Below are 72,089 nucleotides of genomic sequence, written 5' to 3'. Positions count from 1 at the left end.
GAATAACAAATTAAATCGAAGGGAAGACGGTTAATCATCACAACTAATAAAATAGTTGCAACCATTTAACCAAATAATAATAAGACCAATTTTTATTTAATTAAATAACATTTTAATTAAAAAAATATTGTTAACCATAGCGATTAATCGATTTAATCGGCACGAATAACAAATTATAATTTTTTGTAATTTAATTGTCATGTATTTATTTTACAAAAAAAATATTATAATACAATTATTTAATTACATTAAAATAGATATTTTAATTAAAACAAATAAAACAATTAAAATTATTAAGTTTTTATCAAGGTTATGATTCAGTATGGCAACTTGGATGGCTTATAATATAGGGACTGGATCTGGAGCGCTTGATTAAGGCTGGGGGGAAGATCTAAGGCTCAGATTTGGGAGGTGTATGGTGGAAACTACATGAGGCGCAACATGTGATCAAGGATGGAATTTCAGAAAAAAATATGTGGGAACGGGGTATCGAACCCACGCCCCCAGGGTCACTCAATACTCTTACCAACCCAACCAAGACGTTCACGCGTTTAAAAAACGCTTTCGCTGCAATACATATAATAATCAAATAACTGAAAGGGAAACGCGCGCGAAATTTAAAAGGTCCAATGTGATGGTGACACGCCATCGTCTTCTCCACTCACCCTGCAAGTTTTCAGACAAAATAGCTACGAAATAGCTATAGTTTTGGATTCGTAGCAACTGCATAAGAAAAATAGCGAATAGCTCATGTGTGACTATAAATGTTTCGCGACCCTACCGTTCCCCTCGTCTCAACCACGTGAGTTCGATGGTGCCCTCAATTGAACCCAATTTAACCCACAAACGAAAACCCCAATTCAAGAACCCTAAACCTTTGACCGGCCTCTAATGGCAATGTTAGATTTAAACACGCAAACTCAAAACCAGTGATCCAGAAACCATCAACACATCAAAACGAACCAGATTATATGACTAAAACATCATGAGGATGCATATAACGTGCTAATCGAATCAATATGCAGAATGACTTACCTTGACTGAATGGAGAAAGATCTGGGGGTGCTGAAGCAGAGAAACAATCCTAACACGTTCCAAATCCTTTGAGGAAGCTTTTGAGGCCTTCAAACCTTGTTGAAACCTCTGAATTTCCAAAAACCAATTTCAAGTTCTTGAGTGATTTTTTCGGTTCTTGCAAGTGCGTTTTTGTTCAGAATTTTCGTCCCCTATTCATGTGCACGACCTCCTCTACTTATAGGGAGTGATTTAGGTTTAGAAAAGAGCCCAAAGAATCCTTGAATCCAATCTTGCCATGTTGAGAAATTTGATTTTCTTTCTTGAATGATAAGCTACTATTTTGGTCAAGATTTGATTTTATTTCTCCTTCATCCAATTACCACGAAATTAATAATATATTTTGTCATTAACATTGATTGGAAATCAACAAAATATATTTTCTAACAAAATATTTAATTTTCTTACTTATTTAAATCATAAAATCAATTTTTTATGAAATAAATGTTTAAAAAAACTAAATAATATGTTTAAATTTCGTGACATCTTATTTTGGGCATGTTAATAACTTGTGGACCAAGTTTGCATAAGAAAACCATAGGCCCATTTGCAAAATTCCTTAATTTGAACCCTCCTTCTTTACATTTGGTCCCTCAAAATCACCTGACTTTGATCAAGCATATCTCCTTCAATTTTTAAGCTATGAGGGAGATCTAATACTTTTTAGAAACCTCAAGAGGTCCTCTACAAGCCACTTTGGAATATATTTTTCATTTGAGGCTTTTATCTTGACCATATCCTCTTTGGGAAAAAAACTGTTTCTGAAGGATGCCTGAAAATGACCTGTAATCTTTTGCCTTGTATCTCTTAAATGAAGCATTTTTAGCCTTGGCTTGTGGGACACAAAGTTGTAGAGAATTCAATTTCCTTCATAATAGGCTTTGAGTGGGGAATTTCTGATGTTCCATGTGAAAGTTATGCCCAGTCAAAGTTGGGTTGACTTTCTCCTAAGAAACCCTAATTTGAACCTTTCCATCTTTGTTCATCTCTGAGTTTCTATTAATGGAATCATGATCAATTCTTGATCAAATGATGGTTATGCACCCCATACTTGATATTTGCCCAATGGTTAAAGTTTGGATCATGCCTTGATTATGATTGACCTTTCAATTTGGATCAGTTGACTGTGAATTATCTGGATTATGTGAATGAGCCATGCTTTGAGATTTGAGCCTTGCTTTTGTTATGAGAAAAATGTGGGAGGTAAATTTTGGGGTATGACACTTTATACGTTTTAGGATCATCTTCAATTTTAAGAATAATAGTAATTTTATGAATATCATTCTTGCTATTTCCTTCAACTAGATAAACGGAAATAAGTTGAGAATCAATTTCATCTATTCCTAGACCCTTTATTTTTCGTGCCCTTTTGCTTCTTCTTGGTTCGGGTTATGTTTCAACAATCTGTGTCGAATCATTGTCACGAGATTCTTTGATCGTGGGATTCTCTGGTTCCTTATCCTTTGTGATAAGATTTTCAAAGAATTCCACATCTCGGGATTCGACAATTACATTAGACTCTAAATTTAAAAGTCTATATGCTTTGCTATTTGGTGCATACCCTATGATGGCACATTTGATCCCTCGAGGACCTAATTTTGTTCTTTTAGGATCCATATTTTTGTAATATGCTATACACCCCCACACTCTAAAATAATCAATATTTGGTGATCTTCCTTTCCATTTTTCATATGGAGAAATTCCAGTTGTTTTTAAAGGAATCCTGTTCATTATGTGACATGCGGATAATAATGCTTCACCCCATAAATTAAATGGCAATTCTGAATGCATTAACATAGCACTAATCATCTCTTGATATGTTTTATTTTTTCTTTCGGCCATGCCATTTTGTTATGGTGTGCGAGGCGCAGAACATTCGTGTATTATGCCATATTCTTCACAATATGCATCAAATTCTGCTTAGAAGTATTCACCGCCTCTATCACTTCTAAGTACTTTTATGGTAGTACTAAATTGATTTTTGACTTCCACTTTATATGTTTTAAAAGCATTAAAGGCCTCATCTTTATGCCTAAAGAGGTATACATGTGTGAACCTAGAACAATCATCGATAAACGTTATAAAATAACGGTTTTCCCCACGGGTTAACATTCCATTGAATTCACACAAGTCAGAGTGCACAAGATCAAGAACATTTGTTTTTCTTTCAACACTTTTGAAAGGTTTCTTAATCATTTTAGATTTAACACATATTTCGCATATTCCGAAATCATGAATGTTACATGATATCAATCCAGATTTAATTAGTCTATTCATAGTACTAATACCAATATGTGCTAATCTAGAGTGCCATAAGGAAAGAGATTCAAGCATATAAGCGGAATTAGAAATTTCATTAATAATATTGTCGGTAGTATAAAGTTTGATCATTCCTTCAGCGGAATATCTCTTTCCTACAAATATACCATTACGGGTCAATATTAATTTTCCCAATTCATATACAGATTTAATATCCGGTTTTCCCAACAAGTCCCTACTAACAAGGTTTTTATTCATGTCAGGAACATGAAGGACATTGACAAGAGTGACTTTCTTTCCTGAGGTGAAGTTGAGTTCGACGGATCCTAATCCAATGACTTTTGATCGCACTTCATTGACCATTTGCACTTCTTGTCCATCATTGACTTCAGTGTAGGTTTTGAATGCCGTTTTATCATAAGATACATGTACAGTTGCACATGTGTCATACCACCATCCCTGAACCTTTCCTTTGATGGTCATAATTTTGCTTATAGTAGCGATTATATCGTCATTGACATGAACAACATTAACCTCATTTTTGGGCTTGTTGTGCCTGTAATCTCGAGCATAATGTCCGGGTTTGCCACATGCATAACATCCATTTTCAGTGCCTTTTTGTCCGCCAAAGTTTTTGAACCTGTTATGTTCTTTCTTTGGACCAAGATGGTTCTTCATGCTATCATATTTTTTCTTTCCCTTTGCAGCAAGAGCATTTGCCTTAGAAAATCCAGCGGACTCTGTTTTCTCTCGATCCTTCGTTTCCTCCTACAAAATTAAAACATAACATGTAAGCATACAAAGCCGAGGTGCAAACAAGTGTTTCCCTATCCCCTTAAATAACTCTAAAGGTTTTCCAAAATCATTGTCTTTCTATGATTTTCCTTGAGAAGACCCTAAACCCTTTGCTCTATTTTTTCTATAAACTTTAAGATTATCACAATGTACAACACTGAAGAGATATATATTTATAATTACTCAAATCAAACATGCAAAGCCCAAAACACAATCCATTAATTATAAGAACAAAATATTATAAATATCTTATAATATATTTCATATTAATTTACACAATTTCTAAATTTATATATATATATATATATATATATATATATATATATATATATATATATATATATATATATATATATATATATATATAATATTTTAACATTAAATAACATATCCGCAAATCGAACCTATCAAACCCGAAATCCACGAACCGTCCAAATGGAACATTCTTATTGCTTTTCGGCTTTCTGATTTTTGGCAATCTTGAAATATATTTTCTTTCTCTACATCAACAAATATTTTAAGACATACTTCAACAATCTCCATCTTGACTTTAAACTGTGGTGATGCCAATTTAGCCATCAACCACCTTGCTGCTCTCTACCAAATTGAAACTCTAATCAATAATCTTGATCAAATTCAAAGCACCCTTTAATCTTGATCTCGCCACTTGCATCCACTTGTTTCGAATTACCCTTTTCTGCTTAGGTAATCTAAAAAGCTCACAAGTATGATTCTTCAACCATCATTGACTCCAAATGCCTTCGAACGCATCCTTGAAGGTCCATGTTTCTATATTTTGCAATCCTTAAGCCACATTCAAAGCATAACACCCAAGGTTAGCATAATAATTCCTTTTAGATGCTACAATCCTTCTCCTTACCTTATCATGAGTTAAATGATAATTAGAGATATCTGTAATCGTTTCCTTACTACTACTAGTATTCTTAGTAGGAAACTCCACCTCAACCTGAGTTTGCTCCGTTATAGTTTCTAACAAGTTTATTCCTTGGTTTTTACTATTCTTCCTCTGAAGAAATTCTCTACCAACCAAGTAACAACTCAGCGGTCACATGCATTTTTATCCACTGTTCTCTGCAAAATTTATTATACACTTCTGAAACAGCCTCAAGGCATTCATAACGCCTTGACCTCAAATCCTATAGTTCTTTCTTGTCATGAAAGCCTCAACTAGTTAATGATGAATGAATAATAACATTTGAACCTTCTAAAATAAATATACCATATATTTTAGACCCTTTAGAAATAATCACTTCATCATGCAAAATCTTCAACACTCCATGTGCAACTCTAGTGCAATAGCCTAGATCATCAAACATGCTTATAGATAACAAATTCTGCTTGAGTTCTAAAACATGCCTCACATTGTGAATAAGAAACTCATGATCATCAAACATTTTAAGCCATATTTTAAGCCTGACTGTGCCAATACCATGGACCTCGAAAGCCTTATCATCACTAAGGCGAATTACTCCTCATTCCACCAGCTTCAAAGTCTCAAAGTATTATATTCTTGGACACATGTGATAAAAGAAACCTGAGTCTATGACCTGATTCTCTTTAGTCTCCAAACTCGATACCACGAGTGCACCCATATCCTCATAATCATCTTTATCCAAGGCAACCAAAACTTGGATACAATCATCACTGACCTTTCTCTCAGGACAATCCTTCTTGAAGTGACTGATTTTCTGAAAATTAAAACATTTTACCTTTGAATTGTCCAACTTGTTCGATTTGGACATCCATCTATGCTCAGTTCCTCATCTTAATACACTTAAACGTTCACCACTATCATCAATTTTCGAATCTTTCACCTTTGAAAATTCTTTGGATTTTACTGTCGTTTAGACTTCATCCAAAGTAATAATACATTCCTTACCATAAAGAAGAGCATACTTAGAGTGCTCAAAGGATCTGGGCGATCAACTAAACAAGAGTAAAGCCTTGTCCTCATCATCAATCTTCACTTCAATATTCTCAAGATCATCAATAATCTTGTGAAATTTTTTAAGTTGCTCCACTATGGATTTGTTCTCCACCATTCGAATGAATAGAGTTGTTGTTTCAGATACAACATGTGAGGCAAAAACTTGGTCATATACAATGATTCAAGTTTTGCCCACATTACAACCGCAGTTTGCTCCCTGGAGAGTTCTCTTAGAACTTTATCCCCTAGGCAAAAGATAATGAACTTTTGGCCTTATCCATCATCTCGATCTTCTGTGCTTGTGTAAGTATTGCAGGCGTCAATGCTTCACCCTTCAAAGCATCAACACACTTCTCTTGAATTAAAATTGCTTGCATCTTTATTTTTTACAGCCCGAGATCGTTGTCTCCGAAAAATTTGCGATCTCCCATTTAGTCATAGTGCTCACTTATAATCAATACCCCTTTGCCCACAATGGGCGCCACTTGTTATGATAATAACAAAGTTCAATTTCAATCAACACTTTAATATGTGTGGCAAAGAACATTAGCAGCCAAAATAAGTGGCCTTCAACGATAATAATTAATAAGTAGAAAATATAACATAATAAGGTGAAAAAAGGCGAAAGGTTTGTTTACCCAATTCGATCAAAAGATCTATTCTGGGAGAGAAAGCAACTCTCCAATCCACTATATTCATAAAATTTGTTAAAAGAGATTACAAAAGAGTTAAAAGAAAATAGTCTTCGTCTTCAGAGTTTTCAAGAACAATCATGAAGGCGCCTAAGAACAAAACTTTATTTTCTACTCAAATATTTCTCAACCTCTTCAACTCTCAATAATGTAAGCACACAGATCCAAAATATAAAGATAAACACAGTCACCTAAAATCTTTATTTTGAAAATAATCTGGAATGTTTGTATACATCAGCTATCAATTGGTACCTTGATGGAAGATGAGTGAAAGATTTTGAGACTTCATAGTTTGATTTGATTTTTGTTATTTATTAGCTTTCTTTAATTTATGGTTTTGAAAATAGGAGAGATATATTAAAATTCCGCCATTGGAAAAGTCTAGGTCATTAATGAATTTAAGAGGAAGAAGATAAAAAGATACAAATGTATAATAAGTCACGGTCATGTTAATTACAAATGTATAAAGTCATATTTAAAATTAAAAAAAAATTAAAAATGAATCATGATAAAAAGATACAAAGTATAATTAAAAAAGTGTAATAAAGTTATATTTAAAAGAATTATGTATGTTTTTGATTTCAATAAATATTTTAAATTATATTTTTAATCTCTATTAAAAAAATAATATATTTTAATTTAAAATTTTTATGTATGCAGTTTTAGTCCTATTATTTTTTAATATTTTAAAACTGTTTAATTATCTTTAAACTTTTAAATTTTTGAGTAATTTTTTACATACGTGTTTGGAATAATATAAAATATTTATTTATCAAATTATAGAATTTTTAAAAATGAGAAGAATTAAATATTAAATTTTTTAATTTAAAAGATATTGATAAAAGTAATGCAAATCTCGACTTAGAAATCAAATTTTGAATAAGAAACTTTTTATAACGTTCTAAACATTTATGTAACATAATCATTCAAATATACATATCGGTTTAACAGTAGGGACTTTCACTATGTGCATAATAATTTTGTGGGATCCAAAAATATGTCATTTTTTTAATAGGGACCAAAAACAAAATTTGATAATTTTATAGGGACCAAAAATACATTTAACTCTATTTAAAATTTCAAAAAATTAAATGCACGCATTTCAAAAGAATATTTTTATAACTAATTTATTAACTTGTTGGATACACGTTAGCTTTTGCCAATAAATAATGAGTTTAAAGATAGTGCACTGTCAGTGTAAAACAGTTTATACATACAACCAATCAAAATGCTTTAATTTGTCATATAATTTCAGTTTTTTAAAATTAAAAATGGGATTTATTCTGATGCATGTCTCTCATTGGTTGACAGTGTAAAAATACTTTACACTGTCAGTGCATTTCCTTTTTTCCCATAAATAATACTAATAAACTAAAAAGATACTTCTTAAATATAATTTTTAAATTAAAATCATTTATAAATATTTTTATTATTTTTGTATAAAAGATATATTCTGATTGAGAAATGATATTCTTACACCAATTTCATACACCTACACCAAATACACTATTCACAAATACATAGACAGTATTTTTTTATTTTAACTTTTTGATTTATTTTCTTTATTGTTTTTTAAATTACTCTAGTTAATGAAATATCAAAACTTTGTTAATACAGTTTAGAGTTTGGTTTATATATATATATATATATATATATATATATATATATATATATATATATATATATATATATATATATATATATATATATATATATATATATATATATATATATATTCTAACATAAATAAATAGTTTTAAGTTATATAGTAAAGTTGGTTAATTGAGTGTTATAAATTGGTTAATATAGTTCATAATTTGGTTATCGAGTGTTCTGCTATCAAATATTAAATCTTACGTAATAAACCAACTTTGATTAATATTATGTATAAAGTTGGTTAATACAGTTCATAACTTATTTAACGAGTTCTCTAATATAAAAAAAATTAAATAGTAAAATAAAGTTGGTTAATGAAGTATAAAAGTTGGTTAATACATTTATAATTTAGTGTCAGAACATAGTTAATAGTATGTATTTTATTGGTTAATGTAGTAGTGAAAGTGGTTAATAAATTATAAGTAAAATAAGTGGTTAATGACATGCATTTTTGTGGTTAATACAATTGTGAAGTTGGTTAATGACACAACCTTATATTTGTGTTATAAAATGAATTTTAAAAATAAATAAATATTTTTAAATATAAATATTTTTTAAAAATAATATTATTTTAATTAAAAAATACTGTTTACCGTATAAATATAGTGAAGAGTGTATACAATATAGATATTTGGGTGTAGGAAAAAGCCTAAGAATAACATTGCTAATTCTCATTAGATGTGTGACATAAGAGCTTACGTCAAATGATTTGCAATATATATACATTTTTTTTTGACAGGAACAAACTTAAGAGCTTTCATTCATCAAATCAATCTCAATTAGGGGTGTTCGCGGTGCGGTTTGGTTCGGTTTTGAGCATAAAAGTCATCCTAACCGCGAGATAAAAATACATGCGGTTCGGTTTGGTTCGGTTGATTTTTAAAAAGTCATCCAAACCAAACCAAACCAAACTAATGCGGTTAGATCGGTTCGGTGGACCGCGGTTTACACTATAAAATAAAAATGTACTAAAATAAAAGGAAAAAAGAAAGTAATTCAATGTCAATATAATATATGATATTATACCATACAAAAGAAATTATATTACAAGAACAATTATATTACAAAAACAGTAGAGAACTAAAAATACATTATAAATGAAATATATATATTAGATAGTAGAGAATTACATATATATGTAGCTCAATAAAATACAAAAACTAAGTGTATTATGCCAAAACTTAAGTTAATAAATTAATTATTAAAATTTAAAACGTGAGGTGTGGTTGTGTGCAATTGAATTTGGAAAGAGAATAAATTAATTATTAAAATTTAAAACTTAAGTTAAATATGCGTTTCAGTTCGGTTTGGTTCGGTTTTGTGAAATAAAAACCGCAAACCAAACCGAACCGCGCGGTTTAGTCCAAAAGTCATCCAAAATCATCCAAACCAAATGCGGTTTTTTGCGGTTTCGGTTTGGATTGGTTCGATTTGCGGTTTTGCTTTTGGATTGGTTCGGATACGATCACCCCTAATCTCAATACAAGGAGGTATCATATTAAGGGAACTACGCCTAGACCAAGAATTGGCCGCCTTAGCTAAGGAATGGGCAACCGAATTCGCTTGGCGCTTAATGAACTTTATTTCAATATATGTGGTGCCTGTAACACCGTGTAACACCGTGATTAGCCATTCATCTAAACATACATTTAAGGTGTGTTTAAATTGACGGTGGACATAATTGATTTTAATAAAATTGAGTTTGATATAATTGATTTTATCATAATCGAATTTAGTAGAATTGATTTATGTTTGGATACATTTATGTAATAGTGAGTTGAACAATAAATTACAGTGTAAAAGTCATCCAGAATTAATTATAGAAGCAGAAGCTACAAATTATAGTCTCAAGTATAATCAATTTTAAAGATAGAATCAATTATACTTTTTCCTAACCAAACATCTTAAAATCACACATAATCAATTCTACACATCTCAATTGCTTTTGACATTTCCAAAAGCCAAACTAAAGATGCACTTCTTCTACTTCCATCCATATCCATCAGAATTTATTAATCCCAAGACTTGAAAAGTCCTACTTTTCACAGTTGACTCAGTCTTTGAGTTTGATAAACGCAGCTTCCATGATATTACTACCTTTTATTTATTTCCGTGTGCTTACAGCGGAAGCTTGCCACCTATCGGAAAACAAAAAATGTCATTTCTTGCAACACTAAACCGTGTAGTGGCGGTAGTATTACTACTACTAATACTCTCGTACAAATCTTATGGTGATGAACAACAAGATTCATGTTCTCAAAGGTGCGGTGTCCATAACATCACTCACCCTTTCCGGTTGAAAAACAGTCCCAAACACTGTGGTGACGAAAGGTACAACTTGTCCTGTGAGAACAACAACCAATTGATGTTGTACTACAATTCAGTTGGAAAATACCACGTTCAATCAATTAATTACAACAACTTCACTATAAGATTGTTGGATTTCAATTACTCCAATTATTCTATCCTCCATCCTCTAGGATCCTATAATTTCACTTCCGACAATACCGAAACCTCGCCGTACCAAGTGTATGGGGATCTCTATAAATCATTGGTAAAGCCTATTTTATATCTAAACTGTCCAAATCGTGTCCAATATTCTGAGGATATTTATTTTCCTACCCCTATCTGTATCAACATTAGTGATTCGTATCCGCAGCAAAGAAATTCTTCCTATGTCAATTCTATTAAATTTGGATATGACAAATCTCTTTCTAGATTGGGGCTGGAAGACGGGTGTCGTATAGAGTTTATGTATCTCACTTCTTGGGGTTTACAAGATGGAAACAACAACATGTCTTGTACGGACATCCGCAGTATGATGCTTTATGGATTTGAACTTTCTTGGCTCAACAGTCTTTGTAAAGATGGATGGTCTTCATACCTCGATGAGAATGGCCAACATGGATGTGATCATGACGGTAATTTGCTTCAAACTACTCAACCTTTCTCAATTTTTTTAAGGTGAACACTCTGGTACCGTTGAGTTTAGTTGGGTACCGGTACCCTCATCCAATCAAATAGTACAACTCAATGCCACATCACTTATTTATTTTATTTTATTTTTAAATAAATTAAAATTAAAATACAATTTACACTAAAGGTATTGGTACCCAACTTAAACTCATGGGTACCAAAAAATTTACCTTTTTTTAATTGGTTAGTTAATTAGGTTGAGAATATAATTCCTTTTTACCATTCACGTTGTTAGACCGAAACAAGGGTGTGTCAAAATAACCTAGTGTGTGTGGAATTTGTTTAGTTGTCAAAATGTCGAAGCAGGTTGTTCGACAAAAATTTCGACTTAAGCTCAATTTTATAATGTTAGTAGAATTAGTTATTTTGGATTTTGTTTAGGGAGCAAGCAAACCCAAAATCTATAAATTAGGGGTGTTCATTGGTTCGGGTAAATTAGAACCAAACCGTATTCCGAATCAAACCATAGTGTTTGTGTTTGACATTTTTTCAGTTTGGGCAAGAACTGAACCAAACCAATGAAATTCAATGACAAATGGTTCGGGCATCGAATTTTCAATTTACTACCCGCAAATCCAACCCAAACCAATCGTAATTAATTACCATGAAAATTACTACCAAACATTCAACTTCAACAAGAAAAAAAGCAAAATGTTATATGTGGAAAAATTATGTTATTTTAATTAGTTATTAAAAAATTATTAGTGTATCTTGATAATTGAGCACAGAATTATGAAACACATTCATTATCATACTAACTCAAATAATTAATTATGGATTTAAAAGTCATTATGTTATATATTGTTCTTGTTAGATATTTTTAATTTATTAGGAAAAAAATGCTAGTTTAATATTTACAATCGAACACTATTAATACTATTTATTTATATTATTATGAAAAATCAATTTCCATAAATAAATTATTTTTTCCAAATATTTTTGCATTGTTTATCTACCAGATCAATTTAACCCAAACCAACCCGTTGTTTCTCGGTTCGGTTCGGTTTGAGCTTTATCGCAAAAAATTACAAATCCAATCCAAACTAATCCATATAATTTTAATCGGTTTGGATATGGGATTCTATCAAAATCAAAGTAAATCGGCCCGCGAACACCCCTACTAGTATAAATAGGGAGTAACCCTTATTATTATATATGACCCACTTACAGTTGCAAAGAATAAACTTCAGCTTTGAAGGGCAAAGAGAGAAACTCTATAGAAATTCTCTTTCTTCCCTTTATTTTGTCCAAACCTTAACTCTCTTTCTTTCTTAATTTATCTTTTCTTTCTTCTTTCATTAATAATTACTGCGCAAAATCATCTTACAACCAAGGTTGGTTGATTCCCTCGAATGAAAAGTGAAGAATATGAGAGAATTCAATCAGTATGACTGAATCTTGTTCATCAAGATTGATTCGGAATTCTCTATGGGTTTGGTGTAATTTCAACATCTAGTATCTAGAGCAGTGACTGTGTGATTCTTAGGAAAAATAGCGATGAATAATCTAATAAACCATTTGAATGGGCATTTTTTGGCGAGTCTCCCAATTCTAAAGATTCACAATTATGAGAATAGGTCTAAGCAGATGAAGGTTGTTTTCTGTTATCAAGATATTTGGGATCTTGTAAAGAAAGGAGTAACACCGCTTGCAAAAAACGCAACAAATGAACAAAAAGATGGACACAAAGAATTGATGAAGAAAGATTATAAAGCTGTCTTTATAATTTATCAATGTGCTGATCCATATAATTTTGAGAAGCTGAGTGATTTTGAATCAGCATAAGAAGCATGGGAAATTCAGGAAAAATTATTTCGAGGCATTGAGAAGGTGAAAGAGGTGAGGTTACAAGTTCACAAAATAAACTATGAATTGATTCAGATAGAAAAAAGTGAAAGCATAACTGATTTCTTCATTAGGGTTATAAAACTGGGGAATCAAATCAAGGTATGTGGAAAAGTGTTGACATCAATATAAGTTGTAGCAAATATCTTAAGGTCATTGCCTCCAAAGTTCAACCACATGGTAGTTTCCATAGAAGATTCGAAAGAGTTGTCAACGCTGGAAAAGGAAAAGCTTCAAGGGACGCTTAAATCTCGTGAACAAATAATAGCTGAAAGAGATGCATGCAAGTTAAAAAGTGATGTGGCTCTGCAAGCACAACTAGTAAGAGAAAATAAAGGAAAAAGAAAGTGGTTCGACAATAAAGGTAGAGGAGGCTATAACAATTCAACTGGTCGAGGAAACCAGCAAGAAGGAAATGCGTCAAACCAAAGAAGACCATCATACCTTAAGTTTTTAGGAAGTGTTTTGAGTTCGACATCCAGTTTATTTGGAGAAGATGTAGGATCAGGTGTTAGTGCTAAACATTCGTTCAGACTTAAGTTCTGGCTTTCTTTGTTCGAGTCATCGTCAGATGTTTGAGTCATAGGGATTTCTAGGATCTCACGATCTTCGGGTGGTTCAATTTTTGCTTCTTTGACGCATTCGTCAGTGATATCCATGAAACAACATGTGCCATCTATTGCGGGTGCTTTTGAGAAGTGAGACAAAATAAATTCAATCTTCTTTTCTCCTACTTCGAAAGTTAGTTTCCCATGTTTAACGTCTATGATTGTATTGAAGGTTGCTAAAAATGGTCTCCCTAATATGATTGAGATGTTAGAATCCTCTTGGATATTCATGATGATAAAATCAGTTGGGATATAGAATTGACCTACACGTACAGAGATATTTTCTAACATTCCTACCGGATACTTAACTGAGTGGTCGGCTAATTGGAGGGACATTCTTGTAGATTTCAGCTCACCTAGGTTTAGCTTTATACATATTGAAAGAGGCATTAAACTAACATTGGCTCCTAAATCGCATAAGGCTCTGTCTATAATAGTCTTCCCTATTACACAAGGTATGGAGAAACTACCATGATCTTTTAGTTTGGGAGGCATGTTGTTTTGGATAATGGCGCTACATTTTGCGGTAAGCATAACTGTTTCGTTATCCTCAAGTTTCTTTTTATTAGAAAGAATTTCTTTTAGAAACTTAGCATAAGAAGGCATTTACGTTATAGCTTCTGTGAAAGGTATCATTATGTTTAGTTGTTTCAAAAGTTCTACAAACTTTTTAAATTGCACTTCAGTTTTAGATTCAGCCAATCTCAGAGGATACGGAATAGGTGGTTTATATAACGGTGGAGGTAAATAGGGTTTCTCTTTTTGAGCCTCCACTTCAGTTTTGTTTTGACTTATCTTAGCGGGTTGGTCATCAGTTGATGTCTTTTTAGAGTCTTTTGGTTCTTGTTGTGACATGGGTGTGTTTTGAATTCGAGGATCAGTAGGTCCTTCGTAGTTCGTTCCACTTTGTAGTGTAATAGCATTTTCATATCCTTTCGGATTATGTTGCGGTTGAGTAGGAAATGTGCCAGCAGGGGCAGCAGTAGGAGATTGTTGTTGAGCTACTTGAGAAATTTGTGTTTCTAGCATTTTGTTATGTGTAGCTAAAGCGTATACTTTATTCGCTAGTTGTTTCAATTCCCCAGTATTGTGTATGTTTTGATTAAGGAAGTCTTTGTTAGTTTTCTGTTGGGAAGCTATGAAGTTTTCCATCATGATTTCTAGGTTCGAATTCCTAGAGGCGTTTTTGGTATCCAGGTGGGACAGCAGGTGCTTGTTTAGGTGCGTACAACGCATTGTTGTTATTATACGAGAAGTTAGGATGATTCTTCCATCCGGGGTTGTACGTATTTGAGTAAGGGGTTCCCTGAGCGTAATTGATTTGATCAGGTGAAACACCTGTTAATAGTTGACATTCGGCAACGACATATCCAGTTAATCCGCATATCTCGCAATTAGGAGCTACAGCAGCCGCGGTGGCTGCAGGAGTTATGGTTAGGTTTTTGATCTTTTGGGTCAAAGCATCCACTTTGGAGTTAACGCGGTCTATACCACTAACTTCGTACATTCTTCCTTTGGTTTGAGATTTCTCTACAGCGGTTTGTTCACCTCCACATTGGTAATGGTTTTGTGCCATGTTCTCAATGAGGTTATAGGCTTTGTCATGGGGTTTGTCATTTTGGTGTTATATAACAGACCATCATAGAAAGTATGGATGATCAACCATAGCTCAAGTCCATGATGAGGACTAAGTCTTAACATATCCTTATATCGCTCCCAGGCCTCGAAGAGTGATTCATTATCTTTTTGGGTAAATCCGTTGATTTGACCTCTTAGCATCGCGATTTTACTGGGTGGGAAATATATCGCTAAGAAAACTCTCTTCAATTCGTCCAAGGTAGTTATGGAGTTAGAGGGTAAAGATTGAAGCCACACTCTAGCTCTATCTCTCAAGGAGAAAGGAAAAAGGCGTAATCAGATTGCTTCGGGACTGACATTGTTAGCCTTGACAGTGTCGGCGTATTGCACGAACACAGATAAATGGAGATTTGGGTAGTCCACAGGGCTTCCAGAGAATTGGTTCTGCTGGACAGCTTGCACCAGTGAAGGTTCTAGTTCGAAGTTGTTCGCCTCAATCGAGGGTGGTGCGATACTTGAGTGCGGTTCAGCTCGTGAAGGAGCGGCATAGTCCATAAGAGGACGACTGACAGCCATCTCTAACTTCGGGGTTCATTGATCAGAAAGATTCAATTCCTGGGAAACTGGAATCGTTTCTACTTCAGGGAGATGATGTATTTGACGCCTTACGTTAATAAAACGTTCGATTTCGTTAATTCATTGTATTAATTCCCCTCCTTGTAAACGAGTATTTGGCATACAATCGTTCAAATAAAAGGAAAAGAATTGCCATAGTCTCTACTGTGTAACAGTGAGTTACGATATCGACTTAAATAGTCCCCGACAACGACGCCAAAAACTTGATTTCGACTTTATGTGTCTATAAATCTGATGACTGCAAGTGCACAGTCGTGTCGTGTAGTTTTAAAAGATATCAAATCCACAGGGACTATGAATCGATCCACCGTTATCTAAGGTTACTATGTAAAGCTAAGGCTAATGATATTTCTAATTGTTTGTGATAGTAAAAACTAAAATCTTAAATCTAGATAAGAATATTAATGCAGATATCGGTATGTAGTTCTTCTAACTTAGGTGATCCGAAGTTTTATTGGTCAAGTTCATTATCAAATCAAAAATCTTTATTAAATACGTTCGTTTAAAAGTCCTCCTCTCAAACTCTCTCTATTGATTCAGACTACGATCTATCTCACAATGTATGCTCTCGCTGTCCCATCAGATCTAGAAATGCTTTTTGAAAACAATCAGATTAACAAAACGCCTTTTTCATGCAAATATTATTCAATTAAAAACATCGGTCTCAAACTCTCGCTCTATTGACTTAAGTTACGTTAATATTCCCTAACGTACGCTATCGCTGTCCCGCTGAGCTTAAAAATACTTTTTGAAAATAAATAATATCGAATTAGTTTTAATACGCTCTTGCTGTCCTTAAAACTAACGTCCGTGTCTACTATCCAGTTAAATATCTTTAACTCTCGCTCTGTTGATTTTAATCTTAATAAGTTCTAAAATCTCAAACTCTCGCTCTATTGATTTTATAACTTTAATAAATACGATTAGACACAAAAACCAGAAATAGGTGACTTTCAATAAAATATAAATAAGGCCAATTTATTTCGGATCCCTTAGATTAGATTATTTTACATACCGATATCTAAATAATTTAGCCAGACATATTAATTGGATTAAGCATGCAATAATAGATTCAGTTTATGAATTCAGGCATATTAATTTGAACACAATTTATAATCATATAAGAAATAAATGCGGTAAATAAAAACGTGAATAATATAAATTTGGAATAAATCTTTAGATCTTCAAGTACCCGAACTTCCACCACAAGTCGGTTGGATTGTTCTTCGATAAATGAAAATTCAGAAGGAAATAAATCAAGAAAATAAAAAACTTGGACCTAACGTAAGGTTAGACCAATTAAAGGTTCACAATACTTTCCGGTGTAGAAATTGTTGTGAGAAAAGATGAACATGAATTTAAAAACGGAAGCAGAAATTAAATTTCTGAAATTAAAGGCAGGTAAGTGAGTAGAAAATTAAATGGTAACTCTTTCTCTTGCAAAAATTGGGAACCCAATAATGAATTATCATGGTTGTATTTATAGTGGAGGCAATGTAACGTTCGTCTTCAGCTTCAGCCTCCACCTCCCTTCTTTTTCTTCGTAGAATTAGCGTTATATTGACTGAGAAAATGGAGACGTGCATTCTGGTCTCGAACCTTTTGCTAAAGTCTTTGAGACGTGCGTCTCAACTGGAGTTAAAGTTGGGAGACGGGCATCTTCGTGTGATGACGTGGCAAGGAGAGTGGGAGACAGGCGTCTCCACTCTTTTCACATGGTCTTCCTCCAAGTGGGCTTGGGAGATGGCCGTCTCCAAGCTATTGGGCCCAAGACGGGCATCTTTACTTCATTATGGGTTGGGCTCGCTTTACTCTTTGCACCTCCAACTTTACTATTGCTTCACTTATTCTTTATTTGTCTTTTTAAGTCAATTTTTCTTCGTTTCTTCTTCTTTTGACAAATAGTTTTCAACACGAACATAATACCTGAAACATCGAAAATACCGGCATAATACTAAAATAAAACAATTAAATCGAATAAAAGTACTAGCATTATGCATGTAAATTAAATCAAATATACTATATAAATTCATGTTATCAAGAAAGATCTTCGTTAGGGTAGGTAGTATGGATTGGAAGCGTTGGTGGAGATATCGGTGAAATCCGTCATGGAATCAAGAAAAGGGGATGAAATAAGGATTTTGCGGTGAAGGAAAGGTGCAGAGAATTGCAAGAAGGGAGAAAGAGAAAACGAGAGGGAGGAAGAAAGAGAATAGGAGAAAGGAAAATAGGAGAGATGAAGCCACACGTTGAAAATAGGTGTGAAGGAGAAGGTGTCAGTCTAATACCGTATAAGAATATATATATATATATATATATATATATATATATATATATATATATATATATATATATATATATATATATATATTACATATAAAAATACCATATAGGATTTCAAAAGTTTGTTCATGATTTGATACTTCAGCTTTGGATTTTAAAACTGAAGGACCAGAATGATTTGTTCATGAGCACGAGGAATGTTGCTCATGCGATGAAGGACCAGAATGATTTGTTCATGAGCACGAGGAATGTTGCTCATGCGATGAAGGACCAGAATGAGTTGAAATGGAAGTGTTGAGTTGATTGGAACATAAACCATTGTCAGAACTAGTTGAAGGCATCAAATTTACTTGTTGGAGCAAACATATAATATGGTCATAACATTAGGATCTTGCTAACATGTGTCTGGAATATAATTTGATTGTAGAAAATCATTTGTATTGTAAATGTATGCATTAGAAGAAGATGAAGGTTTGTTAATATGAGGATGACCGTGTTTCTGATAATATAATTCAATTATGTGACCATAAATACTTTAATGAGTGAAGTACCTTGAATTATTCCTGCTATTGTTTGCATAATTGGAAAATCTGCCTCGACCATATTCTCTTAGCATCATAAGTATAGGTGAGAATGATAGATTCATCAATCACGTGTAGGTGTAGGTGTGTCGTTGCTTTCTTCTTAAGCTACTAGAGAGTAGATTTTATTGAATATTGATGGTAAAAAAATCCATCAACAAGACTTGAGTCTTAACAATAGAAACTTGCTCATTCAATAGTATAAATTTGTTATATAGTATGTAGTTAAAAGTTTTATAATTTTAAGCTTGACACCATAATTTTAATTGCTTATATTCCATATGTATATATGTATGTATAAAATTATTTTAAATAAAAAATTCAAAGTAGCCGCATTGGTAATTTGTTTGTTAATTATATATTTTGTTATTGTAGAAAACTGGAGTTTTCTGGCTTTGGTTGTCATAGCTATCTTGATTTACATTGGTAAGTTCTCGCATTCTCTTAAATTAACTCAGTGCATACTTAGTAAGTGTGAGATTTGCGACTAGTATTAGGGTTTGTGATTCATGCTAATAACAATGAAAAAAGGAAGAGAAGAGAGTGCAACATAATCTCTCATACCTATATTGATGATAGTAGTATAGTATATATACAAGAGGAAGAGATGGTAGTTACATTAAGAGACTAACTGAAATAACTAACATTATGCTCAAGTGTAACTACCTAACTAACTAACTAATCATCTATTTATCATCTATTAGGCCCCCACAAGTTGGAATTTGGTAAATGTTCAACAAATTCAACTTGGATTTCAGAGATTGAAAGGGCTTAGGGAGGAGAGATTTGGTAAAAAAACCAGCAAGCTGATTGTGAGAAGCAACGGGGAGCAACTTCATAACACCAACAAGGTATTTTTCTCGAACTATATGACAATCAACGTCAAGGTGCTTAGTTCGTTTGTGAAACACTGGATTGGCTGGAATATGGAGGGCACTTTGGCTGTCACAGAACAAGACAGGGATTTGTGCGCAAGTGATGAACATATCTCTAAGAAGATAGAGTATCCATTGAAGCTCACACGCGGCTGCAGCTAGAGCTCGATATTCTGCCTCGGATGATGAATGGGAAACTGTTGTTTGTTTCTTGGTGCGCCATGAAATGAGAGAGTTGCCTAAATAGAAGCAAGATCCAGAAACTGACCTCCTTGTATCAAAGCAACCGGCCCAGTCTGCATCAGAGAAACCGGTGACATGGAGAGAAGAGTTGCGAGGGTAGAATAAACCTTGGCCTGGACAATGTTTCAAATATCTAAGAACACGACAAGAAGCATTGTAGTGTTGTGTGGATGGTTTGGAGAGAAACTGACTCAGTTGTTGGGTGATAAAGGTTATGTCTAGTCGTGTAGTATTAAGATATATTAGTCTACCAACAAGTCTCCTGTAAGAAGGAATGTCAGTAAACTCGGGACTATTATCATGGCACAACCTTGTTGAAGGACCATATGGTGTGGTAGCAGGTTTAGAACCTAGAAAACCTAAATCCCCGAGGAGATCGAGGCAATATTTGCGTTGACATATGAATATACCTTGTTTGGAGTGAGCCACTTCCAATCCCAAAAAAATTTAAGGATCCCAAGATCCTTTATCTTGAAATGTTGATGCAATATGTCTTTGATGGATTGGAATTCATGTAAGGAATCACCAGCTAAGATAATGTCATCAACGTACACAAGTAGAATCATGAATGTAGATGATGTTTTCTTGACAAACAATGAGTGATCAGATGTGGCTTGTATGTATCCATGACGAGTAAGAAGGGAAGTTAGTTTTTCAAACCATTGCCTGCTTGCTTGTTTCAATCCATACAAGGATTTGATGAGTTTGCAGACTTGGTTAGGTTTAGATGTCTGAACGCCTGGTGATATAACCATGTATACGTCCTCATGCAAGTCACCACGCAGGAATGCGTTGTTTACGTCCAATTGGTGGAGATACCAGTTCTGAGCTGAAGCCAAAGCAAGAACAAGTTTGACTGTGGCGAGTTTAGCCACTGGTGACAAAGTATCGAAGTAGTCAAGCCCTTCAATTTGGTTGTATCCTTTAGCAACAAGGCGTGCCTTAAATCTCTTAATGCTGCCATCAGATTTATGTTTCACCTTATATACCCAACGACAACCAATAGGTTTCACATTGGGTGGAAGATCTACAATCGACCAAGTGCCAGTTTGTTCAAGAGCATCTAACTCTAACTTATAGCTTGATTCCAACATTCATATTTGCAAGCCTCTTTGTAGGTTTTAGGTTCATGGTTAGTTGAAACAGATAGGATAAAACGATAATGTGAAGGAGAAAGATTAGAATAAGAAATAAAGTTTGAAAGAGAGTAAGGAGTACCCGAGGATGATTATGTTGGTGTGTCATTGAAGGTAGTACATACATAGTCCTTGAGATGGGATGGAGGATTTTTTACTCTAGAAAAAACACGGGTATTAGGTTGGAGTGGAATATTAGGTTGTGGCTGAGGTGAGGTAGGTGATTGTAGCTGAGGATCATCATGGTAAACAAAAGGATCAGGATTGACATTGAGGGGTTGAGTAGAATCTAGAATAATAGGGACCGACTGATTAACAGTGGGAATAGGTAAGGGCTATGGCACAATGGACTGTTGCTTGGATTCTAAGGTACTGAAATATTCCCAATTTTGGGTGATGGAATCAAACTGTTTATGGTAGGGAATGATATGTTCATGATGTGTAACATTCCTAGAGATGAAAATGGTAAGAGAATGAAGATCAAGCGGGATGGATCCTTTATACCAAACAGCATAACCAAGGAAAAGAGATTTTTTTGGCTCTAGTGTCTAATTTGGTGCGATGGCTGGTTAAGGTTGAAGCATAACAGAGGGATCCAAAAACTTTGATTTGAGTTATATTAGGAGGTTCATTGTGGAGTATATGATAAGGAGATTGATGATTTAGTAAAGGTGTGTTGACTCTATTTATGATGAATGCTCCATAGCTAACAACATAAGACCAATATTGTTTGGGTAGGTTGGAATGGTAAAGTAAGGCACAACCTACATTAAGAAGATGTTGGTGTTTTCTCTCTACTCTGGAATTTTGTTGAGGGGACTCAACACAAGACCTTTGGTGAACAATACCTTTAGAGGCATAGAATTGAGGTAGCAAAAATTCAGGACCATTATCAGTTCTATTATACTTAGGGCAAATATGAAACTGATTTTCAATGAGGCTGATAAACTGTTTGACATGGGTGGAAACTTCAGATTTGGCTTTGAGTAAAATGATCCAAGTGAATCTACTAAAATCATCAACTACTGTCAAAAAATATTTATGATTGAATTGAATTGATTGATATGGGACCCCATATGTCAAAGTGGAGTAACTCAAATTTTTGTGATGCTTTAAAAGAACTCAATGAATATGGAAGTTTCTTATATCTAGAAAAATGACATACATCACACACAGCTTTATTGTCATTGGAAATAGATAGATACATTTGTGACATTTTTTAGAGTCTAGCATGGGATGAATGACCCAACCTAAAATGCCATAAAGCTTGTGGAGGGATCACCTTACAATTATTGGTAAAAATAGAGGGTACATTTTTTTTGGATAGAGAAACATTGGAAATGGTAGTAGTGGCTTCTGTTGCAAGGCATCTATGGTCTGTCACAAGTCTGTACAAACCTTCAATTTGATTAGCCAAACCAGTCATCCTCTTGGTGTTCACGTCCTGAATAAAACATTTAGTGTCAGAAAAATGAAAGAAACAGTTTATGGATTGACATAGTTTAGAAACATAAAGGAGATTTAATGAGAATTCAGGAGTGTACAACACATTGGACAAGTGTAGAGAAGGGGAAAATTGGATTGTGCATGCAAGTTTAGCTACAATAACAGAAACATTGGGTAGACACACAGTAATGGGTTCAATTTCATGAGAGGAACTAAACCAATGTAATAAGGAGCAGACATGATCATTTGCCCCTGAGTCAAGTATCCATAATTCAGGTTTGGTAAGAGTAGAACAAGAGACAGTTGAGACAAAGGCTTTACCTGAGAGCTCGTGTGGTGGCATATCAGTATGAGTGGAAATGTGATTGGTGCTAGTGTTTGTGCTAGGGTTAGGAGGCAGCAAATTTGTCTGTTGGAGCAAGCTAATCAATTGAGCCATCTGATATTGAGTAATACTAGCATTTGAATTGGTTGCAGAAGCTTCTTCACCAACATGAGCCACTGATTGTGTATCACCAGATGCAGAATTGGACGCATTTGCTTGTCTTTTGGTAAAATTTTGGGGGAAGTCATGCTTACGATAGCACACATCAATGGTGTGACCAGTCCTGTGGCAGAATGTACAAACTCTACTATCTTTTCTATTATTAAAAGAACTGCCATAAGAGTTGGAAATTTTACCACGATCATTGAATTTCCTTGGATCAAGTGCATTAACAAGAGTGTTGGCTTCATCCACATTAGCTGTGACTTCAGGACTAGGAAGCAATGAAACGTTGTGACTCTCTTCTTAGATCACCATTGAGTAAACTTTGTTAATAGATCGAAGAGGATCCATCAATAGAACTTGTGTTTTGATAATAGAGAATTTCTCGTTCAAACTAGTGAGAAATTGAATAATTTGATCCTCAAGACGAAAATCCCTTGCACTTCGCATAGCAGCACAACGACATTGTTGAGCACATGTGCAAATTGGAATTGGTCCGTGGGAGTTCAATTCTTCCCATAACCCACGTAATTCAGTGAAATAGTCAAGAACAGATTTGTTACCTTGTTTGAGATTATTGATCTCAGTGCGTAGATTGGATACACGAATGGGATCATCTTTTGCAAAACGTTCTTTGAGATCGTTCCATGCATCAAGATCATTCTTCAAGAAAACGATTGTTTGAGCAATCACAGGACTAACAGAATTAAGAATCCATGAATGCACGAGGCAATTGCATCGCTCCCATGCAGAACTGTTAAGATCGTTAGGTGCAGGAACCATAATCGATCCATTGATAAAGGAAAACTTATTCTTGGCGCCAAGAGCTTGTTCCATCGATCGTGACCAAGAAATATAATTGGAGTCATTTAATTGAGGAGTGATGATGACATAGTTAGGGCCTTCACTAGGATGAACATAATACACTAAATCAACATCACCATTGGTAATACGGTGTGCAGTGGTATCGATGCGTGGAGGCATGATCGAAGAAGCAAGAGATAGAAGAAGAAGAAGAAGAAGAAGAAGAAGAAAGGAAGAAGATGAGCACTATCAGAAAACGAAAGATACTCAACAAAGAAGAAGAATGAAGATATGCGGAAGAGTGTGGATCGAAGACGATGATACCATATTAGGGTTTGTGATTCATGCTCATAACAATGGAAAAGGGAAGATAAGAGAGTGCAACAGAATCTCTCATACCTATATTGATGATAGTAGTATAGTATATATACAAGAGGAAGAGATGGTAGTTACACTAAGAGACTAACTGAAATAACTAACATTATGCTCAAGCGTAACTACCTAACTAACTAACTAATCATCTATTTATCATCTATTAACTAGTTTAAAAGATTTTCTTTTTAGTTTTTTTAATTAAATTTAATAGATTGTTTATAAAATATATTGAGAAAAAAATTATTTGGTAAACTCAAATATTGATACTGTTTTGAAAAAGAGAAAATAAAAAAATTATTTGGTAAATTTATTTTCATAATATATTTCACAGACTTAAAATGATAAAACTTATTTAATTTATATTTTTTTGTTTTCTATTGTTGTTCTCTTTTAATCTTAATATATACCTATCAAACAAAAACAAAATCTAGAACAAAAATTGAAGTCACCTTGATACTGATTCACTGAAAGAGTAGACAGGATAATGACATTTATTTATTTATTTATTAATTTTTTTTATCTAATTGTATAATAACCATAATTTCTTTCTTAAGAAAAATTATCATGAGTTTAAATTCGTTCACGGCTACCAATTGAACTGATTTAATAAGACAATAATGTTTTTTATATAAAATTTAAATAATTTTTTTTGGTGTAAATATTCAAAATTTTCAAATTTTTGACAAATATCAAATTGATGTTAGATATTGTTTTTAAGACTATTTTTCAGGGTAACAAATTTCCTTTCTTTATAGGTATGTTTTTTGGCTGTCTATTTGGTGTTAAAATTATTTTTGGAGTGCCATCCATTGTTGTATTATTAATCTACAAATGGAGACAGAAACATTTATCGATATATGATGGAATAGAAGATTTTCTGCAAAGTGACAATAACATCATACCTTTAAGATACTCTTACAAAGACATAAAAAAGATAACAGAAAAATTCAAAACAAAACTAGGTCATGGAGGTTATGGATCTGTTTTTAAAGGAAAACTTCGAAGTGGTCGTCTTGTAGCAGTCAAATTATTGGACAGAGCCAAGTCCAACAATGGTCAAGATTTTGTTAATGAAGTTGTTACCATAGGTAGGATTCACCATGTTAATGTGGTGCAACTTATTGGTTTTTGTATGGATGGGTCAAAACGTGCTCTTATATACGAGTTCATGCCAAATGGATCCCTTGAGAAATATATACATTCTCATATTGAAGAGAGACATTCCTTAAGTTGTGAAAAATTGTATTTCATTTCTCTTGGAGTGGCTAGAGGCATTGATTACTTGCATAACGGATGCAATATGAAAATTCTACACTTTGACATAAAGCCTCATAACATACTTCTCGATGAAAATTTCAATCCAAAAGTTTCTGATTTTGGATTAGCTAGACTTTATTCTACAGATAAAAGTATTGTGACATTAACTGCCGCAAGGGGAACCATTGGATACATGGCTCCTGAGCTATTCTACAGAAATGTTGGGACAATATCTTACAAAGCTGATGTTTATAGCTTTGGAATGTTGTTAATGGAGATGGCAAGTAGAAGGAAGAACTTGAATGCATTGGCTGATCAATCTAGCCAGATATATTTCCCTTTTTGGATTTATGATCAATTACATGATGGAAGGGAAATAACAACTGAGAATGACACAGATCAAGAGATGAAATTGGCAAAGAAAATGATGATTGTGGCTTTATGGTGTATACAGACAAAACCTGAGGATCGTCCTTCGATGAATAAAGTGTTGGAGATGCTTGAAGAAGACGATGAAGATATGCAAATTCCTAGTAAGCCTTACTTTTGCCTACAAGATCATCCAGTTGCAGATGTTAAAGATGATGATATTGGTAGCTCATGGACTTCATATGGTACAACACTAAGTGATCCCAAGGAACCCACTTGATCTCATTTAGTTTTCAAATCAATTACATGTTTATATGTATCTAGTTTGTTGGTTCTAAGGATTGGATAAATATATATTAAAGGGATGTAATACGATATATGCAGGAATGTTAGTAAATAAGTATTTTCTCTTAATTATTTAGAATGATGATAGAAATTATTGTAAACATATCTATGGATATTTTGTTATGGATCAAGAATGCTTTTGATTTGTAGTGAAAACTCATATGTTAAAAGATTATATATTCTCACTAGATATTGATAGAAAATCAATGAACAAAACTTTGACTTGATCTTGAGTGAGCATAAAACTAAGATTGATCCTTCATCTAATGGTCAAATGCAAAATAGTGAAGGTGAGGATGGATAATTACCAAGGCATACTGAGCTTTAATCACTTAGAATAGATCCTTCTATTGCTTCTTTGAAATTGTATGTAATTTTTTCTATAAGTATCCTAATAAAAATATTGATTAAAATAATAAATCATATACAATATCGATCAAATAAGCATTAATATGATTTTTCTATCATACTCTTAAAATAATATTAAAAAATAATATTTATTTATTCAAATTGAAAGCATATACTTATTAGAAACAATACAAACTCTACTAAAATAAATAAATAAATAAAAATTAAATTGCAAATAAACTCACAACATACAAACTAATAGCGTAAAACGACAAATTATATTATTGTTGGACAATGCCTATTAGTATGACAACTTTGCAGACACCAACGATATTGGTTGAACATCCAAAGATGATATGTTACTAAATTAGCTACTCCAAGGACATAGGCAGTTTAGCCTGGGAGACTGTCACCTCGAATCAGGATAAAAGCCTAGGGGGAGGGACAAGAACCCCACCTATTGCCAAGGACGACTCCTATGACGGTGAAGACCTATTCCAATTCCCATCGACCGAGACGAGTAATGACAAGTTTGGTACTTATTTAAGTTCCCATCAACCGAAATGGTTAGTGACAATGCTTAATAATTATGCTAGTTCTCATCGATTGGGACGGGTGGCTCCAAAGCTCGATAATTACGTCGGTTCTCACCAAATGGTACGGGTAATGAAAAAACCTAGAAGCAAGAATGCTAGAAACTTCCTAGCCCTTTACTAAGGGAAGAAAATAAGTCAAGGCATAACAGAGCAAAAATTGGTAAGCTTACTCAAAATTCGTAAGCTTACTCAAATTATTTTATAGATTCTCATCTCTAACACCGTGTGACATGATAGTTCTCGCAAATAAAAAATGATCTTATCTCTACAAGATCTGTTAACTAACTCCAAAATCTGTATAAATTACACGAAATTAAACAAAGCCACGAGAAAGAATCACTTCCCTTACCTTTCATATTAAGCAACAACTTAATAACTTCTATCTAACTTAATACTAGAAATTTCAAATAGTCACAATATATATTACACAACATTTTATCATCATATAAAGAGCTAGTGTACATATAGTCTCGACACTTTATATAAGATAGAAATTCATTATGAATTTGTGAAGTCGTTTTATTCATGTATCAAAAATATAAGACTTTGTTGATTGTTATTGAAAGGAGGAAAACTTAACATTGTCCCCCTAATAGACCTCTGCTACCAGGAACATCCACCCATTCAATTTCCACCACCAATTCCCCACTCTCAACATTTCTCAATCTTAGAATCATTTCTTGGATTATTTTCCCATCTTTCCAAATACAACTACTCTCTTCAGCAAGACAATTAGTCCTATTTGCTTGAACCTTCTTAATTGCACAACCATCTGAAAGAGTATCATCCAATTTCATTTGTATAGCATTAGCATATGGTTTCAAATCGATCTCTGCATCACCTATTTTGTCATCGATAGAGAATGTGTCTTTGTCAAAAACTGTCTGTAAAGAGAAACAAAATATTCACAGTATTAATCATAATTCAATGGTTGATTTTCTAATTAAATAGATTACAACTCTTCAGTTTTCTTACCAGATGTATTGGAGTTTGAACATCACTTATTGAAAGGGTTAGTTCTTCATTCCACTCAGGGTTGCAATTGTTTTTCACAACACTAGTCTTCAGCTTCTGCATCAATACAAAACAATAATTTTGATCAATAAGGACACCTCTGATCCTAATCAAGCAATCAAAAACACCTTCAAAGAAGAAAAAGATAAAGGTTTGGAACCTGTTCACCCATGTTGACAACAACATAAGGATCGCTGGAGTTAGCATCACGAATTGCAAGATTAATTCCTCTTTTGATACGAAGTTTGAGAAGACCAAGAATGTTATCCATCATCCACGAATTGTCTTCCCACACGGTTTCGATAGTTATGAAGTTTAAGGAACTTGTTTGGGAGTATTTAAAGCAAACGTGAGGTACTAAAACCCAAAGTACAGAATGGACTCTACTAAAGGAATTTGAGTATAGAATAATAATTATGATATTTAGTAGTGTTTGAAAGAGAAAAGAATAAGATGACAGCTAAGTGATGATGCCGACCTCAGTTTTGTTTTGGGACGTAGAAATATGAGCGATTCTTTTTCATCCAACCCCTTTTGAATAAAAGACATTTTTAGATATTTTATAACTCGGTCAACAATTTATAAATGTCATAAATTCTCGTATGGTGCGTGTTAAATAAATCACTTTTCACTATTATTTAGTTATTATTTAGTACAGAAATGATATTCTTACACCAAATCTTACACCTACACCGTATGTACGAACGACACTGTTCATGTACGGATAGGGGTGGCAAAATGGGCCGCCCGCCCCGTCCGCCGTCCGCCCTGCCTTATGGCCGCCAAAAAACGAGCGGGGCGGGCATGCCCGCCAAGTAAAATGGGCATCAAAATCATGCCCGCCCCGCCAAGATGGGGGGCGGCGGGCTTACCCGCCTATTTTTATTTATATTTTTTTAATAGATTAATATGTTTTTTTTACCTTTTAATTAAACTTTTCATTTATTTTTTAAAACAATTTTTTATAAGAGTAATTTTTTAACAAATTTACTCTAAAAAATATTACATATATTTATAAATAAATGTATAAAATAAACCATCAAGAATTGCAATTACTAGAATTAACTAAAAAAAGAGTGAGTTTTGGAGGAGGAGCGGATTTTGGCGAGCGGCGGGCTTTGGCGGGGCGGGTATGGCGGGCGGCGGGTTTTGGCGGGGCGGACTTTGGCGAGCGGCGAGCCTAAAATCCCAACCCAACCCGCCAATTTTTGGCGGGTGCGCGGACCGCCCGGCGGGCCCCGGCCCGTTTTGCCACCCCTATGTACGGACGATACTGTTCATGTACAGACGTTTATTTTTAATACCTGGACGTGCATTAACCAACTTCTTTACTGCATTAACCAAGTTTTTACACAGCATTAACCAAGTTTGATGACTGCTAAAAAATATTTTTAATACTTGGATGTTGCATTAACCAACTTTATTACTGAATTAACCAAGTTTTTACACTGCAATAACCAAGTTTGGTGATTGCTAAAAATTATTTTTAATACTTGGATGTTGCATTAACCAACTTTATTACTGCATTAACCAAGTTTTTACACTACATTAACCAAATTTAGTGACTACTGTAAAGTACTGTAGGATGTAAGTATTGGTGTAACAATTGGGTGTATGAATAGCATTATTCTATTTAGTATTCTAGGTTATCAATTGACATTTTTTTTAATAGCTCAACTTGTGATTTTGCTGAATATAAACACTCATTGGTGGGAGTGAAAAATCGGCATATCCACCCCGTTTAGAATCACTCTACAAAAACCCGTAAACAAATAGAGTAGGATAGGGTTGACTTTGTTAGAAGTGCGATGTGGGATGGGATGGATGAACTCGTCTACATTACATCTTTTAAGTTTTAAAATTGTAAAATTTTATGTTGATGTTTGTGTAAGTGTGTTCGCAAAAGCATGTGAAAAATGGGATAGACATATCAGAAAGTGTAGACATAAAATTTTGTATCGTCCCACAAAAAAGTACGGACAAATCAGACATGCCCGATAGACCGAGCCCGTTTTGCCATCGATACTTACAGGTTTATATCTAAACTTGATATATTTTTCAAGAGATTATGTATTTTTTTTTTAGAGATGAAAACGAACCTTCCTTAGAGTATACTATATCAATTTTCAAAAAATTAAACTTCTTTCCTCTTCCTATGCATTTCTCCATTTGTTGTTGGAGTTTTCTAGGTTAAAAGTCACTCATCTTAAATCAATTTTATTTTCAGAACCTGCATTAACGTATAGGGTACCTATTTTCTTATGGGAATTTTTTATTGCCCATATAGGATGAAAAACATCTCTAAAAATCCTAAAATACCCTTCAGATATGGATATCCGAATGCACCTTTTTCAAATTTTAAGTGTTTCTGATATGCATATCTGAACTCACCCTTCTTTGAACATTTTTTATTTAAACGTTGGATTTAAAATGTCAGGTGTTTTTTCGGATATGCATATCCGAAAAAACACTTTATATACATTTTCCCACCTTCAGTATTTCATTCATTTTCTCCCATACAAAACATAAACCCTCCCATAAAAACGCAAAAAGTATCCAAGACAACACATCAACTAAACGTACTCCTTGTTATCATGAATATGTTGATTCTTTGATCCCGGATTCACCTACACCAAAATCCAAGTGTATTGCTAACAAGGGAGCGCGCATTTCCAAACCGCCTCGCACACCTCCGATTAAAAAATCACCAATAATCAACATTGATGAGATGCCTCTAATTATGCACAAACACATTTAAAATATAGTTGATGCGGGGACCGATGGTAATTGTGGGTATCGGGCCGTTGCCGATTTACTCAATAAAGGATAATAGAATCACACTCTTATTCGTCGAGCACTTATTTCGAAGTTGACTTCGCATAGGGACCTCAACACCCGACTTTATGAGAATAAAGACAAGTTTGATGAAATTCATGATGCCTTGTTCCATCCCTTACCGCTCACGCACCAGTTTCAAAGTGGATGTCCTTCCTTGAGATGACAAGTGCGTATGACCGAGTGTGTGTCGATGTGACGAGATTTGAATTTTCAGAGACATTTTTTCCACTTCATAGTCGCCCACCTATAGACGCGTCCGTCCGCATCATTTGTATCAGGTATCTAAGATCGCGCCACTTTGTACAAGTTTTTTTGAAACCGGGGTGTCTTATTCCGGCTATGTCATGTCAGTGGATGACACATCATACAAAAGGTGCGGACACTTGGTCGGATCCTTTTTTTGAAAGAATGGTGGAGTTCGAAGAAATGATAAAGCAAGAGAGGGGAGAAAATAGGGAGAAGTCGAAGAATTTACCGGTTTTAGAATTAAGCGGTAAGGATTCGTTCGGTGCATTTTAGAATTTACCGTATCATTTTTTGTATGTATTGTCATGAAGAATGTAAAACCAATACGATTCAATACATAATATATATATATATACACACACACACACATATATATTTAATGTAGTCAATGTTTATTCTTACCGATTTAATTGTTTTAATTGGATTGATGCTGAAATTGCACATAACAGATTGAAATTCATTATGTTTCTGCAAAATTCGGATATGTATATCCAAAAAAATCGGAAGGTGGTCAAACTTCAATACCGTTCACCTTCACTTGACGCTGAAGGAAATGTCAAGTTTACCCCATTTGACCTCAAGAACGACAGCGATTTAAAGGTTATGTGGACAACTTTTCAACAATATTCTTCGAAGGATCCGATCAAGTTGGATGCGAAACTTCAAAGATCGGGAGAAGATGTTATCAAAATGTTGTTTCGTCCGTAACTACAATTATAACAATATGTAACTTTAAATTTCTATTGAACTATTTATGTAATTTCGATTATTTATGATAAATCTATGCTTTGTTGCTTTGTTGTTATGAATAATGTCTTAGACATATTTTCGGATATGCACATCCGAATTCACCTTTTCCTAAAAATAGGTGACTTCGGATATGCATATTCGAAGACACTTTTTTTTTTTAAAAATGTGACTTCGGATTTGCATATGCAAGTCACCATATTTTTAGAAAAATGTGTCTTCGGATATGCATTTCTGAATTATAGGGGTATTTTGGGGATTTCACCGCGGGTCTGTGAGTAGGTATATGGGTGCAATGAGAATTTACCTTTTCTTATATCGTGTTCTTCTTTGATCTTTATTAGTTCATCGGTATTGGCCCATTTAGGAAATCCAAAAATAGATATTCAAATTATCAACCTAAATAGCAAAACCAGAGGTAGGAAACCTAGAAGTCATTAATCCATAAGTGACGAAATCAGAGGCGGAAAATCCAAGAATGACTGGCCCATAAATTAGAGGATATATCCTTACTAGGATAAATATGAGGGAAGTTGGCGTTGAATTTAGACGGCTATTTAAAGGCTCTAGGGAACACAGAAACTTTTGAGTTTGAGGATTAATATCTTCAATTGTGCACCATCTTCATCTTCGAGGTTTTATGTCTTCGAGTGTGCACCATCTTTACATTCAATGTTTATGGTGTCTTTGGATTTTTTGTTGGTGTAAGTCCTAGATGTCAATAGTATTGGTACTTAGATAAAACTTTGTTAAAAGTAAAAAGCATCTCTTTGTTATAATTGTTTTTTTTAAATAATAAAGTCATTATAATAACTAGCTCGCACTACAAGATATACTCTCTCCAGCGACATAATGTAGCGACGTGGAAGTCACGTGGGTAATTATTGCCATTTGCGACGTGATAAACACATCACAACGTGTTTTTAAATTTTAAACAACTTTATAAACATAAAGTAATCAGGAGTCAGACATTGGGGTATGTAAAAAATGTTGCGACGTGGGATACACGTCACTATATTAAGTTTATAAATTAAAATAGAAAAAGTTATAACATTCACGTAGGGGGGAAGATTCAAATTTAAAAAAATTTAGTTGTGACGTTACAAACACATCGCAACTTTTAGTGGGAAAATTCAACGTTCCACTGAAGTGACATGGTGGCAGCATTGCAGGCAGGAACATTAATTAATGTTACCATTGTCATGTTGCGACGTGAGTCTCATGTGGCAAGGTTGCGACGTGATTCTCACGTCACTGCTTAGTTTATTTATTTACGCGTTTTGCTTCTTCCACTTCTATTCCTCCTTTACAATTTCTTGTTCTTCTATCCAAAAGAAAACCAGAAACGTCCTCTTCTCCCAAAATCCCCAAATTTTCAATCCCCCCAATTCAATTTTTCATACCTTTCAATCCCAAATATTTTTCACAAATTTCACATATTGTTGTATTAAAGGTAAATTACATCAGTATTTTTTATAATTTTGTTTTATATTCATACTGTATTATGTTGTTAATGCTTTAAATTTTTTTGTTTCCATTTTGAAGAAAGAAGAAGGTGAAGGAGAAAAAGGTGGAGTAAAAGAAGGTGGAGTAGATTGCAGAAGAGGTAAGTTTTTTATTTTTTTTCAGATTTTTTTAAATATTTCTTTATAATGTGATATATTTTTAATAGATTTATTAGGTTATTTTTTTAATTAAGTTATTTTTTAAATTAATTATTATAAAACGAAATTATGAATTAAATATTAAATATTTATTTTATAAAAAATTAAAAAAATAAAACAGAATATAGTAAAAACTATATATTACAGAATATAAACAGAATATATTTATTTTTTATTTAAACTGAATATATTTTACAGAATATATTTATTTTTTATTTAAACTGAATATATTTTACAGAATATATTTATTTTTTATGTTGTTGTTTTTAAAAATTAATAGAAAAACTATATATTATATATTATTTTTAAAAATTAATAGGATATATTATTAAAAATAATATATGTCTTATATTGCTTTTTTTTCTTTCATATTTAGTAGATTAAATTGTTAGAATGATAAAAATGTATATGTTGTAAATGTTAATTTTGAGTTTAGGAGTTGAGGAGTTTAGAATGTTAAAAATGTTTAGATTTATTTTTAAAATCTGTTTTTTATTTTCTAAATAAAATATATGTATTTTATGATATTATTCTTAAAAACAGAAAATATTAATAAAAATATATAATTTATGTAATTGTTCTTAAAAACCGGAAATATTAAATTGAAAATAAACTTTTTTTATGTGCAGTATATATTAAATAGAAAAAGAATATATGTTATGTTATTTTTATTATATTAAAAATATATTTTTTTAAAATTAAAATATATATTAAAAGTAGAATATATATTTTATATGTATATTTAAAATAAAATAAAATATAATATGATTATATGTTATATTTCTAAAATTAAAATATATGTTGTTGTTATTAAATTGAAAATACATTTTTTAAATTAAAATATATATTAAAAGTAGAATATATATTATATATGTATATTTAAAATAAAAAAATATAGCGACGTGGTAATCACGTGAATCAAAAATAATATTTTTAATAATAGTAAATATTTAATAGTAGTATTTTTATTAAATAATATTTCCTATATGTGTAGTTTAAAATGTGTAGTTAAAAAAATAATAACTTTATGATTAACATATGTTCAATATAACATGTGTAGTTAAAAATATTAGTAGTATTGTTATTTTCCTGATCCAGAGCCGGAGGATGACAGAGAGGATGATGATTTTAATTCTGATAATTATTTTTCGAATGATGATAATGCCTCATAAAAACATTTTGTATTTCATTTGTTTTAAATTTATATTTATGCAACTTATTTTACATTTTAATTCATTAAATATTAGTTTTAAATTTTTAGTTTTATTTAATTGAATTTATTATATAAAATTTATTATATGAATTTATTTTATAAAATTTTATTATATAAATTATATTTTATAAATTTTATTATATATAAATTTTATTATATAAATTTTATTATATATAAATTTTATTATATAAATTAATTAATTTATTATATAAAAATACAATTATACCTGCGTTATTTAATTTTTTAAAAAAAAAAAAAAAACATTCAAAGTAGCGACGTGAGACCAATGTCGCTAATAAAGTCAATTTCACAGTCCCTCACACCTGCCATACCTGCTCTGCGTGCAGGGAGATGTTTCCCATATCAATTTATTGCAACGTGGGAATCACGTCGCAACCTTCTGACGTGTTTTCCACGTCGCTACTGCTTTGCCACACGTGCTCCTGCGACATAGCAGCCCACGTCGCTATAGTTTGATTGTGTCGTGATTTTTAACGTAGCGGCGTGGCTTCCACGTCGTTGTAGAGCATTTTTTTTTGTAGTGTCGTTTAATGAAATATTAAATGTGATTTAATCATGAGATCCCATTAACCATAACAACATTATTCTTAAAGTATCCATAATCAAGCTTTATAGTAAATTTGGATAATATTAAAGCATTAAGGCTATTATATGGATAAATTGATGGTCACATCTTATGGATTATGGTTAAAGATATATCAAGTTTTCACATAAGTGTGAATATTATAAGTAATATTTATACTAGATTGCAATGTAATTAGAGAGATAATTGAAAAGCTAGAGAAACTTTCTAATCCTCTGTGACCCCTCATTTATGATGGAATAAAATGCTAGGAGGCACGTCATCCAAGTTCCCTCGATGTTAAGAGATTTCAAGTAATCGAAGTGATCTTCTTATATTTACCATTTCTATTCAAAATTTTTAAAGATGTATAACGTAGGATTCTGGATTTTTGTATTTACTTTTCTTAGCATGGCCTAAACATCTTTTGTTGTTGGATAATGTCTTTTGTTGTTGGATAATGTGAATTTTAATAAAAGTAGTAATCTTTTTAATCATAATGAATGTATCGTTATAATATTAGTAGTTCTTGTGATTTCTTGTCATACATTTATTTTTGAGTTTGATTAACTTAGAAATATAACATAATGTTAAGTCAAGGTAGAATTTAACAAATTGATTCCATGAACTAATATTGCTTTCTTAATCACTTTAGGTATAAAGGAATGATTTTTTCTTTACCCACCTCCCTATGGGGTCACCCCAGCGAAAACTCTACTTTACCCCTGCTTCGGAAATGCATTTCCGAAATTTTTTTTTCTAAATTTTTTCAGACTTCGGAAATGCATTTCCGAAAAAATCCCAAAAATTGGAATTTTGAATAATTCGGAGATGCATCTCCGGAAAAAAAAAATCTAAAAATCCCAAAAATTAATTTTAGAATATTAATTAATTCATATGATTTTAGGATATTAATTAATTCATATAATTCATATAATTTATGAGTAATACATAATAATAATTATATATTTTGATATAATTTATGAGTTATGAATAATAATTATTATATATTTCTATTCTACATATTTTAAAATTTAAAATAATTCTAATTAAAAAAACTATAATAATTTCACTTACAAAATGAGTTATAATTTTTTATTTATATATTTATATATTTAAAATAATTATTATGTATTTACAAAAAAAATTAAAAAAAATGAGTGTTTTAATTTATATATTTATATAATAATTATAATTATGATTATATATTTATAAAAATTATTATATATTTATATATTTATATATTTATATAATAATTATTATATATTAATTATAAATATATTTATATATTTATATAATAATTATAAAAATTAAAAAAATGAGTGTTTTAATGTATAATAATTATTATATATTTATATATTTATATATTTATATATTAATTATTATATATTTATATATTATATATTTATATATTTCACTTACAAAATTAATAATTATTATATATTTATATATTTCTATTCTGATTCATAATTAAAAATTAGTTATAATTTTTTATTTAGTTTAAAAAAATTAAAAAAAGATTTTGTCTTGATTTTATTTAATGAACAAATTTTATATTTAATTCTATATAATTCAAAATTTACTTATGGAATTAAAATGTTTTTGATTTATATAAGTTAGTAAAATAATTTTTAACTTTAAAATTGTTTAGGAAATTTTGATTCACCTTGATTTTATTGATTCACCTTCATTTTATACCTATTAATTGTATTGATTCACCTTGATTTTAATTTTTTAATAATTATTGAATTCTTTCGGAAGTGTATATCCGAAACATTTCAAGACCAATTTGGTCTTGGAATATTTCGGATATGCATCTCCGAAGACACCCCCTCCCAAAAAAGTGTTTTCGGAAATGCATCTCCGAAAATCCAAAAAAGGGGTGTTTTGGGAAATGCATCTCCGAAAACACCTTTTTTTTCGTGTTTTCGGAAGTGCATTTCCGAAATAAGACAAATTTTGAAAAAAAAAAAACGTTTCGGAAATGCATTTCCGAAGTGAGGATATTTTAGGTTTTTCGCCAGGTGACCAAGAAGATAGGGAGGTGGGTAAAGAAATTTTCTAAAGGAATAGAGCCATATATGTAAACAAAACTAAGTTTATAAAAAATGTATCGGCGTTGTTATGTGATAGAGTAAAAGTTCTGCGGCTACTTCCCAAGGAAGGGTTTCACCATAACACTCACGTAAGAAAATTTAAACTAAGAAAATAAAATGACTTGAAAATTCTGCTGCATTCATTTACTCTAACAAGAGTATAAATACTAGGTTAAAACATAGTTTTCAAGGCTGCTGGGCCTGAGTTAAAATAAAGATGGGCCTAAGCCACTTAGAGGAAAGCATAAAGAAATTACAAAATTTAAACTAATAAGAAATATGGTCTTGCATCCAAATTGGTTTCTTCAAAATCCGCTTGGGCCGTCTATCACCACTATCCGGCCCAAAAGACTCCTTGACCTCAAGGTGCGCATTAGGAAGAGGCCCGTGAAAGTTGGATTTGCTGTGGGTAGAAGAATCTGGATTGTCATTTGGAGCAGTGAGTGGGGCCCTGGGAGACAGTGAGGAGTCACATCCGAAAGTGGGTGGGAAACAGCTGGATGGTAACGTGTTCGGTGGAGGCTGCTTCGAAAAGAGACGTTGAGGATCCAACGGTTCCCTTTGGCTAGCTGAACCTCGAGCCGTGTGTACTTGGGAACTCAGAGTTTTGGAACACGCTTCATCTGTTCCCAAGATAACTTCACGTGGGATATCCTTAAGTGCATCAGTTGGTAAAAGGTTTTCACTTGACTCTAAAGATGAAATTCTCTCACTCATTCTTTCAGAAAAAATTTCCTTCTCTTTTCCTTTGGTCTCTACAAACTCAGCTTCAGAATTTTTTTCTTGTTCAGTTTGAACCGGGTTCTGCAAAGGTGATTCCCACTCGATTGTTGTATTTTGTTTGTCGTCCATTTTCCTCTCTAGCTGAGTTTGAGTTTCCGTGTCTGAAGTGTGTGTGGATGTCGTTTCAGGTGGAAGAGAAAGGAAGTCAAGGTCTGGATCCACCCATTTGTACCGACGGAGTTGGGAGACATGGAAAACGTTGTGGATCTTTGACGAAGGAGGAAGGTCGAGTTTGTAAGACACCTCACCGATGCTGCGTAAAACTCTGAAAGGACCAAAGAATCTAGGAGAGAGTTTCTGTGAATCTCGCTTGTTCACCGAGATCTGTCGATACGGCCTTAGACGAAGCAAAACTAAGTCGCCTACTTCAAAGGTACAGGTGCTCCTCTTTTTGTTTGCTTGTTCTCTCATTTTTTCTCTGCTCCTAGTCAGATTCTTCTTCAAAGAGTCAAGTATTTCTTGTCTATCTGTCAACACCTTATCAACTAACACATTTTCAGAATTTCCTGTGGTGTAGTCTAAGAGGGTAGGAGGTGGTCTACCGTAGAGAGCTTCGAAGGGTGTCATCCCGATGGCAGAATGGAAAGATGTATTGTACCACAATTCAGCAAGGTGCAGAAACTTAAACCATTTGCGTGGTTGATCATTCGTGAAACAGCGAAGGTAAGTTTCTAAACTTCTATTCACGACCTCTGTTTGGCCATCGGTTTCCGGGTGATAAGCTGTGCTGTGTTTCAGGGTAGTACCTTGAAGACGGAACAGTTCCTTCCAAAACGCGCTCAGGAAAAGGGGATCTCTGTCAGATACGATCGAGATAGGAATCCCATGGAGCCGACAAACTTCCGAGGAGAATCTAGTGGCCAAAGATGAAGCTGTGAAATGAGTTGGTAGAGCAAGAAAGTGGACGAATTTGCTCAGGCGATCGCAAATCACCCAAATCACTGTGTGTCCGAAGGAAGAAGGTAAATGAGTAATAAAATCCATATTGATTTCCTCCCAAACTTGTTTCGGAATTTCCAAGGGTTGAAGTAATCCTTGTTTTCTTTTGGGCATGTATTTGTTTCGTTGGCAAATGGAGCAACTTTCGACAAAGAGCTTGACATCTTTGTAAACGCCAGGCCAGCTGAAGGAGGAAGACAGTCTTGCAAGGGTAGGTTGGGTGCCCGAGTGACCTGCAAATGGAGTGGAGTGGAACTCATGGAGAAGGTGTTGGCGCATTGCTGGTATTGCAGGTATGTATATCTTATCCTTATAGAGCATGATGTTGTTTTTGAATTTGTATAGGACTTGCATATGAGGGTCTGAGTTGTATTTTGCAATCAATTCTTGACCTTGTTTATCTGTGGTGTAGTATTGTCTAAGTTGGTCGAGGAGCAACGGAGTTGGAGAAGAGACTAAGAGGAGGATAGCTTCATCTTCAGCATGCTTGCGACTTAGGGCGTCTGCCACTTGATTACACTTACCAGGTTTGTAAAAAATATCAAAACTAAACCCTTGTAATTTTGCGGCCCATTTTTGTTGTTCCGGCGTTTGAATAGTCTGAACTAGTAAATTTTTCAAACTCTTTTGATCAGTGAAGATATGAAAATGACGACCGATTAAATACTGACGCCATTTTTTTACAGCCTCGGTGATGGCGTACATCTCACGCACGTAGACGGATGAAACCTGCATGCGGTTGCACATTTTCTTGCTGAAGAAAGCTAGAGGATGGTTATCTTGGGAGAGGACAGCACCGATGGCCACAGCAGAAGCGTCCGTTTCCAGAACAAAAAGCTTGGAGAAATCAGGCAGAGCCAGAACTGGAGTTTCCGTCATTTTTTTTTAAGTGTTGTAAATGTTGTATCTGCTTCTGGACTCCATTTGAATTTAGTGAAACGTAACAAGTCGGTGAGGGGAGCGGCGTGTGAGGCGTAGTGACGAACAAATCGTCAATAGAAACCGGTGAGGCCTAAAAAACCCCTGAGTGTCGTAAGTGAGCGTGGCTTCGGCCAGTCCAAAACTGCTTGAATTTTTGACGGGTCTGGGGTTACACCATGAGAAGAGATAATGTGACCTAAATAATCAACACTAGGAACAGCAAACACACACTTGGATAATTTAGCAAAAAATTGATTAGTAGAAAGTAAATCTAAAATCAATTGCAAATGAGTAACATGATCAGATAAAGAAGAACTATAAATTAGTATGTCATCAAAAAAAACTAGAACAAACCGGCGCAAATAAGGTCTTAGAAGATCGTTCATTGCCGACTGAAAGGTACTAGGAGCATTAGTTAACCCAAAGGGCATCACCAAAAACTCGTAGTGCCCATCAAAGGTTCTGAACGCTGTCTTGTGAGTGTCGTCTGGATTAACCCTAATTTGGTGATAGCCTGACCGTAGGTCAATCTTAGTAAACCAAGATGCAGAACCTAACTCATCAAAGAGTTCATCAATTGTGGGTATTGGGAAACGGTCGGGGATGGTAATTGCATTTAATGCACGATAGTCAACACAAAAACGCCACGAGCCATCTTTTTTGCGTACTAACAAAACTGGGGATGAGTAAGGGCTGTTACTAGGTTTGATAATGCCTTCTTGTAACATATCATTTATAATGGTGGTCATGGCTTCCTTTTGAGAAAGGGGGGTAGCGGTAAGGTTTAATGTTGACAGGGTTAGTGTTAGGTGTTATGGGAATACTGTGGTCATGTGGTCGAGACGGAGGTAAACCTGATGGTGGTTGAAAAATAGAAGCATGGGAGTGTAGGACAGAGCGGATTTCTGATGGTAAGGATGGGGAAAGGGTGTCCAAAGGGTTTTTTTGAGTGGGGTCCGGATCAAGGAGGCTGTCAGGTGTCTGCTGGAAAATTAGGAGGTGGATGGAGGCAACCGAATCGGTGTGTAATAGTTGGCACAGTTGGTTGTATGAGGAGGGTGTAGGTGATGTTTTGGAGTCTCCCGTTATAGTGATCTCTTTGTTGTTGTGAGTGAAAGATAGTTTTGGAATAGAGAAATCAGCAAGTATAGGACCCAATGTTCGTAACCATTCCATCCCAAGTACGACATCTGCCCCTTCGATAGGAAGCAAATAAAAAGGAATGAAGAAGAGATGGTTTTGTAAGGTAATAGGCACCTGAGGGCATAAACCGCAGCAATCCAATTGGGAACCATTTCCCACCATCACAGAAAAATTAGGTATTGGTTTCGTGGGGATTTTAAGGTGTTTGGCAATGCGAGGTTGAAGAATGTTGTGGGTACTACCTGTGTCTATCAAAACTGTGACATGCAGACCATCAAGGATCCCTTTGAATTTTAGGGTTTTAGGTGAGAATTGACCACTAACTGCCTGAGGGGAGAGCTGGAAATAGGTTTCTTTTGGTTCAGTTGTGACGTCAAGTTCTGTTAGTAACTCATCTTCCTGGCCCAAATTGATAGTGTCATCCTCATCAACCATTAAGAGCAGAAATTTTCCTGCGGTGCAACGATGACCCGGAATAAATTTTTCATCGCAGTTGAAACATAGTCCCTTGGCTCTGCGTTCCTCACGTTGGGCAGCGGTAATACGGCAGATGGGAAATCGAGTTGTAGTGGTGGTAGGAGTTGAGGCAGGTTGTGTGTTAAGTGTGGTTGTAGTGGTTTGGTTGAAATTTGGTGTTGTTGCGGGTTGGTTGGGGTTTTTTTGATAGGGTAGTTGGGCTGTTTGGGGTGGGTGAAATGTGGTATTATGTTTGGGAAATTTAGGTTTCAAGTCCTTAAGCTTGGACTCTATGAGTTTTGCAAGTCCCACTGCTTGGGAAATAGAAAAGGGTTGGTGAATAGCTAATTCATTACGAATTTCCGGAATCAAACCGGATATGAAACAATTAAGGATGGCTTCGGGAGGTAATCCTAAAACACGATTTCTCAATCGCTCAAAATTGGCTTGATATTCTGCCACCGAGCCATGTTGACGTAGCTTAAAGAGTTGAGCTTGATGATTTTCGTATGTTGAGGGACCGAAACGTAGTTCAAGTGCTCTAGCAAAAGTCTGCCAATCTGTTAGTTGATGGCTTTGAAACATCCACTTATACCAACTTAGAGCTTCTCCCTTCATATAAAAAGCAGCCATAGGTAATCTGTTTTCAATCGGAATGTTGTAAAACCCAAAAAATTGTTCGGACTGAAATAACCACTCCAAGGCATCCGTGCCGTCGAAAATTCCCAATTCAATTTTTGGATTACGTATCGGTTGATGAGTATGAGGGTTTTGATTTAAAAATTGTGGGAAAAATTGATTTGGTTGGGCAAAAGCGGAAGGAGTAGGGGCGGTGTGAAAAGGCTGGGAAAAGGGTATTTGGAAAGAAGTATTTGTGGGTTGAAAAGAAACTGGTGTGTAGGTGGTAAAAAACGGGTTGCTCGAAGGAATCGTGGGCTGAGTTTGGGGAAAAGAGGGTTGTGGTTGTGGCTGTGGGCTGGAAAGTTGGGTGTTTGAGGGGCTGTTACGGTTTAGAGGTTGGCTAGTGGGTAGTGGTATATGCAGCAAGGGAAATGAAGTGCTGATGACTACATTTTCAGAACTGGAAGGTTGTAAGAGGGAGCTAGCGATACCTGGGGTCGCAGATCTGCTGGGAGAGGAAGTGGTTGCCATGGCAGCAAACTGTTGGCTGAGCTGCTGTGTGAGCTGTTTGCTGAGTTCCGCAAATCCTGTTTGCAGCCTGTCGGTCACGCTGCTGTCAAGCTCACCAATCTGTCGGGTAAGGTTTAGGTTGTCTTGTTCCATGGCAGCTTCGAAGCTGCGATTAGCCAAAATAAGATCATCCAGCCGTAAATTTGTGTGTTGAATAGAGGCATCAAGGTCAGTAGGGTTTGTGGTGTCTTTTTTAGGAGGCATTGAGGATGGTGATGAAAGCACCAATGATAGAGTAAAAGTTCTGCGGCTACTTCCCAAGGAAGGGTTTCACCATAACACTCACGTAAGAAAATTTAAACTAAGAAAATAAAATGACTTGAAAATTCTGCTGCATTCATTTACTCTAACAAGAGTATAAATACTAGGTTAAAACATAGTTTTCAAGGCTGCTGGGCCTGAGTTAAAATAAAGATGGGCCTAAGCCACTTAGAGGAAAGCATAAAGAAATTACAAAATTTAAACTAATAAGAAATATGGTCTTGCATCCAAATTGGTTTCTTCAAAATCCGCTTGGGCCGTCTATCATTATGAGACTTAGACATAAGCTCCATAATGAATCAAGACATATTTTCATGATGTAGACATACACCACAAAATTTAGTTGTTGCTACAATAGTCATGACATCACACGTCATATGCAAATATTAGGTAAATTTACCATATGGATCACTTTCCAAGATACTCTTTCACCCTATTTGAATTATTTTTCACATCTATCAATTCCTTATTTTTAACCATGTAACAGCAGTTATTATTTAGTTACTGTTACTCATGTTTATTTTAGAAATTCTTGTATTAAGTTTAAAAGTGCTTAGTACAACTCTCGTGGAATCGATACTTTTATTTCACTTGCTACTATTTTGACTATGTATAATTTGCATATACAAAGTAACCATAAGTACAGTGGGCCAGATACTGGTGGAGAAAATCAAACAAAAAAAAGTAGTCATTAAATATTTTGCGATGTTATCGGGTATTGCATTGTTAAAATTTTGATTTTTCATTGAATTTTGTAAATTTTAACATTTTATCACAGTAATCACTACAGAATATAAAGGAGATTTATATCCAAAAAGTACTTTAAAGATTTTATGGAAATTTCAGCACCCTTGCGAATTATTTGAAACCCATATTCCAATTCACGGACAACTTAAAGTTGAATTTGAAGACAACTAAGAAGAGGAGGACATGGTGCAAGAGGACATCATTAGCATTCCAATGACCGAGCCAAAAACACCAGGGACTAGACGGTCTTTGATTCCAACGCTATAGACACTTTAGTTATCAGAAAATATATCATTGTCGTCATGTTTGAATTTATATGATGTTTTAAATGTTGCAAGCTATTGGACAATACTCACTGTCGCGATAGATATATGATCCTCACCTGCACTTGAGACAATGTCCGCGTCAAGGAATTCCAATTTGCTTAAGATTGAAAACTTTGAAATTAAAATGGTTTTGTACTATCTTCAAGAAATAAATATGTTAGATGTGTCATAGTAATGCAAGTTGGTTAAACAAATTTGAAACTTTGAAAATAACAGTTGAAATGACTAAAGACAGTGTGTCTCATATATGGTAAAAAAACCTCCAATTTTAGAGGTGTAGTTACCATCTCACTTGCAATATGCCTACCTCAAGAAAAGTCAAAAACTTCTTATTATCATTGCATCTGACATGACACATGCACAAGAGAAACTACTCCTAACACTTCTGAAGAGATACAAAAAAGTTATTGTTTGGAAAATGGCCGACGTTAAGGGGATGAGTCTCGGTTTGTGTATGCATTGTATTGTGTTGGAGGATAATGTTAAGAATAACATAGAGAGTCAAAAAAGACCGAACTTCATCAGATAATAAATGATGAAGAAGAAAATTATAACTTGGTTGGATACACGACAAGAAATGATCACTACCTTCATGTAAAGCCATAGTGTTTACTAAATTCTATCTAACTAAATACGATAAATTACAATAGTTAAAGTATATATTACACAACATTTTATCATCATATAACACTCGAGCTGGTGTACATAAAGTCTTGATACTTTACATAAGATAAAATTTCTTTATGAATTTTTGACATAGTTTAATTCATGTATCAAACTAACATAATATTCATTGTTATTAAAAGGGGTACGATTTAACTTTGTCCCCCTAATAGACCTCTACTCCCAGGAATATCCACCCATTGAATGTCCACAACCAATTCACCACTCTCAACATTTCTCAATCTCAGAGTCATTTCTTGGATTACTTTCCCATCTTTCCAAATACAACTACTCTCTTCAGCAAGACAATTAGTCCTATTTGCTTGAACCCTCTTGATTACACAACCATCTGGAAGAGTATCATCCAATTTCATTTGTACAGCATTAGCATATGGTTTCAAGTCTATCTCCGCATCACCTATTTTGTCATCGATAGAGAATGTGTCTTTGTCAAAAACTTGCTGTAAAAAGAAACAAAATACTCACATTATTAATCATAAATTCATAAATTATTTCTTTGTAAATTCTAATTTAGACGCGAGCCAGTTTTCTTACTAAATGTATTGGAGTATGAACATCCTTTATTGAAAGGGTTAGTTCTTCATTCCATTCAGGGTTGCAATTATTTTTCACAACACTAGTCTTCAGCTTTTGCAACTATACAAAACAATAATTTTGATCAACATGGAACACCTCTGATCCTAATCAACAATTAAAAACACCTTCAAAGAGGAGAAAGATTAAGGTTTGGAACCTGTTCACCCATGTTCACAATAACATAAGGGTCGCTGGAAATAGAGTCACGAATGGCAAGATTAATTCCTCTTTTGATACGTATTTTGAGAAGACCAAGAACATTATCCATCATCCATGAATTGTCTTCCCATGTTGTCTCGATCATTATGAAGTTTAAGGAACTTGTTTGAGGGTATTAAAAGAAATCACAAACGTTTGAAAACTTAAAACCAAAAAACAAAAAATAATCCTACTAAAGGAATCTTAGTACATGAGAGAAAAAAAACAAAGTGGTGATACCGACCATAGTTTGGATTTAGCATGTAGCAAAAATATTAGCGAACCTTGTTGCATCCAACATGTTCTCTCTCCTCCTAGCCTCTAATATAGCTACATACTTGCTGGATCACAAAAAATATTTCATAAAATTTCTTTGTATATGTAGTAAATCAATTTCTTTATTAATTTGTTATTGTATATTATCAATTTGGCATTTTCGTCGTCATAACTCATCTTTTGATTTCGGTCAATATAAACACTTACTTATTTGCATATAAGTTTGTGTGTTTCTTGCAAAAGATTAAACAAATTTTTAGAGATGAAAATGTATTCTTTGGAGTACGCAACGTCAATTTTCATGAAATATTTAAATCGACAAACGTCTCTTTCATCTTAAACTTTATTGAAAATATAAGTTCTCGGCCATCCGTTAGCTAGGCCCAATTACAATGTCGGAAATTGCCGCACGAGGAACAATTAGATCTTTTTCCTCCGTGTCACATAGTATTTCTTACGAGAATGTCATGCAAACCTCCCAAATCAATCCAACGGTTGGTCGCATTCTACGGTGTTCCATATATATAGAGAGAGAGAGAGGAAAAGGCGCTACTTCAAAGGTATGCAAATCATTTCTAATTCAAATTTCACTTTTCACTCTCTTACTAAGTTGAGGTTCAATATGAATTTGTTCTCTATTGTATACAACTCGTGCAGCTGAAATCTCCAAGACCTTCACTCACTTTTGATTGTTCTCTTACTCAAATTAAAGATTCTCTACAAACACTTGTTCTACAACGATCGTTCCTCAATTCTATCGTGCCATTATATGAGTTATTGGTTCAATCTAACGGAATAGAAACTCCAAATTTCGTTCCATAACTACATTTTCTTGTCACTGCCGAAGTCTTCGGTGGAGAAAAAATCCTTTTCCTTTTGCTTCTATCGGATTATCAATTTCCAATAACACCGCAAAATCCTAATATTGACATGCAATTCAAGAACTTCACAAACATCAATGTTAAAAGAGATCTTCTATGATAGATCCCACTTCCTCTAACAAGCGAGAAGCAACTGACTCATGGTATCTTACTAGAGATCGAAGATGAATGCAAATCCAAAGAATATTATGATTTGATGTACTTTTGAAAGCTAAACACTTTATTTTGAAAACTTTGAAAGCCCTGGTGTTATTTCTCACATCTATTGGGAAAATGACACAAGATGAGTTATATATGTGTTTGAGATGGAGCACTAAAAATGTACAAAAATACCTATTTTCGAGTTAAGTGCAGTGAGTATGATTTGAGTCGAATGAGAAACTTATTTGAATCAAGAACTTAAAATTCAAAATTTTGACATTTTGATTTGAACCATGATTCGAGAAAGTGATTCGAATGAAGGAAACATTTGATTCGAATCAGACTAACATAACTGAAATCCTAATTTTAAAATGTATTTTTATTCGAGTCACCCTTTAGCTTGATTCTAATAAATATTGCTTCTGTTTTGAGTCAGAGAAGCTTGTGATTTGAATCACACTAGTAGTGGCAAAATCTATTTTTCACATCCAACTTTTGATTCCAATTATACATAACCTTGATTCGAATCACGTGTTTAAAATCTGAATTTTTGATACAATTGAAGTGTAATATTGAATATAAAGCTAGTGTGATATGAGTCATTCATTTTGTGTTTCATGACACAAATAATCAATTAATTTTACTTAAACTACTTGTAACGACTTTTATCTTAGGGTTCGATTTAATGCATATAAAAAGACAATTTAATGCAAAACACTACTTAATGCATTTCATCCAATTTAATGATATGTACAAAATCTTACATAGAGGGGACTCAATAAACAAAAATAAAGAAAACTAGGCAAGCAACAAAACTGAAATTATAAAAGGGCAGAACAACTTCATCCAATTAAAGTGCTACTAAAGGTGATGAATCAAACAGAGGATCTTGAAGTATGAAAGTGTGAATAAATTAATCCTATTTAGTCATGTGCTTAACCTGTTAGTGTAATGAGTTTAAATGTAAAACGTCGAGAGTAAATCTTGAAATATTAAACATCTTGAAAACAAAAAAAAAAGTTTTACAAACTCTATCATATTTCATAAAACATCTTGAAAACCTATCAAGGCTTGTATGAAACTAATTAAGAAGTATTTTTAATCTATTAAATAAGATTACACATTGCCTAATTGATTAAGGACTTGGTCCAATCGATAAGAACAATATAAACAACCTCTTAATCGATTAGAAAACCTATTAATCAATTAATACATAAAATCATTTTAGGATTTCCTTTTTTGGATCAGGGTTGTAGTATTTTGAAAGTTTTTAATCGATTATGAGCTAGGGTTAATCAATTAAAACAATTATTTTACACATGGATCATTTCCTTTTTATGAGCCAAAATTTTTCCTTTATAAAGTAGGTTTCTCCTCTTTTCGTTTTGCATCATTCTATGAATATAAATCTATCTATATTTCTTCTACACTCTGTATTTTCGAATTAGGTTTTTACAAGAATTGCCTTAACACTTAAAGACTGGTAATTCACTCTGAGAGTTGTGTTATAATTAGTGTTGAAATGAGGTTTCGCCTCCTTTCATTTTTCGCTATTTTATGATAGAAATCTCTCTATCTTTTTTCTACTCTCTCTATTTTTTATTTAGCTTTTTCACTAAAATTACCTTAATGCTAAAAGACTGGAAAATTCTTATAAGAGTTGTGTTATAATTGGTGTTGTGATTAAATTCCATTATTCAAAAGTGTGATTCTCTTGTGAATTATATTTGTAAAGGACTTGAAACTGTAATGTTATATTTGTAAAAGATTTGGTAAGGGCGAGAGCTGTGCAGCCCACAAGAAGGACGACGATCATATGTTGACTTCAAGGAGGTATCGCCTCGCCTCAAGTACCTCCCTCTCACACAGATATGAGAAACGTGTTAAAATACATATCTTGGGCTAATAAAAGTATGGGTCAGTAGCTAGGTCCATGTCTCCCTAGGAAATATGGTTTCAATGGTCCACCATTAACAAGGTGGGCGGTAACCCTTCCCATAAAAACCCTAGGTTCAAGGACTCTATAAATACTTTTCCTCTAATGAGAGAAAGAGAGAGATCATAAATTACATACTCATACCTAAGCATTATGCTGATATACAGTCTCTCACATCACGTGAGCAGGTTCTCTAAAACCACTGTAACACCACCATATACGACAAGTGGGAAATCAAGCGAGTTATAATAGATCCTTCTGATGTCCTGTTTTGGGATGTTTTCCAGACACTTTATCTTAATCCTAACAATGTATATGTGTTTCGTGGCACGTTAAAAGGATTGTCAAGGGAACAAGTGCAAGTAAGGAGCCACATGACCCTAGAGAAAACATGTGGCGAGGGAACAAGCTCTAAGGCGATTGATGTTGGCTACCTTATCATGGACGCCCTATTTGTTAGAACAAGTTTGGATCTACAACTAACCCTTGAGTTTTAATGATAACAAAATATACAATGTATAAAGAACAATTTTGTATTCTAATAGTTTGTTAAGCGCGCATATTAGTAGAAATCATATTCTGACTTTGGAGATATCAAGCATGGACAAACCAAACACTAAACAAGGCGCTTCTGAAGTCCGATCTATGTAGAATCTAAAGATAGGCTAAATTTGAAGCAAGCTAACTCTGAACTAAATGCGCGTTTTGTATTAAGAAAAGACATGCTTTTAATGAAAGTCAAACATCCTGGTTGTCAAGTCAAAAATGCTACAAGAATCTATTCAAAATGACTCTGATATAGACTTTGTTGCTTCAAATATTTCAATATTCTGAGGTATGCCCAAGATAAGATTTGAAGTCTTGGAGACTCTGAAGTCTCAACATTCTCACCTAGATCTGAAGACAAGCTTTGAACTCTACTCAAGCTTCATACACATATACTCGAAGCCTCTGATTAGAAGATAATTATAAGAATATGTGGAAAGTGTAAAACCTGTACAATATCATATGTTCCTTCCACTACTCTGATAATATCTAAAAAAGGACAATACTTTCAACGGCTAATTTTTTTGTGGATATTCCAACTTTACTCTCCAACTGATCCATTTGTCATTTCCTATATAAAGAGGACTTGTAAGTTTAGAAGAAGTGACGAACTAGACATCAAAAAGAATTATTACAAAAGGTTGGAAAAGTAAGTTGACAGTTTGTAAATAAAGAGCAAAAATAATATCATAGCAAGAAGAAAAAAGCAAAGTGTGAGAAATCTTCAAGAACAACAAGAAAGAAAGAGAAACACTTAGAGTTTTATATTTCAAATCATTTAAGTGTAATATTTTGATCTTCATTTGTGTGTAATCTACTTATTTATAAGCAATTATGTAAACACACAGTCTTGTATTTAACCTTGTGGATAACTTCCTTGAGTGACTAGGTGATAGTCATATTACTCGAGAAGTCATTTACAGATTGTCTTTGAGTTGATTTCCTTGAAGAACTAGAGTATAGTCATAATCCTTGATAAGACATTTGTTGTAGTCATTGTGGTTGTAATTAAAGTTTTTGATTAGTGGATTAAGTCTTTTTTAAGAAGACAAAATCATCTTTGCGGGTGGACTGGAAGTAACCTAGTTGGGAGGTAAAGCAGAGTAAAATACTTGTGTTCTTTTATCATTGTTACTTTGGTGTTATTTGTGTTTTAGGCGCAAGCAATTTTTTTAATCTTGAAACCCGATTCAAATCTCCCTTTTCTTGTGTTTCATTGAACCTTCACTATCTCCATATAATATCATCCTAGGTCGAATCACCATCAATGCACTAAGGGCATTTATTTCCACCTAGTACTCGGTCCTGAAGTACTCGTTGCTTAAGGGAGAGTCGGTACGATTCAAGGAAACCATCATATCGCTCAATAATGCTATCAGAATAGTCTGGCAACAAATAGGGAAGAGATCACCCTTGTCATCACCCCTTCCCTGAAGTCCCAAAAGCAGACCTCAATTCTTAGGATACCATATTGGGCGCGGATGTTGAAAGACTCACACCTATGGAGAATTTGAAGGAGGTTCAAATAGGTCCTTCAGCCCATCGGATAAAAAAGATAGGTACTTCACTTACCGAGGAAGAAGAACATGAGCTAGTTGTCCAACTCAGTAAAAATGTCGACTTGTTTGCTTAAGCGCCTCTGATATACTCATGATAGACACTAATGTGGTGAGTCATCTCCTAATCATTCACTGCTCTGCCAAATCAGTGGTGTAGAGGAAGCAGAAAGTTGGCGAGGAGAAGATAGTTGCCATTTACGAGGAAGTAGGCAAGCTCTCTAATGTTGGGTTTATTATGGAAACAAAACACCTACATGGCTAGCCAACACGATGTTGGTAAAAAAAGCAAACAACATATAGTGCATGTGTGTGGACTTCAACGACCAGAACGATGTCTGTCCTAAGGACATGTATCCACTATCAGGCATTGATCAAATTATCTATGGATCATCAGGCTATAGCATGTTGAGCTTCATAAATGTATACTTGGGGTACAACTAGATTCAAATGGATCCCCTACTACTACTTTAATGTTATGCCCTTCGGCCTCAAGAATTTTAACTCTACCAATCAGTGACTCATGGACGTTGTATTCTACCATCATACTGGACAGAACCTAGAGGTCTATATTGATGACATGATAGTAAAAAGTATCGAAGGATGCAATCGTGTTGAAGATTTTAAGGATGCCTTGCAGTCAGTAAAGAAATATGATATGTACTTGAATCCCTCCAAGTGCTCTATTGGAGTTCAGGCTAGAAAGTTCCTAGGGTTCATGCTGACGAAAAGAGACATTGAAGTCAATCCGGATAAGTGTCACATAGGAAAAGACATTTCTTAGGAAGAGATAAGCCATAGTCAGTAGTTGGTCCACGTTTCCTAAGAAAATAGGAATTCAACGGTCCATCATTGATTACGTGGGTGGGTGACCCTTCCCAAGAAAACCTTTGACTCAAGGCCACTATAAATACTTCTCCCCTAACGGAAGAAAGAGAGAGATCAGAACTTACATACTCATACGTAAGCATTAAGTTGATATACAGAGACTCTTACCTCCCTAATTGTTATAAACCTACCAAAATATCTCTTACCCTTGTAGGGTTACCACACACATCTGTACTTTTTAACTAGAACAAAAAAAATGGCAAGATACACCTTAAAAAAGCTTAGGTGAAAGTTCTTGAGCTAAGTCGGTGTAATAGCTCTTTTTTTGTTGTTTATTGAATGTTCCTAAGCTGATCTTGTAAAAGCTCAAGTCTGATTTATTAAAACTCTCAAGAGGGAACTCTTGGGAATGGGAGTAGATCAAGTGGTTAGTCCGAACCTGTATTAATCTCTCGTGCATTTTCTCTAAACTTTTCTCTCTTTATTTTTTCGTTGATTATTTTTATTTTTGCTATGTGTCTCTTCACTACATCATTATTCTAACTTATTCTCATCCTCTAACATAAACATTTTCAAAAAGTAAATGTTTTTTGAATTAATCAAGAATTTTGAATATCAGAATTTACCCATCTCCCTCTTGTTTTTGGAGTAACTTGGTTTATAAATCTTTCGAATTGACTAAAAGTATCACTATCAAAACCTATCAATGGCCAACAACAAAAGCTACATCAATCAATATTAGCAAGAAACCAGCAAGAGCACATGAAGTCAGTGAGACAACTGTAGTTGTTGCTCAGGTGGCTCACATTCATTACAAGATGGATAAACTTATGATTCCCCTTGGCGTGCCATTATTTGAGTTAGGTAATGTCATGACAAATGCACCTGAAGTAGTCTCTGTTTATTACGGAGATGTGCATTTTCTTAGGATTGTTCTACAAATCTTGTGTTTGTAAACTATGTGGGAAACAACAACAAAAACAACAACCATGTAACGACACATATAATCTAGGATTTAGGAATCACCTTAATTTGTCATGGCCAAACACTCAAAATCGGTTGAATCCTCAAGTACCTTAAATACTATTTAGTATTTTTCACCTAACACAAGTATGGAAAACAATGGAAACAACTGATTGTAATCTATTTTGAAAATATTCAGTAAAGAGACAAAAGTCTTTGCTAATGAAGCAAAAAATCAAATACAAAATTTGCATGAACTAGATGAAGTTAAACAACGCCACAAGGAAGAATCACTTTCATATAAAACAACAGTTTCCTAACTTCTATCTAAGACAATAGGAGAAATTACAATAGTAGCAATATATATTACACAACATTTATCGTCATATAAAACTCGAGTTAGTGTACATAAAATCTTGATACATTATACAAGATATAAATTCTTTATGAATTTATGACATAGTTTTATTCATGTATCAAACTCACCTAATACAATAAGCCTTTCTTGAGTGTTACTGAAAGGAGGACAACTTAACTATGTCCCCCTAATAGACCTGTGCTACCAGGAATATCCACCCACTCAATTTCAACAACCAATTCCCCACTCTCAACATTTCTCAATCTTAGAATCATTTCTTGAATTATCTTTCCACTTTTCCAAATACAACTACTCTCTTCAGCAAGACAATTAGTCCTATTTGCTTGAACCCTCTTGATTGCACAACCATCTGGAAGAGTAGCCAACTTCATTTGTATAGCTTGAGCATATGGTTTCAAGTCTACATCTGCATCACCCATTTTGTCATCTACGGAGAATGTGTCTTTGTCAAAAACTGTCTGTAGAAAGAAAAACAAAATATTCATATTAGCTATAACTCTTCAATATTTTCTCCTTAAAATGAATCACCCATTTTGTTATCTATAGAGATAGTTTGCTTACGAGACGTATTGGAGTTTTAATATCCCTTATTGAAAGGGTTAACTCTTCGTTCCATTCAGGGTTGCAATTGTTTTTCACTACTCGAGTCTTCAGCTTCTGCATCAATAAAAACAATAATATTCAGACCAATTGATTTCATGAACCATTATGTGTTGCTGCCACCAAACTTCAACAGATTCCCTATGTACAAAAAAAGAAGAAGCATGTATTTCCATTTTTCTAACGGCACATAATACAGATATTTAGATAAGAAACAATGAAGTCGGAGTACAAGGTCAGATATTTAGATAAGAAACAATGAAGTCGGAGTACAAGGTGTATCTGACCAAACCACAACCCCGCAATATAAAAAAAAAAAAAAACACAAATTAGAAAAATGAATACATATATCATTACTAAAAAAAACAAGCCAACCAAATAAACCACTCAAATTAGAAAAATGAATACATATATCATTACTATTTACTAGAGAAACAAGCCAACCAAATAAACCTAAAGAAATCAGACTACTCAAATCAATAGAAAACTCTAAATCTCTAATCCTAACTATCTAACCATCTAAGTACATCATTGACGTGGAAGCTTCAACTCATAACTTCAAAATTTTCACATCAAAATGCAAGAATATGTTCCAAACATACGCTAAAGATCCTAAGATGCTATGTCACATAGAAGCCATCAACTTACAAGCGACGAACAAATGAAGAACTGACACAGTCAATCCCTACACAATGCATACCTATGATGCATAGGTACGGGTACGGTACCCGATGCGGATACTAGTATCGGTATGGGATACGTCATTTTAAAATAAATAAATAAGGTATGGGTACGTTGATAAAATATAACGGTTTTTATAAAATATATGACTAGAGAACTAAATTGTTAAGTTCACAACAAAAATCACTAAAAGATTTTAAAAAATCAAAATTAATGTTAAGATACAATGAAGAAATTAAAAAAAATCATAATTAATGTTAAGATTTAAACTGCATTTTGCAACCGCAATTGCGGATGCGGTAGCCTCTGCAACCGCATCGAACCACAACTGCGGTGTAATTTAAGATCACACTTGCAGCCGCATTAGAAACCACATCATACAATCTCATCCATGTTTTTTCAAGCATTTTCATCAAAACTCAAAATCTTAGAATTCCAAGACTCAATTTTCAATCAAAAACCTTGACATTATTAAGTATTTTAACATTGTATTTCAAGACATGCGCCCACAATTTAAAACCATGACCCCACTTGTAAGACTATAAGTCCATGTTCAAGCCATGAGATGTGGGACTCTAGACTCACACAAAATAGCCTCAAGATCAACTATTACCTTCCTCTTAAGAATATTTACTATAGTGAGGCTGTCTTGTCCGACAAATTAAAGACGACACCAAAAGAAACGTGATGGTAAAATATCCCAAACCAAATGTCTCCAACGATTTCCGGTTATATTAATTCATATTTTGACGTCAACGGTGTATGTTGCAAAAGAAAATGATATGAACATGAGGTTTAGTCGGGACAATATCACACATATTTTAACTTTAAAGACGAACACTAATTTTCATCGTAATCAATTGAATCAATTAAAAACACAGTTAAAGAAAAACAAAGAAGAAAAATCAATTAAGGTTTAGAACCTGATCACCCATGTGGACAACAACATAAGGATCACTGGAATTAGCATCACGAATGGCAAGATTGATTCCTCTTTTGATACGAAGTTTGAGAAGACCAAGAATATTATCCATCATCCACGAATTGTCTTTCCACGCAGAACCGATTATGAAAGTTTAAGGAACTTGTTTGGGGTATTAATAGAAATCACAAACGTGTGAAAAGTGAAAACTGAAAAACAATAGAATAACCCTACTAAAGGAATCTAATTAGTACATAAAAGAAAACAAGAAAAGAAACAAAGTGGTGATGCCGACCTCAGTTTTGTTTTGGCATGTAGCAATATTAGTAATCCAACCTGTTGTGTCTTATCTTAGCCTCTCCTATAGCTACATGCTTGCTGGATCGCAAATGATATTTCCATGTTTTATTTACTTCAAAAACATTCATTTCTAGAACGTTGTATAAGGTAAGTTTGTCAAAATTACAGCGTGTAAGCGTGTTAATGTGAATCATGACATTAATTTTGATACCAAATAGTATATAGCTGCATGAATTCTTTGAATTGTTTTTCATTGAAAAAAATACGCTTTATTATTTACATCTTTTAATATATAGATGATAACAAATACCTCGAGGATATTGGTTAAGCATACATAATAAAAAAATATTATATATTTAATACATTGATTACACATAATATTCTTTAGAAAAGTTGATTATTTATGTTTACAATGCATTAAATATATACATTTTGGATTAAAAAATTATATTTTTATTTTATTAAACAATGTTTAACTTACATTTTTAATTTCATAACCAGTGCCTCTAGAGCATTCGTTAGCATTATCTTAAATATTATTTGAGTTTAATGGACATATGCACGGGAAGATATTTATAGGGTCGTCTAATAAAAAATCATTAATTTGTCCAATCATCAAAATTAATTTAAAATATTGATAAAATTTAACGGAATATAAGTCGTTTATTGGATAATATTATAAAATTACTTTACACTCTCACATATCTATTTTCTCATATTATTTATACAAAATTGCACTATTATTTTTTTAAACTGTTTTTTAAGAAAAAATAATATATTATTAATAAAAAAATAATAATTTTGAATAAAATACAACTGAACAAACAATTCCGAAAAAAAAACAACAATAGCAAATATTAACAAGAAAAAAAAAATCTGAAACTAACATCACTCTCTAACATGTTAGATCTCATGTCAATAGGACCACCATGGTCGGATCAGAAAGAGAATTTAACATGTCATCCCTAATTTTATACATGTCACCCCTTCAAGTAGTGTGTTTTTACAAAATTATTCTTGTAAAATACTGGATTTTCTAAAATTTATGGTACCGTACCGAAAATCTCATAAAAATATCAGAAATTTTGTTGGATTTACCAATTTATCATGCCTATGCTTCATACTAGAAATTTTCAGTATTTTTCACATACCAGATATTTTCAATATTTTTCACATACCAGATATTTCAAATTTTCGGTGTGACCTCAATTCATAAAACTACTAGAAATTTGAAATTTCCGGTATGTGAAAAATAATGAAAATTTTAAATTTCTAGTAATACTGTTACTTAATTTTTTTCCCCTTTTTTTAAATTTGAATAAAATACACGGTGAAATAATGAACCGACTTAATATATAAATAGAATAAATGTCTTACATAGATGCATTACAAACAAACTACAATCACTTCCTAGAAAATTCTTCTCAATGTCTGAACCGACCTACATATGCTGATTCCCATGTTTTTACATCAATAGAACAATTCTTCCTCCAACGATCAGTGACGAGAGCCAGTGGACAATCGAGTCTCAACTTTACCTGAATCCAATGATTACAGTTGACAAAATCAACAACAATGATTGTATGTCGACTCGTGTATGGGGGTGGAGCTATGAGAAGCGGGAAAAATGTTATGTTCATTTTCATGGAAAGAGAAACAAATACAACACTATATCTAGAAGCAGTTGGGTAACCCATATCTGGAATCAACATCCATTTCTCCTTACCCTGAACACCCAAGTATTTTACGAATAATGAATTACTAACATAAGAGACAGTGACATAGAACAACTTAAAAAACAATTCTTCATGTTGATGGATTTCAGTATGCAATTGTCTCTGAACATCATAACTTGCATCTTGCCCCCATTCTAATGCAGATGAAATACAATGGAAACCACAATTTCTATCTGGTTCAACATCATTAATGTCATCGATGTATGGATGAAAAAAAGCAGTAAATTGTGACAAGTACTCTCCTTTTGTAGAATTGGTAGAAGGTTGCTTACCAATTTGCATGATTGACGATTGACTACCACTTGGTTGTATGCATGATCTCTTCGTAGTCTGACTCCCCTACGAAGCATCAGCATATTTCCACTGACTTGGATCACGATGCCCATCACTTTCGTCACCTTTTCTACTCTTCTTAACTCCTCTCTTTGACTTGTATTTCACGGACGATGGACACATTGAAGTTGTATATGGATAGGCTAGATCACGAATTTTTTCTTCAACCTTCTTTGACCCACAATATCCAGAGTACTGAATTGTCTCTTCAACTCTTCGCACTCCTCATCTAAATCTCACTTGCTCTCGTCAGGATTCACATCATGTTCTGAAATTTTCAATTTCGTCCAAAACATATGAATAGTTTCCAAAGGTATAGGTATCCCTAGAATCTGGTAATCGGCGAGGTGACACACACACAGTAACCCATGTGTTGTTCTAATGTAACAACCACACCTCTCCTTGCTCGCACCAATAAATTTGACTCTTTCTAGTTCTTTTCTAATGAGTTGTATACACTGTCTTGAAACAAAACTATGCAATTTAGAATAGAATGGAGTGTTATACCGATGCTCAATGTAAACAATACTTTATTGAAACGAAACTCTTATGGAACCTAGCTGCAACTTTAACATTGTGTTCACAGCATCCTAGCTTGCACATAAATCACCAAAACTTGTCGTCAACATGTTCTTTAGTCTCCAATGTGCAAACTCCACCCTAGATATCATGAACAAATTAAATAAACAACTCACAAATTAACATAAACATATTTCCTGTTTGAAGAACGTACCTATTTATTGTCGTGTTCCCTAAATGAGTGACTCTGTCCATGCAGAAATAAACCTTTGTTATATGGTGTTAACCATGTTTCTTTCACATACTTGACAGATGACGGAATATCACCACATACACTTTCGAAGTGGTTCAGATGTACATCAATTTCGTCTTCTATATTTGAATAAATCATGTTATTCCATTGATCCATGACATGTTCTTGTCTTTCTGCTAACATTTTTTGAAATATGAAACGTACACAGCAAATGAGACACGTTTGGATACACAGAATCACTGGCATTCATTAATGCAAGTTCCTGGTCCGTCACCATGACATTTGGAAGTAATTCTTAAAATAGAACCTTTTTAAGCTTTTGTAGCACTCATTTGAAGTTCTCTTCCCTTTCATGTTCCAAATATGCAAAAGCAACTGAAAACGTCAATTTTGTTGATGTAACATCAACAATCTCAAGCAGTGATAGATGGTACCTGCACGATTAAAAAACGCATTACAAGAACTCATACAAAACGTTCTATTCAATAAAACTCGATTACAAATGTATAACTTTTTTACAATAAAGTTTAATTTTATCTTCTTTTATTCCTGTACCAAACCGACATAGTTGTCGTGATGTAATTGTTCAGAGAATATTCTATAAAGTTTAAAGGTGACTTAGTACAAGAGATCATTTGTCATCTAAAAACAGGTGATCACTTTGTCTTAAGTGCGGGTGGTGATCTTTGTTTAGATATAGGTAGTTACATTGTCACAAATGATAATCATTTCTTTATTTTTGAAAGATAATTAAAAATAATTCTATACATAAAAATAAACATATTAAAATATGAATTATTTTCAATTACATTATTATCATCAAAATTTAATAATCAGAAGTTATTATTTTTCAACTCAATCTTAGTTCAATAGTCTCACATATGAGTTATACCTTTTAACCATATTTAAATATGTATTTTAAAAAATTGGGATTTGTTTCAAAATTAAAAATATATATATTATTTTAATTTTAATTATTATGTTTTCTTAAATTTGAAGTTTTAGCTTCTTTTTTTTTTAATTTAAACCTAATAAGTAAAGTGTTATCTGTAAAATTTAATTTCCAGGTGAAACTACTCTTTTTTTCCGGGTCAAAAGATGCCACTACGAAAACAGAAAAGCAACAAACAACAAATACCTAATTTCAATTTGAATCCTTCTCCAATTTAACTATATATACTCCACTTTCCTCTTTTTCTTTCCCCCAATCCCTTTCTTTCCAATTTCTCTCTGATCTTCTTGAATGCTAGAAACCCTTTTCCCCTTCGATTTCATGCGCTCCCTTTCACCGTCAACAACGGCGAGCGCTCTCTTCCTTCCATCTCTCTTCCCTTTCGCTTCCTGCATGCAAGGTTGGCATTATCGCTGCCTCGGTCTCGATCCATCAAAACCCTAAATCAACCATTTTCCACATTCTTTTGAAATTCTTTACGAATTTCAACTCAATTTCGTAGGGTGTAGTTTGTTGTTTGTGTTTTTTTTTGGATTTGTGATTTGTAGTGTGTGGTAATTAATACGGACACAATGTTGTTGAGCAAGCATAAGAAGAATCACAACGCCAATGGCGGCAAGAGGCTGTTGGTTAGCATCAATGTGCTGGGAAGTGCTGGCCCAATTCGGTTTGTTGTGGATGAGGAGGAGCTTGTTGAGGCTGTTATTGATACTACTTTGAAGTCCTATGCACGTGAAGAACGGTTACCGCGACTGGGGAGTGATCATAGAGATTTCTTTCTCTACTGTCCTCATCATGGATCTGACGGTATATTGATCTTTTTCTTCAATTGCATAATGTAGTATCGTTCTTGTTTGAATGAACAAATCTATATAAATAGAGTGAGAGGATGGAAATTATAGGTTCAGTTGTTGAGAAAGTATTGATGACAAATTATTTACCTTTGCTATGCATAGTCGTCAAGCCTGGATAAAAGGAAAGGGTTGTGTTAGGCCGTCGACGGCCAACGCAAAACTGTGTTGAATGTCTACGACATTGATCAATTAGGAAGTAATGAACATTACAATGAAAGTTGATCCATGTAGACGACCCCACTTAATGAGATAAGGTTTGATTGATGTTGTTGAGTGGTTTCGGAATCAGGTACCATAAACAAGGAGTCTAGGGTTTGAACCCTGGCGTGTATGGAGAAAACATGGTGCACGTCTTGTGTGCTTAAGATATTTCCAAACCGATGAAATAGGTGTTTATGAACTTGATTCCTCACTTATCTTGTCGTTAGTTCCTAGCTTCTTTTGCATAGACATTGCATTGTTTTAAATCTTTTCACTTGCTAGATTGGTTGAGATTTGAAAGGATGAGTTTTGCTTAACTATGTAGTTGTAGCTGCTTATTTTTCACATTTTGGTTTGCATATGGAATTCTTGGGGACCATCCCTCTCTTTTAAACGGGAGTTTGTGTGTATGTAGACTGTAGAGAGAGAGAAAAACCAAGAGGAGACACGGTTCTTTGTAATTAAGATGAATGCGGATTGCAGAGTATTTGTAAACTTTGATTTTGGATTATCTTCTTGATTTAGAATAAACGTGAGTTGGAATGAAATTAAGTAATTTATATGTGTAACTTTTTAAGATATAATCGCCATGCCGTTACTTTCATCAAACTTGATTTTTAAATTTTAATGCATAGAATTGTTTCTCTAAACACGCTACACCTCTCTGTGTTTTGGTTTGATGGTGCAGCGGCTTTGAGTCCATGGGACAAAATCGGATCACACGGAGCTCGGAATTTCGTGTTATGCAAGAAGCCACACGCTACAATTGAAGCAGCTGATAACGGAAGTGGGACTTCGTCTCTTTCACGCAGGGGGAGTGGTAGTTGGAGGTCTTGGTTCCACCTCAACATTAAAATTTCTTCCCATTAATGAATCAACTTGAAATTGGGGATCAAACATTTGCTACAATGTTTTACATGATTGTTGGGTAAAATTACTTTTATGATTCATCTTGGCTGTGTTTGTTTCTAGGTTGTCTCTGTTGGCACTAGCTAGAGACAACAGCTTTGAATTCTGGCAAGAATAAAGTTTTTCTGATGTATTTGGTGATGAGCCTTTGAATTTTTGGTGGAATAAACTTTTTGTTATGAACTAGTAACAAACCATGCAAGGGTTATAGTTTGGTACGAGCATTTGTTTAGATAATATATTTATTTTAAATAGAATGTAAAAAAAGAAAAAAATATTTAAATTAATAATAGATTTTTCGTATATAAAATATTTAAATAAATAATAAATTTTTTTCTGTATATTATTTTAGATAATAAATATCATCTTTGTATCTAAAAATATTTAAATTAATAATAGATTTTTTTTCTTGTATACCATTTTTTAATCAAAATTTTTTGAATCTCAAATATTATTTTTCATATGTAAAAATATGGAGATTATTAATAGATTTTTTTCATATACAAATATTATTTATATTAAGGTATTTTTACAAAAATATTTGAATCAGTTGTAAATTTTCGTATATAAAAATATTTAAATTAATAATAAAAATTTTCCTGTAAATAAATATTATTTATGTTTAGTTATCATTTAACAAATATTTGGATCAATAATAAATTTTCGTATATAAAAATATTTAAATGAATAATAGATAATAGATTTTTCCCCTATATCATTTTTTAATCAAAATTTTTGGATCACACAAATACCATTTTTCATATATAAAAATATTTAGATCATTAATAGATTTTTCCCATATACAAATATAATTTATGTTTAGGTATCGTTTACAAAAATATTTGAATCAATTGTAAATTTTCGTATACAAAAATATTTAGATCAATAATAGTTTTTTTCCCGTATACCTTTTTTGAATAAATTTTTTTTGGATCATAAATATAATTTTTCGTATATAAAAATATTTAAATCAATAATAGATTTTTTCCCATATACAAATATTATTTTTGTTTAGGTATCATTTACAAAAATATCTCAATCAATAAAATTTGATACTGATAGAATTTGATTATAAATAATAAAAGTATGTTATAATTGAATAAGTAATACACTTTTTTCCAGAACATATATATAATTCTCCTATTTACATTGATAACATATATTTGTAAAATGACATCAATAACTTAGTAATTTTTTAACATTTAATATGCAAACATTATTTTAATTGTATAAACTTCATTAATGACATATAATAATATAATAATATTTTGTATTTTATCCAATAATACACATTTTCAAGTATATTTTTAAATTCATTTTAATTGAAATAATTTTTTTAAACTAAAATTATTATTATTTTCTTAAAAAATATTGTATTAAAATAAAAATTATTTCAAATTATATTTCTTCGTTATTAATATTCAATTACTAAAAATAATTGTTAAAAATTTAAAATATTATTTTAAATTTAAATTAACAATCATTTAAAATGATCATAATAATTTTTTTATTAAATTTGTTATAATATATATATGTATATATATATATATATATATATATATATATATGTATATATATATATATATATATATATATATATATATATATATGTGTGTGTGTGTGTGTATATATATATATATATATATATATACACACACACATATATATATATATATATATATATATATATATATAAGCATAATTTGTTTTAATATTGAATTAGTGATAATTTGTGTTCATATTGAATTTGTTATATTGATAAGGGGTGTTCACGGTTCGGTTTGGATCGGTTTTAAGGCAAAAACTCATCCGATCCAAAAATAAATTTATTTGCGGTTTGGTTCAGTTTTGGATGATATGTTAAAAATATCCAATCCGATCTAATTTAATGCGGTTTAATTTGGATCGATTTTTGGATATCCAAATTACAAATTACATTTTTATTTTTTGAATCAAATAAAAACTTTATTAATAGATTCAAAAACAATTACACCCAAGTGATCCAATGGATCCAACAATCCAATCTACCAGATAAACAAACAGCAGACCTAAGACAATCATACAATATAATAAAGCAAGATGAGAATTTTGTCAAGTTTGTCAAGTGTCAAATTCTCAACCTTTTGCTATATTTAATTGTTTCTATAAAAGGAAAGTTTCAATTAATAAAATTCTATTAAATTTTTAAATTAATTAAACTTTATTTGTTATAAATAAAATTTTATTATATTTTTGCAATTGGGAAGATCAATCGTGGGACTCTATATCCTTAGTAGTTAGTACAATATAAAGGAATATTTGGGGAAGAGCAAAGAATTGATGTTGAAAGTGAAACTCTAGATGCATCGTTTCTCAATAAAATTCATGACGCTTTCAGTTCATCTTCAATTTTATCGTCAATTTATCTTCTCTTCTCATCTTCAATTTTGTCTTCTCCACTCAAAACATCTTCTTTTCCACTAAACAAAACATCAACTTCTCCGATGCAATCAATACCTGAACCAACAGTTTCTCTTTTCCCTGACCCGGAGAAGCACATCATCAATGTCATCTATTGGATTTCTGTGTAATTATTTTGTTGTGTTGTTTATTTGTGTTTATTTCTGAGGAATTTGTATCTATAAATTGGTGAAATTTCATCTCCGATTTTAGATACAGTGGATGGTCCTATTGTGTTAGTTTTTGCTCCTTTAGATCCAGTCACTACTTTTTCCTCTATATAATATGTAGCACAAATGATAAATCCGGTGAAACCATTTCTTGGATCAGAAGGATTTCTTAGCTGATTTCATAACTCTGTTAAAACCATATAGTTTAAATGTTTTGAACTATTGATTCCACAAAGTTTACATTTTTCAGTTTAAATGATGTTTATTGCATCTTTATACATGGTTCTGTGTTGGTTTTTGCTCTGGTTTATTCGATTGGGATACGTTATGCAGGTGCACCGTTTCGGTTATGCTACAGGTTCTTTTTAATCCTTTTTCTCTGGTGCAGAATTTCCTGTTGGTGAGTTAAGTTACAGGTCCAGTTTTGTTATATGAAATGGTTTGGTTACGTTATCATTGATGTAGGATTAATTGGCTTTTATCGTGCAGGTTTGGTTGAATTGTTCGGAAAGTTTATGAAGCTGTTGCGGTTCAGTTCAGATTTTGTGTGTAAGAGATGGAGTTTTCTGCTACAGATTTCTATTATATGGTGCTGCAAGTATTTTATTGCAGGTGCAACTAGATTGGTCATGAACATGTAGCTTTGTTTTGGTTTCGAAGTGAATTTTTATTGCTGGTCCGATTTAAGGTGAAGGGATGAGTAGTAGTGAATGAGATTCAGTTTGTATTATTGTCTTGATAATAGCTTTGATTCTAGATTATAGCTTTTTATTTATGGTCTGATTCTAGCTTTGTTTTTACTGTCTTGATAATGTCTTGATAATAGCTTGTGAAGCCAACAAGATGTGAATGAGATAAAGTTTTCCTTTCTCCTTTGAATTCAAAGTTTCTTCAATGATGTAATGTTAATATAAGGGTGTAATGGGATATGACCCTTTATGTTGTCAAGTCTTTTGAAATATTATCATAATATATTGTATGTGGTTTATTTAGGTTTTTAAGTGTACTTCCTATCCCGTTTTAATGTGAATCTTGGTTCAAGCTTATATTCCTCATTTTTCTTTTTATGATTAATTCTTTATGGTAATGGTTCTCAAACTAAGTTTCAGTTATTCTCTGACTCAGTGGAATTCAGTAGATTTGCTGGAATTAAAATCTGAAAGAAATTTATTGAGATAATTTTGGTTTTAGTAGTATATTTTTTTAAATTGTAGCAGGTAAATTTCATATTTTACTGGAAAAAAAAAGTTCAACTCTGTTGGATGGAATTATACTTTGGTTTGCCTATAGTTTGAAGGTGGTGGTGTTTGATGCAACTGAGTTTTGGTTTTGAATGGGTGTCCAATAGCACCCTCTGCATGATTTTCCAAGACTTGCATAATCCTGCTGTGTTTTTTTTTGGTTATCTTAATGTTTACTTTTGTTTTGTTTCAGTGTACTGCTATAAAGTCACGATCCCTTTGTCAATCTCATTTGAACAAACACTTCAATGGAAAATCACATGACTGCCCAGTTTATCTATACTGGACTTTGCCCAAAACGTTTAGGCCTATGCAAATTAGTTTGGATTGAGTAGTTTTATGAGATTCCGTTTAGAAAATACATTTTATATTTTAGTAAAACCAAATTTCCTGTCTATTTATTTGTGCATGAACAAGGGATACAACTTATGCCATCTTCTGTACTATTCCTTTAAATACAGCTAAGGTGAGACTTCAATTGCAAAAGAAAAGAAGTGCTGGAGTTGATGATGATGGAATGGGTTGACTTATTTGTAAAAAAAATTAAAATGAAAGATTCATTTAGTGAAACATTAATTATTATTATTTTTTAATTTGAAATTTCGTTTGCCTAACTTTGGAGAAAATATAACTAAATTAATTATTTTTTAATTTTTTATGTTAGTAATATTCAAATACGAGAAATATATATCCTCATATATATATATCCTCATATATATATATATATATATATATATATATATATATATATATATATATATATATATATATATATATATATATATATATATATATATATATATATATATATGGGGACGACTCAAGTGAGAACACTTGGTTATTAAGAGAAATGAGAACAATGAATCACGACCATTAAATTTTGATTTTGTTGATTTTAATGGACTGGATTGGTTTCTCTTTCCATGATCCATAATATTTATTTTAAATCAACATAGAAAGAGAAATCAATCCAGTCCATTAAAATCAACAAAATCAAAATTTAATGGTCGTGATTTATTGTTCTCATTTCTCATAATAACCAAGTGTTCTCACTTGAGTCGTCCCCAGGGACGGAGCCACGTATAGCATTGTGCAGGCACATGCCCCCACTAATAATCTGCTTCCACTAATAATTTAGCCATTCTCAAATAGTATTGTACTCCATATAATTATGTAATGACACATACATAAGTTACATTACATGGAAAATGTTGAATCGTTTTCACTCTATCATCATTTCATTTAAATATATTTTTAAATAATACAATGTTGGATCTTATTGATGCCAATTTAATACTCTATATTTCAATAGAATGAAAATATTATTTATTTTTTATAATATTTATTTATTTACTTAAGTATAAATATTTCATATTGAAAAGAAATTTATTATATTTTAAATATAAAATTAAATTGATATACATATTATTAATGTAAAAACAATTATATATACATTCAATCACGTCTCACAATATAAATGTTTAATTTTTTATGAAATATTATAACAAAATTACATAATAATGAGAAATAATTTAATAAACATAAAATTAGTTTTCCACTAAAAACACATATATTTCAAATTTATATTTAATGTTACATATATTTTGCCCCCATATTCTAAATTTTCTGGCTCCGTCCCTGGTCGTCCCTATATGTGTGTATATGTATATATATATATATATATATATATATATATATATATATATATATATATATATATATATATATATATATATATATATATATATATATATATATATATATATATATATATTATTCTATAAAAAATTTATTGATTCAAGTATTTTTATCAATAATGTCAAAACTAAAAATAATATATCTTTTTTATAAGAAGAACAAAAAATAATATTTACATACAATAAAAATATATCATTAAATTATGTTAGGTTTCTAATTAATTTTGTATACATAAATATTTGTTATTTATTACGTTTTTATATTATTTTCACTATAAAATTTTGTTTATTGTCCATTAAATATTTTATAAATCTTAAATAGGTATCTATGTTATGTAATATTTATAGTGTAATTAATATGTATGATTGTATGATATGATTAGTATTAAAATATCATTATGACATAAATACATTTAATATGACGTTTTTATATATAAAAACAAATTCAATATATTACTAAGAAATCTATGTCAAAAAAATAATAGTAAATACATTTTAAATCTTATGATTTCATATTTAACCATACATAAAATATTAGCTTTGAAATTATTATTACAAATATCACTAAAAAAAATTATATAAATTTGTTTTTAATTAAAATAATTAAGGCTACAAGATTTATTTTAATATTAAAACACATTTTACTTTTGTAATTTGCAAATAAATATAAATTTCGGCAATTTCTATTCTTTTTATGGCAACTAATGGTTTTTATATTTATTCTACTTTTGTATTTATATACCTAAATTATAGTTATTATTGATAAATACAAATTAAGAAATAATTATAAATTATAGTTATCATTGATAAAAGAACCTCCTATAAATATATCTTAATAATTGCATTTTATAACTTATTTCATATTTTACTTGAAGCTTTTATTAATAATAAAAGCTAAATACAACTACTTTTCACTTATATTATTTGATATGTTACTAATTGTGCAATAATTCTTTTATTCTTTAGATAAATAAATAAACACTCTTTCGAAAATAAAGAAAAGAACAAAAAATAAAAATAAATGTAATTTATTTTATTTTACAAAAAGATATAAATATATTACACTATTCTTTGAATTTTTTAAATTTATGTTTTTATATCATCAATACAAGACAATTTTATAAAAAATTTATGAATTTTATTTTTTATATAATGATAAATTATATTAAGTAAATTTTTACAATGAATATTCTAATTTTATATTTAATATTTTCATTTCATATTCCAATCTAAATATTTTAATGTTATATTTCCATTCCTAATCTCAATTCTTTATATAAATTTTAAACCTATATTTTATTCTAAATCTCTATATGATCCTCTAACTAAATAAATAATTTTAATTCTACTCTCTAATTAAAAATTGATATCATATAGTATATTATAAGTATGTAAAGAATAAAAATTGATGGTCAATTTTCCTCTTTCTAAATTATTTATTATTGAATATTTTATTATGTTATCAATGTTTAAATATTATTTTTTTTTTAAATATATCGCTAAAATGAACTTTTAAACATACAATTTGTATTTGGGAAATTTATCTTTCACTAATTTAATTAATTAATTTTAAATTTTTTCTATTTGTTAAATAAATTTTTTGTTATTTTTCTATTTATATATTATTTTTGTATAAAAATAAAAATGAGATATTTATCTATAATTTGTCCCGTGCATCGCACGGGTAAAAATACTAGTAACATTAAACACCGGTACATTGTGGCATCAACTATCTTCGAGACAACAACTTCATGACTAGTTTTCTCCCCAAAACAGATTTGGTTCCTGAACCTCCAACACTCATACACTGTCTCCGTGAAAGCACATTGTAGAATCTTCATTTTACTCCCTATCTTATTGCACAAGTTAGTTATCCAGTGTATTTCCTTCTTCCATTCTTCAGGCTGATGTACAACTTCCAACCATCGAAGAACACTACCCCATATCTGTTTCATCTCAACACACTCAAACAATAGGTGATCTTGAGTTTCCACATTCCTACAAAATATACATTGTGTTAGCTATAAAACCCAAACATAACTTTTTTCCACAGCATATCTTGTCCCTATTCCCTAATCAACCTATAGACATTTCCTGTAATGTATTGCTGCTGGTTCATAATCATATGCCACTTCTGAACATTATTTACCTGCAATCTAAGGTTCAACATATATTTCATGATCCATGATGTGGACTGCTTCACATTAACATCCAAATCACATTTTTATTAATATTATAAAAATACTAATAAATCATAGATTTGATATTATATATATATATATATATATATATATATATATATATATATATATATATATATATATATATATATATATATATATATATATATATATATATCATATAATATATTAAAAGTTAATATTATAAAATAAAAATAATCGATTATAGTTGAAATAAATGAAATAATAACAATAAATAGATTAAACTAAGCTAATAGATATGAGAAAAAATTAATTATCATATAATAATAAATTTATGTAACATAGCATACTAATAAAAAATAAATAAGTACAAAATACATATACATGCGGTTCGGTTCGGTTTGGATCAATTTTGAAAAATTATTCCGAAATCCTATCCGAACCGTGCGGTTCTCATAAAATGGCATCCAAACACGTCCAATAAACTTCGGCTTTTTGCGGTTTTCGTTTTTTTGGATTGGTTTGCAGTTTTTATTTGGATTGGTTTGGATTTGAACACCCCTAATATTGATGTATTGTTATTAGCATAAATTTTCAAAAAATCATTTTAATTGTTATTGTTGAGTTATAATTTTATGTTTTTATTTTCTACTTTTATATAAACAAAAAAAGAGAAATGAAAAAAGAGAGGGAAAGAATGATTTGAATTCAAAAAAGTGAAAAGTGAGTTGAAAAAAATAAAAATAAAAATATTTTTTGCCCCTAAAATTATTTATTTAGACTAAGCTAACAAAAGAGTATTTTTGTGATTTTCAAAACAACAACTTGTTTTATATTATAGATTTTGCTAATTGTTATCTCTGGAAATGTGAGAAAAGAATAAGTTTTAGTCTGACCATCTTATCTGATGTTATCTATCATATAAGAAAGATAGATGTTATCTATCATATATAATTATTTTATTTTAAATTAAATTAAATGATACGGGTTAAAAATGGATTTTAATTAAAAATAATAAGGATAAAGAAGGAAGAAAAAATAATAAGCTTTAAGACATAAGCTAAAACGCTATCTGAAATAGCGTCTGGAAAATAAGCTATAAGCTAGTAAAATAAGGTATAAGCTCTTGATGAAAAGACCGTTACCAAACGAGTCTAAATTATCATATGAGCTAATAAGACATAAGACATAAGACATAAGCTATAAGCTCGAAAAGATGGCTTACCAAACAGAGCCAAAGTCATTTTTGAAAGTGATTCCCTTCGGGTTATTCAGGCTATTCATTCTACCCATAGCGGAAATTCTGAATTTAGTTTGATTATTTTATCTATACAGAGATTGCTACAATGTTATTCAAACTTTGAGGTTAAGTTTATTAAGCGCCAAGCGAATATGGCTGCCCACGTGCTAGCAAAGGCGGCTAATTCTTGGTCTAGGCGTATAAGTTTTAATGTACCTCCTCCTTGTATTGAGCATATTTTTAATTAATGAAATGTGTTAAGTTTGCTTTGATCAAAAAAAAATTCAAAGTGACAAATAAATTATGGTTTATGGAAAAGTGTGTCAAAATTGTAGGGAGACGACTGTTAGATAAGTTAATAGAATAAATTGTGTGAAACCAGAAAAATATATGGCATGTGATATCTTAGATTTTTGTGAGTCCCTATGTAAATTATGTTGATCATTGATATTATATTGTACAATATGAATACACAGAAAAAAAAAAGTGAATAGAGGAGTACTATTAGTTGTGAGTCCCTATAACAATGAATTGATAAAAGTAACAAATATAATAAATCATTACTTTGAACGTGCTCTATGTATTTTTATTTTTATTTTAAAACTTGATATTGCAAAAATTTAGTTAAAATAAAAATTTGAATTTAGTTAAAACTTGATATTCCTATCAAATATCTTTTTGCATGTCTGATTTGAAAGTACACCTAAATAGTCTCAGTATTCCTCCAAAATAAGTTGAATGTGTTGAAAAGTCTACTATTCAGGCATCACTTTTGCAGTCATGTCTCTCTTCTCATCAGAATGCAACTTTCATATCTTTTCCTCATTTTTCAACTCACCCATCAACCTTCAACTTTCATCTCACATAAATAAAAATAATATTTATATACGGGATACAATTTATTATTGATCTAAAACATTTAATACTATCTTTTACTAAATATCCTTTAACTTGTACTCAATCACTTTTCTAAACCACTTTTCAATTTCACATTTTCAAATTAAAGATGTCTACTCAACACAGTTTACGTCTTCTATTTTCAAAGACGTGTACATTTTCTAAACAATTTAAAGTTATGATTTTATGATTTTTTTAATAAATAGTTTCTAAAATTATTGCTTTTAAAAAGAAAATAATTTATAAGTAAATTCATGATTTAAAAATAAAAATCATTTGTCTCTATTTTTTATCATAGAGTTATTAGTTTATAATCTATATTTTATTTTATTTTATTAGTTTATAATATCTATGATATAGTTTAATTTTTTTATTTTAAAATTAAAATATATTATTTGTAATAAAAAATATGTATTTTTTTTAAAATAATAAATTATTTTGGTTAAGCTATTTTATTTTTCTTTCTTTTCATTTTTATTAGATTTGGAAGCAAATACGCGCAATACATTAGTACCTCGTGCAAATACACGGGTATCCATGAGTTTAAATGAAACTACTATACCAATACTCTGACGTAGTCACGAGTTTAAGGAAATTATATAAAAGGATTACACCTTTCATTTACCTTCCCTATACATA

General features: G+C 32.2%; 6 protein-coding genes, 1 long non-coding RNA gene and 1 other non-coding gene across 9 annotated transcripts; 4 read left to right on the top strand and 4 right to left on the bottom strand.

The window, feature by feature from the left end:
• The first annotated feature begins 10,440 nt into the window (after window positions 1-10,440).
• On the top strand, window positions 10,441-26,593 carry LOC131595963 (LEAF RUST 10 DISEASE-RESISTANCE LOCUS RECEPTOR-LIKE PROTEIN KINASE-like 2.4). Its single transcript, XM_058868503.1, has 3 exons — window positions 10,441-11,345; window positions 19,307-19,357; window positions 25,053-26,593. The coding sequence occupies exons 1-3, from the start codon at window positions 10,580-10,582 to the stop codon at window positions 26,201-26,203; spliced, it is 1,968 nt and encodes a 655-aa protein (XP_058724486.1). The 5' UTR covers window positions 10,441-10,579; the 3' UTR covers window positions 26,204-26,593.
• Window positions 15,526-15,632, top strand: LOC131600846 (small nucleolar RNA R71). Its single transcript, XR_009283451.1, has one exon. It is a non-coding gene; the product is annotated as a small nucleolar RNA R71 (small nucleolar RNA).
• A 1,096-nt stretch (window positions 26,594-27,689) lies between the features above and the next one.
• LOC131595964 (protein C2-DOMAIN ABA-RELATED 9-like) lies at window positions 27,690-28,623 on the bottom strand. The gene is made up of 3 exons (XM_058868504.1): window positions 28,387-28,623; window positions 28,188-28,283; window positions 27,690-28,096 (listed from the first exon to the last, which is right to left on the bottom strand). The coding sequence occupies exons 1-3, from the start codon at window positions 28,498-28,500 to the stop codon at window positions 27,788-27,790; spliced, it is 519 nt and encodes a 172-aa protein (XP_058724487.1). The 5' UTR covers window positions 28,501-28,623; the 3' UTR covers window positions 27,690-27,787.
• Window positions 28,624-45,066: 16,443 nt separating this feature from the next.
• Window positions 45,067-46,008, bottom strand: LOC131600314 (protein C2-DOMAIN ABA-RELATED 7-like). Its single transcript, XM_058872497.1, has 3 exons — window positions 45,798-46,008; window positions 45,599-45,700; window positions 45,067-45,504 (listed from the first exon to the last, which is right to left on the bottom strand). Exons 1-3 carry the CDS (start codon window positions 45,942-45,944, stop codon window positions 45,196-45,198), a joined length of 558 nt encoding a protein of 185 aa, XP_058728480.1. The 5' UTR covers window positions 45,945-46,008; the 3' UTR covers window positions 45,067-45,195.
• Window positions 46,009-53,306: 7,298 nt separating this feature from the next.
• Window positions 53,307-55,891, bottom strand: LOC131595961 (protein C2-DOMAIN ABA-RELATED 9-like). The gene is made up of 3 exons (XM_058868502.1): window positions 55,549-55,891; window positions 53,906-54,001; window positions 53,307-53,802 (listed from the first exon to the last, which is right to left on the bottom strand). The coding sequence occupies exons 1-3, from the start codon at window positions 55,660-55,662 to the stop codon at window positions 53,497-53,499; spliced, it is 516 nt and encodes a 171-aa protein (XP_058724485.1). The 5' UTR covers window positions 55,663-55,891; the 3' UTR covers window positions 53,307-53,496.
• A 1,380-nt stretch (window positions 55,892-57,271) lies between these two features.
• Window positions 57,272-57,865, bottom strand: LOC131598328 (uncharacterized). The gene has a single exon (XM_058870943.1). The coding sequence runs from the start codon at window positions 57,863-57,865 to the stop codon at window positions 57,272-57,274; it is 594 nt and encodes a 197-aa protein (XP_058726926.1).
• Window positions 57,866-59,787: 1,922 nt separating this feature from the next.
• On the top strand, window positions 59,788-61,851 carry LOC131600313 (uncharacterized). Its single transcript, XM_058872496.1, has 2 exons — window positions 59,788-60,447; window positions 61,384-61,851. The coding sequence occupies exons 1-2, from the start codon at window positions 60,213-60,215 to the stop codon at window positions 61,563-61,565; spliced, it is 417 nt and encodes a 138-aa protein (XP_058728479.1). The 5' UTR covers window positions 59,788-60,212; the 3' UTR covers window positions 61,566-61,851.
• A 2,043-nt stretch (window positions 61,852-63,894) lies between these two features.
• Window positions 63,895-65,970, top strand: LOC131600312 (uncharacterized). 2 transcript variants are annotated; one of them, XR_009283096.1, is made up of 4 exons: window positions 63,895-64,170; window positions 64,547-64,613; window positions 64,703-64,825; window positions 65,648-65,970. It is a non-coding gene; the product is annotated as an uncharacterized LOC131600312 (long non-coding RNA). The 2 variants fall into 2 exon arrangements; XR_009283095.1 differs by lacking the exon at window positions 65,648-65,970 and having other exon boundaries at window positions 64,703-65,226.
• Window positions 65,971-72,089: the final 6,119 nt, after the last annotated feature.

The sequence above is a fragment of the Vicia villosa genome, linkage group LG4 (genome assembly GCF_029867415.1).
Source record: "Vicia villosa cultivar HV-30 ecotype Madison, WI linkage group LG4, Vvil1.0, whole genome shotgun sequence".
NCBI classification, from domain to species: domain Eukaryota; kingdom Viridiplantae; phylum Streptophyta; class Magnoliopsida; order Fabales; family Fabaceae; genus Vicia; species Vicia villosa.
The sequence above is the reverse complement of the archived record's forward strand: the minus strand, read 5'-3'. Positions and strand labels throughout refer to the sequence as shown.

Bases quoted from the DNA above. Each gene is read 5' to 3' on its own strand.
- LOC131595963 (XM_058868503.1), top strand. From the start codon at position 10,580: ATGTCATTTCTTGCAACACTAAACCGTGTAGTGGCGGTAGTATTACTA. The intron at 11,346-19,306 runs GTAATTTGCTTC...TTGTTATTGTAG, and splicing joins ACATGGATGTGATCATGACG to AAAACTGGAGTTTTCTGGCT. The intron at 19,358-25,052 runs GTAAGTTCTCGC...CTTTCTTTATAG, and splicing joins AGCTATCTTGATTTACATTG to GTATGTTTTTTGGCTGTCTA.
- LOC131595961 (XM_058868502.1), bottom strand. From the start codon at position 55,662: ATGATGGATAATATTCTTGGTCTTCTCAAACTTCGTATCAAAAGAGGA. The intron at 54,002-55,548 runs GTTCTAAACCTT...TTATTGATGCAG, and splicing joins TTGTCCACATGGGTGATCAG to AAGCTGAAGACTCGAGTAGT. The intron at 53,803-53,905 runs GTAAGCAAACTA...TTCTTTCTACAG, and splicing joins TTAAAACTCCAATACGTCTC to ACAGTTTTTGACAAAGACAC.
- LOC131595964 (XM_058868504.1), bottom strand. From the start codon at position 28,500: ATGATGGATAACATTCTTGGTCTTCTCAAACTTCGTATCAAAAGAGGA. The intron at 28,284-28,386 runs GTTCCAAACCTT...GTATTGATGCAG, and splicing joins TTGTCAACATGGGTGAACAG to AAGCTGAAGACTAGTGTTGT. The intron at 28,097-28,187 runs GTAAGAAAACTG...TTCTCTTTACAG, and splicing joins TTCAAACTCCAATACATCTG to ACAGTTTTTGACAAAGACAC.
- LOC131600314 (XM_058872497.1), bottom strand. From the start codon at position 45,944: ATGATCGAGACAACATGGGAAGACAATTCATGGATGATGGATAATGTT. The intron at 45,701-45,797 runs GTTCCAAACCTT...TGTTTTGTATAG, and splicing joins TTGTGAACATGGGTGAACAG to TTGCAAAAGCTGAAGACTAG. The intron at 45,505-45,598 runs GTAAGAAAACTG...TTCTTTTTACAG, and splicing joins TTCATACTCCAATACATTTA to CAAGTTTTTGACAAAGACAC.
- LOC131600313 (XM_058872496.1), top strand. From the start codon at position 60,213: ATGTTGTTGAGCAAGCATAAGAAGAATCACAACGCCAATGGCGGCAAG. The intron at 60,448-61,383 runs GTATATTGATCT...TTGATGGTGCAG, and splicing joins TCCTCATCATGGATCTGACG to CGGCTTTGAGTCCATGGGAC.
- LOC131598328 (XM_058870943.1), bottom strand. From the start codon at position 57,865: ATGCAAATTGGTAAGCAACCTTCTACCAATTCTACAAAAGGAGAGTAC.